The following is a 56336-nucleotide window of genomic DNA, read 5'->3' as shown; positions in this document are numbered from 1 at the left end:
AGTGATGGAATGCATAGTAATTTAGAGGAGTAGAGGAGTAGCGAGGGGAGAGAGGAGAGAGGAGAGAGGAGCGAGTCGGCCTCAATTTAAGACAATGTCTGTGTGAGTGTCTGAGTGTGTGGGAGCATGCTTATGTCTGAATGTGTCAGTGTGTGTCTACATGAGTGTTCATGAGAATATATGTGTTTGCATGTGTGTCATTTTAAACAAGCCCCCTTTTTACATCTGGACACAGACAGTGCCATTGTCCCTTGTCACACCCTGGAGTAACAAGGGACTGTGTATACCAGCTAATTGTATAAGGGAATGGACATACCTTATCATTGTAGAAGGAGGAGCTGAACATACCTACTAAGTCCTGCAGCCTGAATAACAATGTCCCCATGCTGGACCACAAAGGGAAGTGCTGCAAAAGCTGCGAAATGCCATCCAACACTGGCAAGAATGGCTCCGCTGGACGTGGCTCTCTGCCATCACATCCCCCTCTCTCTATCTAACTAAACACACACTGGCAGACATACACACTGTTGTGTTGTATGACATACAAACACACACAGAGAATGTGTTGACATATAAAGCCCTCTGTCACACACAGAAATACAAACATGCACACACACACACACATATTTTCAGACACTCATATCTCCATGGAGAGAAAATGACAGACTTGGATTTTTAGCCAGGGTGTCTGTCTGGGGTCAAGTTGAAGTGGAGATGCTTCTTTCTCCTCTGAGTTTGAAGACTTTCCTGGAGTTGCTGTGAATGCCAACAGGAGATAAGGACAACAGGAGAGATATTTCACAATGCCGTGGCCAGACGAGACAAGGTGGGTGGGGAGGCAGACACACTCCTGGTTCAGCAGCATCCAGCCTGAGTGTGTGTTCACAGCTTCATTGGCCTGATTAGGAACAGCTCAGTGGCTTCTTCCTTCCGTACCACTGAACTCCCCCGCTCCCTGTTTCTCCCTGTTTCCCCCACATCTCTCTCTCTAGTTATCTCTCCCTGTCTCTCTCTGTCTCTCCCTGTCTCCCCTGTCTCTCCATGTCTCTCCCTATCTCTCCCTGTCTCTCCCTGTCTCTCCCTATCGCTCCCTGTCTCTCTCGCTCTGCTGCTCTTACTCTTCAACTATAACAGCATTTTTATAACTGTGGATGTGAGTGTGCATATGTGTGCGCTTGTGCATGTGCATGTGTGTGTGTGTGTATGTGTCTATGTGTCATACATCTGCCTCTGTACGGTAATTGACAGCAGGTCTCACCATGCAAAGTTCATCTGGGTTCATTAATATTCTGGAACATCAGCTCGTTGGTTACCGTGACGTCAGCGTCTCTGTGGAAACACACTGGGTTCAGGGTCTGACAGACGCTTGCTCTGGACTTCACCTCACCATGGTGGGAGAATGTTTGGAATCAAAGCATTACCTAGCTCCTCTTTTCCTATGTATTTTCTGTCTATTCCTAATCCCTGTTTAGAGTGTTGTTTGTTTAGTCTGGGTTTGTGTCTTTTAGCGTAATGGTTTATCATTGTTGTTGCTTCATGATGATTTTGATGTCTGGCTTAGAAAAGTTCACACAGCTGTGTGGTTAACAACCTGGATTTAACCACAAGATGTCCTCAGAAATTACACCCAGGACCAGCCTATACTCCTACACCAGCTCATACCAGAACACCAGCCAACAGTGACAGTAGCTGACAGTAGCTTCATACTATACAGCAGGGATCAACTAGATTCAGCCACGGGCCAATCTTTTCTTGATCGGATGGTCAGGGGGCCGGAACATAATTACATAGAATTTGTAGACTGCACATTGACCGTAAGAAGCCCAAACAGATATAATATTTGACTAAAACCCAAAATCATTTCAAACCTTGCTTACATTTGTATACGATCCCATATTTAGTATTTTAGTATTTAGTATTTAATAGGACCCCTAATTAGCTGTTGTCGAGGCAGCTGCTACACTTCCTGGGGTCCAAACAGAAAACAACACAACAACAAAAAATACATAATATACATAAATATACATACAGTGCCTTGCAAATGTATTCATCCCCCTTGGCGTTTTTACTATTTTGTTGCATTACAACCTGTAATTTAAATGGATTTTTATTTGGATTTCATGTAATGGACATACACAAAATAGTCCAAATTGGTGAAGTCAAATGAAAAAAATAACTTGTTTCAAAAAATTCGTACAAATAAATAACGGAAAAGTGGTGCGTGCATATGTATTCACCCCCTTTGCTATGAAGCCCCTAAATAAGATCTGGTGCAACCAATTACCTTCAGAAGTCACATAATTAGTTAAATAAAGTACACCTGTGTGCAATCTAAGTCACATATGATATGTCACATGATCTCAGTATATATAAACCTGTTCTGAATGGCCCCAGAGTCTGCAACAGTACTAAGCAAGGGGCACCCCCAAGCAAGCGGCACCATGAAGTCCAAGGAGCTCTCCAAACAGGTCAGGGACAAAGTTGTGGAGAAGTACAGATCAGGGTTGGGTTATAAATAGATATCTGAAACTTTGAACATCCCACGGAGCACAATTAAATCCATTATTATAAAATGGAAAGAATATGGCACCACAACAAACCTGCCAAGAGAGGGCCGCCCACCAAAACTCACGGACCAGGCAAGGAGGGCATTAATCAGAGAGGCAACAAAAATACCAAAGATAACCCTGAAGGAGCTGCAAAGCTCCACAGCGGAGATTGGAGTATCTGTCCATAGGACCACTTTAAGCCGTACACTCCACAGAGCTGGGCTTTACGGAAGAGTGGCCAGAAAAAAGCCATTGCTTAAAGACAAAAATAAGCAAACACGTTTGGTGTTCGCCCAAAGGCATGTGGGAGACTCCCCAAACATATGGAAGAAGGTACTCTGGTCAGATGAGACTAAAATTGAGCTTTTTGGCCATCAAGGAAATGCTATGTCTGGCGCAAACCCAACACCTCTCATCACTCCGAGAACACCAATCCCCACAGTGAAGCATGGTGGTGGCAGCATCATGCTGTGGGGATGTTTTTCATCGTCAGGGACTGGGAAACTGGTCAGAATTGAAGGAATGACCTGTCTGTTTCAGTCTTCCAGAGATTTGAGACTGGGACGGAGGTTCACCTTCCAGCAGGACAATGACCCTAAGCATACTACTACAGCAACACTCGAGTGGTTTAAGGGGAAACATTTAAATGTCTTGGAATGGCCTAGTCAAAGCCCAGACCTCAATCCAATTGAGAATCTGTGGCATGACTTAAGGATTGCTGTACACCAGCGGAACCCATCCAACTTGAAGGAGCTGGAGCAGTTTTGCCTTGAAGAATGGGCAAAAATCCCAGTGGCTAGATGTGCCAAGCTTATAGAGACATACCCCAAGAGACTTGCAGATGTAATTGGTGCAAAAGGTGGCTCTACAAAGTATTGACTTTGGGGGGGGGTGAAGAGTTATGCACGCTGAAGTTTTCAGTTTTTTTTTCTTATTTCTTGTTTGTTTCACACTAAAAATTATTTTGCATCTTCAAAGTGGTAGGCATGTTGTGTAAATGAAATGATACAAACCCCCCCAAAATCCATATTAATTCCAGGTTGTAAGGCAACAAAATAGGAAAAATGCCAAGTGGGGTGAATACTTTCGCAAGCCACTGTATATGTTTTGACCATGATAGCTTGCTATCTAGGGTGACACACGGCAGTTTAGTCTCTACACCTTTCTTAACCTCTTAAATGATCAGACCCTTTTTTCAATTTTTGCCTAAAATGACATCCCCAAATCGAACTGCCTGTAGCTCATGACCTGTAGCAAGGATATGCATATTCTTGATACCATTTGAAAGGAAACACTTTCAAGTTTGTGGAAATGTGAAATTAATGTAGGAGAATATAACACATTAGATCTGGTAAAAGATCATAATTTTAAAAAAAACGTGTTTTCGATTTTTGTTTTGTTCCATCTTCTTTGAAATGCAAGAGAAAGGCCGCAATATAATATTGCAGTTTAGGTGCAATTTAGATTTTGGCCACTAGATAGCAGCAGTGTGTGTGCAAAGTTTCAGATTGATCCAGTGAAGCATTGCAATGCTGGACTATTTTGTATCAAATCTGCCCAAATGTGCCGAATTGGTCAATTGATACATTTTCAAGTACATAACTATAGAGAACATACAAAAATGATATGGTAATACAAAATGTAAGTTTACACACTCCCAGGAATGTCATACATGATGGATCATTAGCTTATATACTAACTTTCACACATCTAGATGGCCGGGCGGGGTGGGTGTGGAGCCAGAGACAGCAGGGGTTCAAACTGTAGAACTCAGTTCCTACATTTGAATATAAAAATTGATTTTATCAAACAAAACTATGTTACATTTTATCTCTGGGACCCATAGGATGACAAATCAGAGCAAGATTCCTGAATATAAGTACATTATTTACCTTCAGAGATTAATGTATCAAACCGTTGCCGTGTTAAGATTTTTGTTGTTGTGCACTCTCCTCAAACAATAGCATGGTATTTTTTCACTGTAATAGCTACGGTAAATTGGACAGTGCAGTTAGATTACCAAGAATTTAAGCTTTCTGCCCATATAAGACATGTCTATGTCCTGGAAAGTTTGCTGTTACTAATTACATTAGCGCACGTTAGCTCAAACGTCCCATATACGGGACCCCAATCCCGTAGAGGTTAATAGCCACATTATTCAATAATAGATCCAGATGAGGTTTAGGGTTGAGTGAGGTATTTGTCCCCAAAATTGTCCTTTTAGTTTTTGAGATATTTAGCACCAGCCTACATTTACATTTTAGTCATTTAGCAGACGCTCTTATCCAGAGCGACTTACAGTTAGTGAGTGCATACATTTTCATACTAGCCTATTGCTAGTTACCTATTCTAAAACTGACTGGAGCTCTATGTTAAGGGTGTCAGTTATTTATTTTACTGTTGCAGTCGACTTGTATACTGTTGAGTCGTCAGCATACATGGACACACAGGCTTTATTCAAGGTCAGTGGAAGGTCATTAGTAAACACAGAAGACAATAATAGTCCAAGCCGGCTGCCCTGTAGTACACCACACTCAACCGAATTTGCATTAGAAAGGCTTCTATTAAAGAAAACCCTCTGTGTTCTATTGGATAGGTAACTGTCCATCCATGATGAGGCAGAGGATGTTAATCCATAACACCTACATTTTTTCAGCAAGATGTTATGATCAATGGTATCAAAGCCAGCACTGAAGTCTTAAAACAAAGCTCACACAATCTTCTTAATATCCATTTCTTTCAGCCAATCATCAGTCATTTGTGTCAGTGCCTGTTGCGTGCCCCTCCCTATAAACATGCTGAAAGTCCGTTGTTAATTAGTTTTCTGTAAAATAACATTGTATGTGGTCGAACATAGTTTTTTTCCAAAAGTTTGCTAAGCACTGGTAACAAGCTGATTGGTCTGCTGTTTGAACCACTAAAGGGTGCTTTGCTATTTTGGGGCTGCGGAATTACCTTTACCTCCCTCCAGGCCTGAGCGCACACTCCATCTTCCAGGCTGAGATTGAAGATGTGGCAAATAGTAGTAGCAACTAGGACTGTGGTGGTCATGACATTTCATCAGCCGGTGATTGTCAAGCAAATAAATAACTGTCGGTCTCACGGTAATTGACCGTTAATTAATACATTTAGCATCTCCTGGCTTCCACACATAGCCTACAAGCCACTGATGCAGACCTTTGGAACATCTACATTTAAAAAAGTCTAATAAATCCATGTAATATAGCCTACACCTTCACAATAAATCCAATATTAATTTTAGACAGGTCTACAGAAGCATGATATGAAGAAAATGTAGTCTATTTCAGAAGAACAGAATGGCATACTCTGAGTTGTCCTTATATTAGGTCCTGATCTGGCTATGCCAAATGGCTGTGGGCTACACTAGTTCATTTAGCAGACAATTTTTGCTTAGAATTCCGTAGCATTATTTTATAGTATGAAGAATACAATTGAACAAAGCTGAATAAAATAGAAAGGATATTTTCTCCAAACATGTGGCTATTCTGTGTTGAGCGGTTAACAAAGAAAGATGTATTCCTATATGCTTAATTCAGAGTTATTAATGTAACTTTAGTTGTTCTACAAACGTTGGGCTATATGCTTTGATTTTTAATACATTGTATTAATGATCTAATGATGATTTGAAAAAAGTCGCTTGAAATCATGAGCTCTGCTTTGTTTTTTGTGCGGGCTGTACACACTTCATCAGTCACTCATTCACAATTTGACAAGCACTTGATAATCGCTAGAATTTCACGGCGACATCCCCTTTGTGTGGCCGTAATGCACCCTAAAAAAATCCATGCCTTTTGCGGCCAGTGGCCGTTGTGCCCTTCTCCCTGAACGCTGCGTGCTCGGAAGCACCTCTCACTCACATGGCTCTCCATCACTTGATTGGGTCTTTCTCACAGGCTACAAGTGAAGACAGACTGTCCACATTTACTTTTCATCAGCCAACAAGATGAGTAGGCCTAACGAACAGCAAAAGCACTAGCCTATGTTAATCTACTATCCCCCATTGTACAAAAGTCGACCTATTCTATTCTGTGTGAGAAATAAATATTCCAAACATAGTCTGGGATAGTTGTGGGATACGATAGATCCCAAATTAATACAACCACTAGCATCAAAAAACCTTTTTTACGCAATGTGGCTAACGCAACAGATCAGAACGTTTAGCTTAAAATGTTGATAAACTATTAGGCTATTTCTTCACATTATAAGCGCAGCAATGCGCACATGGCAGTAGGCTATAAGCACGAATGTTCCATTAGCGGGAAAAACACCATTATCAAATGTGACTGCATATGCAATTATGCATGTAATACTTTTATTATAATGGTGCAATTTTTCGGTGAAAATTATCTTCCCCAAACTTGAAACTAAAGCGCTGCTTATGTATGCCAGTTAGGCTCTGCACCCCTTGTAAAGCGGATTAATGCGCTTAATTTTAAGAAGTTATTTGGCCACTTTAGTTGTGATACAAACCTCATCAAAACAGTTGCAAAGAAAAAGCCATATCTCAGACTGGCCAATAAAAATAAAAGATTAAGATGGGCAGTCTGAGATTTGGCTTTTTCTTTGCAACTCTGCCTAGAAGGTCAGCATCCCGGAGTCGCCTCTTCACTGTTGATGTTGAGACTGGTGTTTTGCGGGTACTATTTAATGAAGCTGCCAGTTGAGGACCTGTGAGGCGTCTGTTTCTCAAACACTCTAATGTATTTGTCCACTTGCTCAGTTGTGCACCGGGGCCTCCCACTCCTCTTTCTATTCTGGTTAGAGCCAGTTTGTGCTGTTCTGTGAAGGGAGCGTTGTACGAGATCTTCAGTTTCTTGGCAATTTCTCGCATGGAATAGCCTTCATTTCTCAGAACAAGAATAGACTGATGAGTTTCAGAAGAAAGTTCTTTGTTTCTGGCCATTTTGATTCTGTAATCAAAACCACAATTGCTGATGCTCCAGATACTCAACCAGTCTCAAGAAGGCCAGTTTTATTGCTTCTTTAATCAGCACAACAGTTTTCAGCTGTGCTAACATAATTGCAAAGGGGTTTTCTAATGATCAATTAGCCTTTTAAAATGATAAACTTGGATTAGCAAACACAACGTGCCATTGGAACACAGGACTGATGGTTGCTGATAATGGGCCTCTGTACGCCTGTGTACATATTCCATTCAAAATCAGCCATTTCCAGCTACAATAGCCATTTACAACATGAACAATGTCTACACTGTATTTCTGATAAATGTGATGTTATTTTAATGGACAAAAAATATGATTTTCTTTCAAAAACAAGGACATTTCTAAGTGACCCCAAACGTTTTAACGGTAGTGTACATTTAAGAAAATGTTGGTGATAAAACCTGACTTGTGAGCTCACTATGCCCTGAGATTAATTCTCCAACCCCATGTAGTCACACTAGGTGTGCTTCAGCCTGCTTATGTCTAGGTGTGACTGGTTTTTCACTGTACTCATACAATTGGATACATATCAGAAGCAGTCAGAAGCTTTTACCATGGGTGTGGGAAGGGTGAATAATAGTACACTAACCCTCTTCCCCTCCCAGTGAGACAGAGCAGGGCGTCCTTCTCTCAGCAGATTAAGCAGACAAACCTGTCCTGCATATGAACGTTACACAAGAGCAGACATGGTTTTAATTACTCCATAATTAGTCCCCACAACACTGTCAAACACCTGGGAGACTATCTCTCTCTCCAGAGAGGTCCAGGGTGTATGCTGTAGTGTGTAGCTATGGACCAACCGAAAAGACCCAAAGGTACTAAATAAGGATGCTTCCCAAATGGCACCCTATTCCCTATATAATGCACTACTTTTGACCAGAGCCCATAGGGGCCCTATGTGGGTGCCATTTGGGACACACTATAAACGGAATAGGGTGCCATTTGGGACGCAGACTAACTCCCCTCAGGGGGCATGATGAGGCATCAATTATGATTTAGGTTGTGTACAGTAAATGTCTGTTCTTTATCTGTTGTTATGGATGTTCAGGTATCCTTTCTCCATCCAACACACATGGCTGTTAATCCAATAGATCTGTTCCCCCTCAATGATGTCTCAGACAATTAAAAACAAGCCCAAACACTGATTCGCTGCGTACCTTAATGATGAAATAGAAACCTGTCTTTCATTATAAGCTTGAGTGAGTAGCTCCCTGGCGTGTGACGCTATGACAGATTAGATATTGAATATTCTCACAACATCCCCCCTACTCACCACCCCCAACCACCACTTCATCCCCAATCTCGCCTGAGGAGAAACCGCCCCCCTTCCCATCTTCACGTCTCAATCACAGACAGAATTACAGTTTTTTACGATTGTTTACACACTGAAATTAAAATTTCCACACAATTAGCAAAATTGTACTCCAATGAGCAAAACACCTCCACAGATTTACACAACATTACACACAATGTCCGCCTCACCCTTTTTGCAAAACATTACACACAGTGATTTGTAAAACTCTACACACATTTTCACACCTTAGACACAGATAAGGATCGTGAGGTTACTTCCTTGTAATTACAAAGCACCGGATTGCCAATTACCACACTAATGAACTAATTGGATAAACACATCTACCAGGTGTGGAAGCACACATGTGCTAATTTGAAAACGCAGCACTCAGGTGTGCTATAAAAGGCAGCAGGTGAGTTCACCTGTCTTCAACAAAAATGGAAGGAGTTAGAAGAAGAAGAAGAGTGAGAATGAGAGGGGGAGCTCAAAGAGGAGATGAAGGCGGGAGAGGAAGAGGAGAAGGAGGTAGAGGAAGAGGCATAGGTAGAGGAGAAGAAGGTAGAGGAAGAGAAGGAGGTAGAGGAAGACACCTAGGTAGAGGAAGAGGTAGAGAAGGACTTGAAGAGTTGATAGAACCTGAACAAAGAAGACGAGGACCAAATTTGACTCGAGAAATCCGTGCAACACTTATTGACCATGTTATCAACCATGGACTGACACTGATGGAAGCTGGACAAAGAGTTCAACCAAATCTCAGCAGAAATACTGTTGCGTCAGTAATTCGGACATTTCATCGAGAAAACAGGTAAGCTAACCACACAGTATACATTGAAACTGAAGCTTGTATAATCAATATTGTTTACTGTGACATTTGACAGTAGGCTGCATATATATATATATATATATATATATATATATTTTTTTTTTTATCTTATTTTGTTTTTACATAGGATTGAGGGTCGAGGACACCAAGGTGGAAGGGGCCCTATGTTTAGTCGTGCACAAGAGGCCGCCATTGTGAACATGGTTTTGGCCAATAATTGTATCAGGCTACGAGAAATCCAAGCCAATATCATCAATGATGACAATATTTTCAATAACATCCAACGAGTCTCTCTGTCAACATTAGGTCGAATCCTAAAGAAAAATCAAATATACATGAAGCAACTGTATCGGGTACCATTTGACAGAAATTCAGAGAGAGTGAAACATCTGCGCAATGAGTATGTGGAGGTATGCATTGTTCATCTGACTATGGTGTGGTATCATGCACTGCTCATAATGTTCTGTCACAAAAAAAATACTGTGCTATAGATATTGAATAGCATCCTATTTTCTTTAATGTGTTTCAGAGAGTCTTGCAAATGGATGCTGCTGAAATTCAACATGAATTTATATATGTGGATGAGGCTGGATTTAACCTTGCAAAAACAAGAAGAAGAGGGAGAAATGTAATTGGGCACAGGGCAATCACCAATGTGCCAGGGCAGCGAGGGGGTAACATCACCCTTTGCGCTGCTATCACACAAAATGGGGTCCTCCACCACCATGCAAATCTGGGACCCTATAATGCAAATCTGATACTTGCATTTCTTGACCGATTGCATGAGATTGTCACAGCATTACACCAAGTGGACCAGATGCGGTACATTGTCGTTTGGGACAATGTCTCATTTCATCGGGCTGCTCTAGTCCAGAACTGGTTCCATGATCACCCTGATTTTGAAGTTTTATACCTTCCCCCATACTCCCCCTTCCTGAATCCTATAGAATAATTTTTTTCAGCGTGGCGGTGGAAGGTATATGACCTGCGGCCTTATGACCGTTTGCCCCTCATTCAGGCCATGGAACAGGCATGTGATCTTATTGAAGCAGCTTCAGTGCAGGGGTGGATTCGTCACACAAGGCGATTCTTCCAACGGTGCCTTGCCAATGAAGACATAGCCTGTGATGTGGATGAAATGTTATGGCCTGATCCAGCCAGACGGAGAGACGGATAGTTACAGTATTCTTGTTGCTTTTACAGTAGTTTTCTTTCATTTCTGTTTACTTTTACTTTACTTTTCTTCAGAGTCAAAGTGTATGTACTGTAATTCATGCAGTAATTTATATTTGTCTACGGATTTTATTTGTTTACAGTAATTGATATCATTGTTGGTTGATTACTGTAACTGATTATGGTAAGAAATACTGTAAGTATTGAAATAAATACTTGAAATATTCAGTCTGCAGCATCAAGTGTTGTGCAGTGCTTGGTAAGGTTATAGTAGGCCTACAGTATTTGTCTACATTCTCCTTATATCTCAAAACAAATCATGAATAATGTTGTGAGTTTCTCACTATTTTTTGTCACCTAAATTATCTCTCACATACAGTAAGAATGTCTGGCCAAAAATCTTTTTTTTTTTTTTTTACAAATGTGTTTTTTATTTATCACAGCAGTGTGAAACTGGCTGCAATAGTGTATGATCATTGATGACTGTGTTGGTTAAATGAAAACAAATAGCATTTTCACAAATATGTGTATATGTTTTGACTGAAGTGTGTATGTTTTGACTGAAGTGTGTCATTTTGCAAACAATCTAGGAATTTTGCTAATTGATTGTGGTGTTTGGATAATTGTGATTATATTTTGACAAAAAGAACTCTGTTTTCAAAATCGCGTGTAAACAATTGAAAAAAACTGTAATATTCCGTTTTATACCGCTGAGAATTGGTGTGTGTGTGCGTGTCTGTGAGTGTGTGTGTGTGTGTGTGTGTGTGTGTATGTGTGTGTGTCTGTGTCTGTGTCTGTGTGTGTATCCCTGGAAAACAGATGGAAGAATAATGAATATGCGGGCAGAATATCAATACTCGTATCGGTCAATCTTCTTTTATTGATAAAAGTGATTAGAGAGATATATTTTTGGGGTGATGAGAGGCTTGACAGGGGTGGATCTCCTGAGTAATTCAGACACACACACACACAAACACATACATATATACAAGCCTCGTTTTAATTAGCAGGAATGTATTCGGTGATGGAAGGAAGAGCTAGTCGCTAAAGCGTGGGCTAATTAATCTCCACCGTCTGGGTTTTCATCGCTAAACCACCTCAGGGACCAGCTCAGGGACCAGCTCAGGGACCAGCTCAGGGACCACCTCAGGGACCAGCTCAGGGACCAGCTCAGGGACCAGCTCAGGGACCAGCTCAGGTCTGCCTCCACTTTGTTGTGTTCATCTGTTAGGAAACAATCTAGTTGGGATGGAACATCTAAGAGGCAACAAGGGAAAGTTCTCTAGATGAATATTCTGGTGGAGGCTTTTTTTTTTTCAGCCAGTTGGCTGCAGCAGGAAAATAATCCTGAAGCAACAGGAAATGTGAATTATTATGTGGATTATATTTAACTAACATTTTTGTAGGGGCTGATACATTTGTCGTAAGGGAAAATCTAACTTGAGAAGCCTTTGTAAACCTCAAATAAACTACACGTTTTAAAAGTCCTGCATTGCAGGAACGTTCTCCTGCAACAGGGTGATCAAATTAAGATCCTACATCTGTATGTGTGTATGCATGTGCAAACCCTGTGCACTCATATGTTGTGTTAATCCAGGTTTCCCTCAGGACACTGGCCAGTGTACTGTAGCTTACTGATAATATCCGCAGGCAAATTGGGCATGGATGAAGACAGTAAATTGTCACTATGAATGGCCATTCAGATACACTGTCACGGTTTCGGCCGAGGCTGCTCCTCCTCCTTGTTCGGGCAGGCTTCGGCGGTCGTCGTCCCCGGAGTACTAGCTGCCACCGTTGTATGTTTCGATGTTTGTTTGGTTTTGTCTGATTGGTTACACCTGTTTCTGTTTTGTGCTTATTATGTGTCCTATAAGTTCTCGTCGTTTGAGTCTTGTGTTGTGTGTAATTGTTTCTCCAGTCAGCAAGGGCTATTAGTATTTTCTCTCCAGTTATTGTTTTGAGAGAGTGTCCGCACTGTGTGCGCATTTGTATTGTATTTTGTGCTTTACGCAGTGTGCGTAAAGTTCGCTTGCCTCCGGCTTGGATTTAGCCGTGTGTTTTGTTTATGTGTCTTTACTAAAGACTGTTGGACGAAACCTCTGTTGTCCTGCGCTTGATTCCACACCACATCCACGCTCGCACCTGACAGAATTACACACCATTCTACATGGAATCAGCAGGAGCAGCCTCTGCCGCCGAGGTAATCGAGGAGCGCCTCCGCGGACAGGAGGACAGGATCAACCGGATCGGGACCACTCTAGATGGAGTAATGAATACCCTACATAGATGGGAGACCAGCGGGGTACCCACGCCTCCACCTACCTCACCACCACCATCGGTCAGTCCGCCCGTCCAAGCTCCGGAACCCAGTGGGATTCGGCTCTCGCTCCCGAGGGCGTATGATGGCACCGCTGCCGGGTGTCAGGGTTTCCTCTTGCAAGTCGAACTCTACCTAGTCACCGTACACCCGGCGCCCTCGGGACACGAGAGCGTTTCCGCCCTCATCTCCTGTCTCACCGGCAAGGCGTTGGAGTGGGCCAACGCCGAATGGAGGAGGATAGACGCCGCAACGATCACATATGCAGAGTTCTCCCGCCGCTTCAGGGCTGTGTTCGACCATCCACCTGAGGGGAAAGCGGCGGGGGAGCGTCTATTCTACCTCCGGCAGGGGATGAGGAGCACCCAGGAGTTTGCACTGGAGTTCCGGACTCTAGCGGCAGATGCAGGGTGGAATGAGCGGGCCCTCATAGACCACTTCCGCTGCAGCCTCCGGGAGGACGTCCGTAGAGAGTTGGCTTGCAGGGACACCACTCTCACGTTCGACCAGTTGGTTGACATGGCCATTCGTCTAGACACCCTGCTGGCCACCCGCGGACGTCCTGGGTGGGGGTCGTCCATTCCATCCTCCAGCACCTCCGAGCCGAGTCCTATGGAGCTCGGGGGTGCTGGCGCTAGAGAACGGAGGAGAAGGAGTCCGAGGGAGGCCGTCCCCTGCACCAACTGTGGCCGTGGAGGACACACTGCGGCTAGGTGCTGGGGAGGGTCTCCAGGGGGACGAGACGGCAGGCCACGCACTGGGGAGTCCTTCCAGGTGAGTAGGCGCCCCACTTACCCAGAGCTCTCTGTCGTGCACCTAACCATACCTGTTTGTTTTTCACAGGTTGCACCTCGTTCCCAGCATAAGGCGCTAGTAGATTCAGGCGCAGCTGGGAATTTTGTAGATCGGAAATTTTGTATAGAGTTAGGGATTCCTCTCCTTCCTGTTAAAAATCCCTTCCCTGTACATGCCCTAGATAGCCGTCCGTTGGGATCGGGGTTGATTAGGGAGGTCACAGCGCCACTTAGGATGGGGACGCAGGGGGGTCATGAGGAGACGATTCAGCTATATCTGATTGACTCTCCTGCGTATCCGGTGGTGCTGGGGCTTCCCTGGTTGATTACTCATGATCCCACTATTTCGTGGCGAGAGAGGGCTCTTAAGGAGTGGTCTGCCCAGTGTGTGGGGCGATGTCTGGGTGTTTCCGTGGGGGCGACCTCTGTGGAGAGTCCAAACCAAGTGCCCGCAATGCACGTTCCCCCCGAGTATGAGGATTTAGCACTCGTGTTTAGCAAGGCGAGGGCGGTGCGATTGCCACCTCATAGACAGGGGGATTGTGCGATAGACCTCCAGGCAGGAGCTGCGCTCCCGCGGAGCCATGTGTATCCTTTGTCTCAAGAGGAGAAGAGGGCGATGGAGACATACATAGCCGAGTCTCTGAGACAGGGATACATACGGCCCTCCACTTCCCCTGCTTCCTCAAGCTTCTTTTTGTGAAGAAAAAGGATGGAGGTTTGCGCCCGTGTATTGATTACCGCGGTCTCAATCAGATTACTGTGAAATACAGTTATCCACTCCCTCTGATTGCGACTATGACGGAGTCATTACACGGGGCACGGGTCTTCACAAAATTGGACCTCAGGAGCGCCTACAACTTGGTGCGCATTAGGGAGGGCGATGAATGGAAGACAGCATTTAGTACCACCTCGGGTCATTACAAGTATCTCGTCATGCCATATGGGTTAATGAATGCTCCGTCAGTCTTCCAATCCTTTGTGGATGAGATTTTCCGGGACATGCAGGGGCAAGGAGTGGTCGTGTACATAGACGATATTCTGGTGTACACTTCTACCCGAGCCGAGCATGTAGCCCTGGTGCGCCGAGTGTTGAGGAGGCTGTTGGAGCACGACCTGTATGTCAAGGCAGAGAAATGTCTGTTCTTCCAGGAGTCTGTCTCCTTTTTGGGTTATCATTTGTCCGCGTCAGGGGTGAAGATGGAGGTTGACCGTGTGTCAGCCGTGCGTAATTGGCAAACCCCAACCACGGTTAAAGAGGTGCAGAAGTTCTTGGGCTTTGCGAATTACTACCGGAGGTTTATCCGGGGTTTTGGACAGGTGGCAGCTCCCATAACGTCCCTTCTGAAGGGGGGTCCGGTGCGCTTGCGGTGGTCAGCTGAGGCGGACAGGGCTTTTGGGAAACTGAAGGACCTGTTTACTTCGGCTCCGGTGCTGGAGCATCCGGATCCCGCTTTACCATTCCAGGTGGAGGTGGACGCGTCAGAGGCCGGTATAGGGGCCGTTCTCTCGCAACGGTCCGGCACGCCACCTAAACTCCGCCCCTGTGCCTTTTACTCGAAAAAGCTCAGTCCGGCGGAGCGAAATTATGACGTAGGGGACAGGGAGCTGTTAGCTGTGGTACAGGCCCTAAAGGTGTGGAGGCATTGGCTTGAGGGGGCTCAACACCCTTTCCTCATTTTGACTGACCACCGTAACCTGGAAAACATTCGGGCAGCTAGGAGACTGAATCCTCGCCAGGCTCGGTGGACCATGTTTCTAGCCCGGTTCGTGTTTAAGATCACGTACATCCCTGGGTCCCAGAACGGAAAGGCAGATGCCCTGTCTCGGTGGTATGACACAGAGGAGAGGTCCGTTGAGCCCACTCCCATACTACCAAAGTTTGTCTGGTGGCACCAGGGGTGTGGGAGGTCGATGCTGAAATCGAGCGGGCGTTACGTACCGACCCTAGCCCTCCACAGTGTCCTGTGGGTCGGACGTACGTTCCGCTCGAGGTTCGGGATCGACTCATTTATTGGGCTCACACGTCACCCTCCTCTGGGCATCCAGGTATTGGCCGGACAGTGCACTGCCTTAGCACGAAGTACTGGTGGCCAACGTTAGCCAGGGATGTGAGGGTTTATGTCTCCTCCTGCTCGGTGTTTGCCCAGTGTAAGGCGCCCAGACACTTGCCCAGGGGAAAGTTACAACCCCTGCCCGTTCCACAACGACCATGGTCTCACCTCTCGGTGGACTTTGTTACAGACCTTCCCCCCTCACAGGGGAATACCACCATCCTGGTCGTTGTGGATCGGTTCTCGAAGGCCTGTCGCCTCCTTCCCATGCCGGGTCTCCCTACTGCCCTACAGACCGCTGAGGCACTATTCACCCACGTCTTCCGGCATTACGGGGTGCCCGAGGATATAGTGTCTGATCGAGGTCCCAGTTTACTTCCCGAGTCTGGAGAGCGTTTATGGAGCGTTTGGGGGTCTCGGTGAGCCTTACCTCGGGGTACCATCCGGAGAGCAATGGGCAGGTCGAATGTGTCAACCAGGATGTGGGTAGGTTTCTGAGGTCGTATTGCCAGGGCCGGCCGGAGGAGTGGGCGAGGTATGTCCCCTGGGCAGAGATGGCACAGAATTCTCTCCGCCCTTTCCAGTGTGTGTTAGGTTACCAGCCGGCTCTGGCACCATGGCATCAGAGCCAGATCGAGGCCCCTGCGGTGGATGAGTGGGTGCGGCGCTCGGAGGAGACGTGGAACGCTGCACACGTCCATCTGCAGTGGGCCATCCGTCGACACAAGGCGAGCGCCGATCTCCACCGCAGTGAGGGGCCGGTGTACGCACCTGGAGATCGAGTCTGGCTCTCGACCAGAAACCTACCCCTCCGCCTGCCCTGCCGGAAGCTGGGTCAGCGGTTTGTGGGGCCTTTTAAAGTCCTGAGGAGGTTGAACGAGGTGTGTTACAGGTTACAACTGCCTATTGATTATCATGTTAACCCCTCATTCCATGTGTCTTTTCTCAGGCCGGTGGTAGCTGGTCCACTCCAGGACTGTGAGATAGGAGAGACTCCTCCGCCCCCACTGGACATCAAGGGGGCTCCGGCATACACAGCTCGGTCCATCTTAGATTCGAGACGTCGGATGGGGGGTCTCCAATATCTCGTGGAGTGGGAGGGGTACGGCCCGGAGGAACGGTGCTGGGTGCCAAGGAGGGACGTTTTAGACCTGTCTCTTCTGACTGAGTTCCACCGTGGTCACCCCACGCGCCCTGCTCCGCGTCCTCCTGGTCGTCCCCGAGGCCGGGGTCGGCGCACGGCTGGAGCCGCGCGTCAAGGGGGGGGTACTGTCACGGTTTCGGCCGAGGCTGCTCCTCCTCCTTGTTCGGGCAGGCTTCGGCGGTCGTCGTCCCCGGAGTACTAGCTGCCACCGTTGTATGTTTCGATGTTTGTTTGGTTTTGTCTGATTGGTTACACCTGTTTCTGTTTTGTGCTTATTATGTGTCCTATAAGTTCTCGTCGTTTGAGTCTTGTGTTGTGTGTAATTGTTTCTCCAGTCAGCAAGGGCTATTAGTATTTTCTCTCCAGTTATTGTTTTGAGAGAGTGTCCGCACTGTGTGCGCATTTGTTTTGTATTTTGTGCTTTACGCAGTGTGCGTAAAGTTCGCTTGCCTCCGGCTTGGATTTAGCCGTGTGTTTTGTTTACGTGTCTTTACTAAAGACTGTTGGACGAAACCTCTGTTTTCCTGCACTTGATTCCACACCACATCCACGCTCGCACCTGACATACACTACATGGCCAAAAGGATGTGGACACCCTTTCAAATTACTGGATTCGGCTATTTCAGCCACACCCGTTGCTGACAGGTGTATAAAATCGAGCACACCGCCATGCAATCTCCATAGACAAACATTGGCAATAGAATGGCCTTACTGAAGCTCAGTGTCCTTCAACGTGGCACCGTCATAAAATGCCACCTTTCCAATAAGTCAGTTAGTCAAATTTCTGCCCTGCTAGAGCTGCCATGGTGAACTGTAAGTGCTGTTATTGTAAAGTGGAAACGCTCAGCCGCGAAGTGGTAGGCCACACAAGCTCACAGAACAGGACCGCCGAGTGCTGAAACGCGTAGCATGTAAAAATCCTGCAACACTCACTACCGAGTTCCAAACTGCCTCTGGAAGCAACGTCAGCACAAGAACTGTTCATCGGGAGCTTCATGAAATGGGTGTCCATTGCCGAGCAGCCACACACAAGCTCACCGCCATTGGACTCTGGAGCAGTGGAAACGCATACTCTGGAGTGATGAATCACGCTTCACCATCTGGCAGTCCGACGGACGAATCTGGGTTTGGCGGATGCCAGGAGAACGTTACCTGCCCGAATGCATAGTGCCAACTGTAAAGTTTGGTGGATGGTCTGGGGCTTTTTTCATGGTTAGGGCTAGGCCCCTTAGTTCCAGTGAAGGGAAATCTTAACGCTATAGCATACAGTGACATTCTAGACGATTCGGTGCATCCAACTTTGAGGCAACAGTTTGGGGAAGGCCCTTTCCAGTTTCAGCATGACAATGCCCCCGTGCACACAGCTAGGTCCATACAGAAATGGTTTGTCGAGATCGGTGTGGAAGAACTTGACTGGCCTGCACAGAGCCCTGACCTCAACCCCACTGAACACCTTTGGGATGAATTGGAACGCTGACTGCGAGCCAGGCCTAATCGCACAACATCAGTGCCCGACCTCACTAATGCTCTTGTGTCTGAATGGAAGCAAGTCCTCGCAGCAATGTTCCAACATCTAGTGGAAAGCCTTCCCAGAAGAGTGGAGGCTGTTATAGTAACAAAGTGGGGACCAACTCCATATTAATGCTCATGATTTTGGAATGAGATGTTCGACGAGCAAGTGTCCACATACTTTTGTATGTGTATGACTGGACCTCCTGTATGGATACCATCTAATAGTAATTGGGCATGAATGTATACAGTGTATACACAGTGAGTTGTCTGTATGAATAATGGCAGATGGCAATTCAGACAACACTGGACCCCATGAATGTCTCACAGTGGTTGTTATTAACAGCATGGGAGGGGAGTAAGTGAAGTATACAGAGGCAGAGTGGAGAGGGAGAACTCACAAAGGTACTTCTAATCCCCCTGGCTTCTCCTCTGTAAAGGCCAAATGACTGATCAGATTGCTGAAATAGATGCAAGACATTCTGCAGTAATAAACCTCTCCCTCACATCACAAGCCTGGGAAATGCCTGGGAGTGTGTGGAGGTAGTACAGGGAAACCCAGAGCAAAGTTTTCATTTAAATACCAGGGAGAAGCTACTTTATGGTGATCTGTTTTGGAGATGTTACTGTCTGTGTCTGTCTGTCTGCCTGTGCATGGATGAATGCCTGATTTGATTTGTCAACAAGCTGAGGGGGAAATGCAGGCCAATGCCACAACCAGAGAGACAATCCAACCCCCCCCCCCCCCCAGTTGTGGCGCACACACACAGACACAGACACAGACACACACACACACACACAGACAGACACACACACAGACAGACAGAGAGACACAGAGAGAGAGAGACCACAGGACTAATCCCTCTTGGTGTCAGTCTGAACTGCAGGGGGACAGCAGGTCCAGTGCCCACCATGCTGCTGCTGGTGCCAACCTCATTTCCCTTGCTCATTTCCTGCCCTGAGTTACCCCCTCCCAGGCCCCCTGTGCCCATCCAACCCCTCCCAGGCCCCCTCTGCCATCTCTCTCCCCTGTGACCGACTGCCCGTCCAACCTCCCAGACCTCCTCTGTCCCCTGTGCCCATCTAACCCGCCAACCCCTCAGCCCCTCTCTGTTTCTCTCTACTGTATATTGTTAAATTACTCTCTCCTCCTCTCTCTCTCTTCATATTTCTCCTATTCCATTGACTCCCACTTTTGCATCATTTCTAAAGTCCCCCACCCTACAGTCTTACCTAACCTTTTTGTCCTCCATAAATGTACTCCACCTAATTTGCTCTTTTGCGATTCTTTGCCCTCTTCCTTGCACACCATTGCTCTCTCAGAGGTGGACTGAGTGTGTTATTTGGAGCTTTTGAAGTTGCCTGCTAGTCTTGGGTACTGGAAATAATTGTCACGATCGTTTACGGACGAGACGGACCAAGGCGCAGCGTGATATGCATTCATGTTTATTGACGACTAAACACACGACAAAACAACAAACGAAACGTGAAGTCCAAGGTAGCATACACACAACAATACCTTACACGGAACAAGATCCCACAACTAACTCGTGCCAAAAGGCTGCCTAAGTATGGTCCCCAATCAGAGACAACGAGCTACAGCTGCCTCTGATTGGGAACCACCCCGGCCAACATAGATCTACACATCATAGATACTATAACAATGAACAAACACAACACGGAATATACACATCCTGACTCAACAAATAAACGTCCCTTGAGTCAGGGCGTGACAATAATAATAATACTAAAATATGTTGATTCGAACGTACAATTGTAAAAAAAAGAAAATGCACACATTTTTGTGGAGCAAACTCACAATCCTATTGCAGCTGGTTGCGTTACAATTGTAAGTTGAATCAACTTTGTTTTTTGTTTTTTTACAGTGTGTGACAGCAGCGGCGACAGACACACATAGAGGTCATGTATTCAGTCAGGACAGGACCAGAATGGTGACAGAGACTGCCTGTCCACTCTGACCTCCAGCCACACACTGTCAGGACAACAGCAGTCTGCCTGCTCCCCAACACCCCCTCATGTCTGGAATGTCACACAGACTAACAGACAGGCAGAGAGGCCATGGCTGCCCTGGCCTACAGCTTGGTTTACAGGTGCATGCAGGGAAAAACAACTCAGCCAACCACAGAGGTGAAGGGTCAACCTGATGACAAAATGTTTTCCTCAGTAACTAATACAACATGCACGTGATGTCAGCTGTCACTTTGAGTACAGTCAAAGCTCCTCTCACCCTGGGTTAAGAAACAGCATTTGGTGAATCATTTACATATGAACAAAACATTGTGTTGTCTTCAGTTGTTTATGATGCACTTGTTTTGCTTTAGTTAATTCAGTGAGCTGTGTGTTGCCTTGTCAGTCTGACTCACCTCGAAGGCAGCATTACTTTTTGCATTTTTGATGAGGAAATAGTGCAATGACATAAGGATGGTGGTGGTAACCTTGACAACGTCCAATAGATGCTTATAGTCATACCGCTAACAAGTAACTAGAGGGAACTGCCTGGACTCTCTTATGATTAACACCTGGTGAGGTTTGATACATGGCTAATTGTGCACTGTAAAAATAGAAAGACTCAAAACACCATGATTGCGTAAAGAATCCATGAAAAGTAGTACAATTAAGCTGTGATCTAGTGTTTGGAGGGTGTTTGAATGTAAACCCAACGTAAGTGTTATAATACACAGAAAGTGTTTAAAAACAGAATAGAAGTACTCTGAAACACCCAAAGTGATTCTTCAATCTGAATATTGGCGTTTTTAAGAGTGTTGTGAAAACACTTTTTGGGGTTTCAGTGCATGTAAAAAAAGGCAGTATCAAAACACAGACAAAATATTTGTTTTGCAGACTGTCTCTCAGACTGTCTCTATTAAGCAAATGGTTAAGAAATGCAAATGCTTAATAGCCTAAATATTGATTGATCATAAGGGCCTGTGGAGAATATATTTTCTGGAATTCCACCTTCATTTTTTCAATGCTTTATTTAGACATATTAGAAACAGGAGACAAGCCACACAAAAACATATTCTGTGGTGAATTGACCAACAACAAAATATATATACTTAATAAAAATGAATGCAAGTAATTTCAGTGATTTGTTCATTTCATTTTAAATCCAACTTAATATGTTGCTCAACATGTAAGTATTTTTATGAGGATAACCAAAGATAGAGAAAATGTGACTGAATTCATTGGAAGTCTGGTTTTAATCTCCTTGCACTTCTTATCTTGCCATGTGGCTCTGTTTTTAGAGGATTATGGTTAATTCCAAATCTTTTACACACTGTTGTACGCATGTTTGAAGAAAGAAAAGTATACTTATACATCAGTATTAAGCAATTTGTTGCACCATGAGGTGTAATGGATCATGATGAACGGATATCAAAACCGTCAGGCAAAATTACATTCAATGATGAGATAACCCATTTCCCCCATTTTCAACTTTTGATGGTAGAGGCAAATACAGTATCCTGCAATGCTCGTTGTAAAACGTATAGTTACTGCTAGTGGATTGAGCACTGTGCTCAACAATGCCTGCCAAAATGGGTTAAACTGGCAGATGATCAGATACATGATAGTGTTAAGAAGCTTTAAAGAGAGGAAATGAAACCAAAAGAGAAGGTATCTAATTCTGCACTAAACAGAACTCGAAACACCACAATAGTGTATTCAACCTTTTTCGGTAGTGCTCCCAGTCCCTGGCAAGGTGTTGCTCAACACTTGATTAAGTGGTGTTACAACACACCATGTAACGTTTCAAAATGTATATATATATCTTTTTTTAATAAAATATCTCAGGATGATGTGTTTCAAAACTCCAGCAAAGTTTAGTCTCCTTCGCATTGGTGGCAGCTCAATTGCCACTAGTTTTGGTGTTACAAAGCACTTAATTTTAACAGTGTGAAGAATTCATGGAGCTGTATAGGGGGATTAGATCAGGCTGGACCCTCAGCTAACATTCATCTGTTTGGGCTGAGTAATAACAAGAAGATGGTCACACCCCACTGGTTGAATCAACTTTGTTTCCACAACGTTTCAATGAAATTATGTTGAACCAACGTGGAATAGATGTTGAATTGACATCTGTGCCCAGTGGGACAGACTGGTTATGTACTGTTTGTGACAGCACTGATATATTCTCAAACACAATGAAGAGACATGGGTCAGAGAGGAAGTCTATTCTCCCTACAGTCAAGCTGTTGCTTTATTTTAGACTTTTTAGAGTAGGTGAAAATACAGCAAAATAGCCCTAACATTTTACCGCTATATTTCCCACAAAGTAACATCTTAACATAATGACAACAGCAATAGCTTCAGTGAATCAAGTTGACATGATCTGAGTTGACGCATAGAATAGTGTTAAATTATTACAAAAACAGACATGTAAAGTTACTTTTTTCTAGAAAGCACTTGTGGTTTGAATAATCTGAGGAAAACTCCACACATTCTTCATGTTGTTAAATCTGGTTACAAAAGCAATATCAAACTGACTTCTGTAGTTCTGTCTGTCTGACCCACTCCCATCATTTACCCATTCAATAAGAGTTCCTTTTATGCATTTTTTTTTTAACATGTTTCTATTCTCACATATGGCAACAGGAAGTATTATCACAATATAGCATAGCAACAGCAACCATGTCCATTGTCCACTGTGAAAAAACAAGTTTCTTGTTCCATCTTCCTGATTCAACTCCTCCACTACCTTCTCCACAAAATGAAAATCTTCTCCTCCAGCCATCCAGTAAAGATGGCTGTTGTGCCATCCTTGTGTTAAGGGTTGATCCCTCAGTCAGTGCACTCCACAAACCCTACTCCAGGACCATGCAGCACTTCCTATTCCCCTCCCCTCTCTCCACCCTGAGACTTTGTCTCGAGAGAACCAGTCCACTTCACCGTCCATCAGTAAAAAAAAAGAAGAAGATGTAAACAGCTCCAAAAAGATTCGCAAACACACACAAAAGCATATTTCTTCTTTTTTTGTCCTTGTTCCTCAGCAGTGCAAAACGAGAATAATAGAGGATTTCTTAAAAAAATTAAATAAGTTGAACAAAACAAAAACAATAAATAGAGTTCCTCTGTCTGTCATATATTTCTGTGTATCATACTGTACTGTATATATATATATATTTGTGTTGGTGGGTCTCTACATGAGCACACAGCTCTTGGCCCGGTCCTTCTGCAAGGCAGGGGCAGGATCCAGGGTATCAGTCCGACCGGGCAGGGGAGGCAGGGGCAGCTGGGACACCCGTTTGAGGCCCCTGCGGGAGCTGCTGCGTTTCAGCTGAGGCTTGTGTGGCCGCTGCACAGACGCCAGCGTGGTGATGTGGAACACGTCCCGTACGCTGTTCTCCGACACCTTGGAGGTGCACTCCACGTAGGCTACCGCACCTATCTGACGGGCCAACCCACTACCCTGAGGGGAGGGAGGAGAGGAGGGAGGGGGTTAGAGACCATCATCATCATCAACATCAACATCAAGAACATCATCCTTATCATCATCAACAACATCCTGCTGTTGTGAATAGTATATACTGTTCTTCTTGAGGTACCATGACAGTTAATGCGCCATAACCTAGCACCAATGATCTCATGTAACTGTAGTGAGAGACAAGCAGGAGCCACAGAGATGCTGCTGGTCTAAACATAATGTCTACAGTGCAGACAGTTGAACCTGCAACCCATCTAATGAATAATCCATGACTCTCTCTCTCTCTCTCTCTCTCTCTGTCTCACTCTTTTTTCTCTCTCTCTCCTCTTTCTCCTCCCATGTTCTGGTGTTGCTGTTTAAACTGAGCAGAATGCCCACAACAGAGAGCTCAGTGGGCCAGTGTTCCCTCCCATTGTCTGGTACATGTATATGTATGGGAGAGAGGAGAAACTGCTGCCTGCTTCCCCCCAGGTCCAGTGTTATCAAAGCTCACTGACTGAAAGGATACATTGAACAGATGAAGTTTCAGTTTAGAATTCTATGGTACTGTATTTGCCCTCTCCTCTCAGGCTATCTCTCCTTATTCTGCATTGGTCTGTTTCCCTGTTTTACTTTGGTTTGTCTTTACACCCAGAGTCGTATGGGGACAGCCTAGCACTAATGCAGTAACAGATGAGAAGGCAGTACAGTACATCTCCAATGGCCCTCTCTGGGGATTACATGCACTCACACACAGATGGGGCCTTTCATAAAGCCTGGTGTGATCTTATCAAGGCTCCTTCCTCACACAGTCACACATATGAAAGGAAAAGTCTCTATTAGGTGGAAGCACCGATTTAGAGGAGGAAGGTAGGGAGGGAGGGAGAGAAAAAGAGAGAGATTGAGAGGGAGGGAGGGAGATTAAGGAAGGGTGATAGAGAGCGAGGGGGGGGGGGGGTTGAGAGAAACGAAGGGAGAGGGAGAGATGGGCCTGACAAGCAGCAAAACTCTATCAGATTGTGGCCAGATTAGTGTGTAATATGTGGGGTTCACCCTGTGGTCACCTCGCCTGTGACTCCTCAACTCTCTTACCGGAATTCAATTTGAGATCAACAACAGGATAACAAGCTGGGGGATATTGGATTAGATCAGCAAAAGTTGATTGTTGGGAGCCTGCCTGGTGCTTGTACTGTATGTGACACAGATTCCCTGGCAATTATAGACAGGTCAGTACAGTACAGTAACTGCCTCAGACAGAAATAGAGTATGACGTAGAACAAAAACAGAATAGCCCTAACATGAGCCTCTGAAACATTGTCCTTGGCAATCTTCCATGAGCTTAATGATATCCCACTCTATCTTTTCTTTGTCTATTTTATTTACATGCTTAATATATTTTTTTCTTTGCTTTTTGGGGGGGGGGACTGGATCTGGTTTTTGCCCCGTGGCCAGCTCACAGCCAGCCGTGGAAAAGGGCCTCTGTTCCCTGGGCTTTGTGTGTGTATGGGGGGTGAAACAGCCCCACAGCCCCTCTACTCTGTGTATGTCAGACATGGGAGAGCGTCAAAAAGAAACACGCAAAAATATAATTATTTCACAGATTTACTGACCTGTTTATCACCCCCTCCCTCATTCCCTCCACCCTACCATGCCACTGGCTTAGAGGATGTGGCAGCGTGCGAAAAAAGGCCTCATTTATCAAAGTCTGTTTTTCGATGTATTCCGCCTTTTCAAAATCCCTAAATCTGCATGAATATATAATCTCATGGTAAAATGTGTCTCGACTCCTGAGACATAAATCCTATACATACCTACCCCCCCACCCTGCTACCCCCTAAACACCCTTTACAATAACCAACCTCCACATCGCTGTCAGCATATTAGAGTCAGAATGCCAACCTCTGCAAAATGTCTGCTTCAGTGTGTTTCTATGTATTGGGTAATACAGTGGGGAGAAAAAGTATTTAGTCAGCCACCAATTGTGCAAGTTCTCCCACTTAAAAAGATGAGAGAGGCCTGTAATTTTCATCATAGGTACACGTCAACTATGACAGACAAATTGAGGAAATTTTTTCCAGAAAATCACATTGTAGGATTTTTAATGAATTTATTTGCAAATTATGGTGGAAAATAAGTATTTGGACACCTACAAACAAGCAAGATTTCTGGCTCTCACAGACCTGTAACTTCTTCTATAAGAGTCTCCTCTGTCCTCCACTCGTTACCTGTATTAATGGCACCTGTTTGAACTTGTTATCAGTATAAAATACACCTGTCCACAACCTCAAACAGTCACACTCCAAACTCCACTATGGCCAAGACCAAAGAGCTGTCAAAGGACACCAGAAACAAAATTGTAGACCTGCACCAGGCTGGGAAGACTGAATCTGCAATAGGTAAGCAGCTTGGTTTGAAGAAATCAACTGTGGGAGCAATTATTAGGAAATGGAAGACATACAAGACCACTGATAATCTCCCTCGATCTGGGGCTCCATGCAAGATCTCACCCCGTGGGGTCAAAATGATCACAAGAACGGTGAGCAAAAATCCCAGAACCACAAGGGGGGACCTAGTGAATGACCTGCAGAGAGCTGGGACCAAAGTAACAAAGCCTACCATCAGTAACACACTACGCCGCCAGGGACTCAAATCCTGCAGTGTCAGACGTGTCCCCCTGCTTAAGCCAGTACATGTCCAGGCCCGTCTGAAGTTTGCTAGAGTGCATTTGGATGATCCAGAAGAGGATTGGGAGAATGTCATATGGTCAGATGAAACCAAAATAGAACTTTTTGGTAAAAACTCAACTCGTCGTGTTTGGAGGACAAAGAATGGTGAGTTGCATCCAAAGAACACCATACCTACTGTGAAGCATGGGTGGGAAACATCATGCTTTGGGGCTGTTTTTCTGCAAAGGGACCAGGACGACTGATCCGTGTAAAGGAAAGAATGAATGGGGCCATGTATCGTGAGATTTTGAGTGAAAACCTCCTTCCATCAGCAAGGGCATTGAAGATGAAACGTGGCTGGGTCTTTCAGCATGACAATGATCCGAAACACACCGCCCGGGCAACGAGATGTAAATGTAAATGTTCGTAAGAAGCATTTCAAGGTCCTGGAGTGGCCTAGCCAGTCTCCAGATCTCAACACCATAGAAAATCTTTGGAGGGAGTTGAAAGTCCGTGTTGCCCAGCGACAGCCCCAAAACATCACTGCTCTAGAGGAGATCTGCATGGAGGAATGGGCCAAAATACCAGCAACAGTGTGTGAAAACCTTGTGAAGACTTACAGAAAACGTTTGACCTGTGTCATTGCCAACAAAGGGTATATAACAAAGTATTGAGAAACTTTTGTTATTGACCAAATACTTATTTTCCACTATAATTTGCAAATAAATTCATTAAAAATCCTACAATGTGATTTTCTGGAATTTTTTTCCTCATTTTGTCTGTCATAGTTGACGTGTACCTATGATGAAAATTACAGGCCTCTCTCATCTTTTTAAGTGGGAGAACTTGCACAATTGGTGGCTGACTAAATACTTTTTTCCCCCACTGTATCTTATTTTTTTATTTTATTTTATTTAATAGACGCTCTTATCCAGAGCAATTAGGGTTAAGTGCCTTGCTCAAGGGCACATCAACAGATTTTTCACCTAGTCGGCTCAGGGATTAGAACCAGCGACCTTTCGGTTACTGGCACAACGCTCTTAACCATTAAGCTACCTGCCGCCCCAGGTATCTTGCACTACTCATCTCATATGTATATACTGTATTCTAAAATATTCTACTGTATATAGTCCATGCCGCTCTGTCATTGCTTGTCCATATATGTATATATTCTTAAATTCCATTCCTTACTTAGATTTGTGTGTATCGGGTATATGTTGTGAAATTGTTAGATATTGTTAGATATTACTGCACTGGAGCTAGAAACAAGCATTTCGCTACACCCGCAATAACATTTGCTAAATACGTGTATGTGACAAATAAAAATTGATTTGATTGGTAAGATATGGCAAATACAAATCAACCCGGATGGACATCAGAAATAGATGGGAGAGGTTTTGGGTAGAGGAAGGACAGGAGTAAAAACAAACAAAATATAACTATTGTAAAATAGACTGTGTTCACTAGTTTACTCCAATTAGGGGAGGGGTGGTAGGGTTAGAAAGTAATAAAGGAAAATATATTTTACAAAATTAAGTTTATGTGTGTATGTATGTATGTACAGTACCAGTCAAAAGTGTTAGAACACCTACTCATTCAAGGGTTTTTCTTCATTTTCTACATTTTCTACATTGTAGAATAATCGTAAAGACATCAAAACTATGAAATAACACATATGGAATCATGTAGTAATCAAAAAAATATATTTCATATTTGAGATTCTTCAAATAGCCACCCCTTGCCTTGATGACAGCTTTGCACACTCTTGGCATTCTCTCAACCTTGTTAAAACATATAGGCGTATGGGCTAGGCTACATGAGGTGTGCGACTATGATTCGAACAAGTAGCAAAAAAAAGGCAGTTTCTTATGCAGGGCATCATTCACAAGTGATAATATATAATGTAGCTGGAAACGGCTGATTTTTTATGGAATATCTACATAGGCGTACAGAGGCCCATTATCAGCAACCATCAGTCCTGTGTTCCACTGGCACGTTGTGTTTGCTAATCCAAGTTTATCATTTTAAAAGGCTAATTGATCATTAGAAAACCCTTTTGCAATTATGTTAGCACAGCTGAAAACGGTTGTGCTGATTAAAGAAGCAATAAAACTGGCCTTCTTGAGACTAGTTGAGTATCTGGAGCATCAGCAATTTTGGGTTCGATTACAGAATAAAAATGGCCAGAAACAAATAACTTTCTTCTGAAACTCGTCAGTCTATTCTTGTTCTGAGAAATGAAGGCTGTTCCATGCAAGAAATTGCCAAGAAACTGAAGATCTCGTACAACGCTGTGTACTACTCCCTTCACAGACCAGCGCAAACTGGCTCTAACCAGAATAGAAAGAGGAGTGGGAGGCCCCGGTGCACAACTGAGCAAGAGGACAAATATATTAGAGTGTCTAGTTTGAGAAACATACGCCTCACAGGTCCTCAACTGGCAGCTTCATTAAATAGTACCCGCAAAACACCAGTCTCAACGTCAACAGTGAAGAGGCGACGCAGGGATGCTGACCTTCTGGGCAGAGTTGCAAAGAAAAAGCCATATCTCAGACTGGCCAATAAAAAGAAAAGATTAAGATGAGCAAAGGAACACAGACACTGGACAGAGGAAGATTGGAAAAAAGTGTTATGGACAGACGAATCGAAGTTTGAGGTGTTCGATGCTGGAGGAGTCAAATGAAAAGATGCTGGAGGAGTGCTTGATGCCATCTGTCAAGCATGGTGGAGGCAATGTGATGGTTTGGGGGTGCTTTGGTGGTGGTAAAGTGGGAGATTTGTACAGGGTAAAAGGGATCTTGAAGAAGGAAGGCTATCACTCCATTTTGCAATGCCATGCCATACCCTGTGGACGGCGCTTGATTGGAGCCAATTTCCTCCTATAACAGGACAATGACCCAAAGCACAGCTCCAAACTATGCAATAACTATTTAGGGAAGAAGCAGTCAGCTGGTATTCTGTCTATAATGGAGTGGCCAGCACAGTCACCGGATCTATGCACTTAAATAGCGAATGGAGGTTTATTTTCATGTCAGCCAGGTAGGCTATACTCCTGTTGTAAATATAAGCAATGTGCTTAATATTAGGAAAGTTGAGAAATAAATATAGTAGGCCTAGCCTATAGAAAGCTGATGGGATGCTCCTCTTTTTATTAGCGGCAATCACTCTGTTTTCTCCCGCAATTGCATATCCTATAGAAATGTTACGCAACATGAGCTCATGGGCTCTCATGAAGTGTTTGATTAGATTTTCAATTATATTTGCATTGATGTCAGAGTGATTAGAGGGACAATAGAGTGCTGAGTACCAGGCAGTTAGCAAGTTTGGTAGGCTACTAATGACCAGCAGCATTCATCAGAGCTTGGAGAAGCCTAACTACCGTGACTAAACGGTCATGTGGAATTTGACTGCCTTCATGACTCGTGACCGCCGGTGTGGCGGTAATACGGTCACCGCAACAGCCCTACTCCTGAGACATAAATCCTATACATACCTACCCCCCACCCTGCTACCCCCTAAACCCCCTTTACAATAACCAACCTCCACATCGCTGTCAGCATATTAGAGTCAGAATGCCAACCTCTGCAAAATGTCTGCTTCAGTGTGTTTCTATGTATTAGGTAATATGTACATAATGTATGTGTGCCCTGTTGATATAGCAACTGTGGGTGGCTACATCAACGCTGGGTTAAGGGTTAAAGCTAGTTTGACAATGGGTTGGCTCTATCTCTCTCTTCTCCCATGGGTGTCTCATTATACCTCAATTGGTTTCTCATTCTCTTTTTTAAAGATCTCCTTCCTGCTGTGTGTTTTTCTCTCACTCTTTCATTTCTTCATCCCTCCATCCTTTCCCACTCCTCTTCCTCTGCTCACCTGTTCGTGTGTGACGGGGATGAGGCGTTGCTTGGACAGCTCTCTCAAGGTGCTGACGTCTGTCCTCATGTCCAGCTTACAACCCACCAGAACCACCTTGGCATTGGGACAGAACTCCTGGGTCTCCCCCTGCCACTGTGGGATGGACACACAGACAGGAGCATGTTAACAAAGACACATAAAGAGAGAGGCAGACAGACAGACAGGCAGAGGTTAACATATAGACAGAAAGAGAGGTAGACAGACAGTTCAGAGCTAGTAGAAATACTGTATATGTCAAATACTCGTTTTTGCCCGGTACAATTATGGAACCAATGGAATAGTTCCAAAAGTGCTAATTCCAAGCCAACTCAAGCACACCTCAATTTGATCCAGGTCTGGGAGGGAGGGAGGGAGGGAGGGAGGGAGGGAGGGAGGGAGGGAGGGAGGGAGGGAGGGACGGACGGACGGACGGACGGACGGACGGACGGACGGACGGACGGACGGACGGACGGACGGACGGACGGACGGACGGACGGACGGACGGACGGACGGACGGACAGACAGACAGACAGACAGACAGACAGACAGACAGACAGACAGACAGACAGACAGACAGACAGACAGACAGACAGACAGACAGACAGACAGACAGACAGACAGACAGACAGACAGACAGACAGACAGACAGACAGACAGACAGACAGACAGACAGACAGACAGACAGACAGACAGACAGACAGACAGACAGACAGACAGACAGACAGACAGACAGACAGACAGACAGACAGACAGACAGACAGACAGACAGACAGACAGACAGACAGACAGACAGACAGACAGACAGAGCGAGCGAGCGAGCATCAGTAAATAGCCAGCAGCGCTCATCAGTCAGGTCACCTCACCAGCAGGACATTCCTATGGAACAGTGGAATGACTCCACAGAGAGGACCTTTACATTCTCTGGCCCAACCTACCCTGACCTGCGATCCCCAGGACTCTACCCAGGCCACTTAGCTCATAGAGGAGGGGGGTTGACCCTGGCCCCCCTTAACCAAAGAGAATTAACCTTTTATTTGTCTCACCTAAATCTCTCTGTAATAGACATTAGGTTATCTCATTAGTCTAAATGAATGTAAATGAATGACTTTGCTTTCGTGGTCTCCCTGTGAGACTTCTGTTCAGTATCCTGTGTATTTGTGTGAGTCTCCCAGCTTCATTAAGTTAGATGAATATGCAGATCTATGATTAGATCTCAGAGGAATCTAGCATTTCACAATAATAGGGAAACTGTTTCAATTAAATCAGTGCTCTAAATAGAGCTATTTTAGATAGAGTACAGAACAGAAAACCATGTGCAGTCCAGTTGAAACAACACCCTGTGAGATTAAATGTCATCGTTCAGACTCAGCTGGAAAAACACTGTCCCGCCCTCCTGCCACACAAATACCAAATAACACACCTCAAAACATCCACCATGTCTGAATTCATCCAGGAGCCACATGCAGAACGCAGGGGTGTGCAGCCATCCATCAAGAGTTAAACAACCTTTGACCCCCCATGCTCTACCCCCATCTCTTCAATACCATCCAATCACGTTGCACCCCCATTCTCAATCCTCTCCCGCTCCTGTCATCTGATGACCTTGGTGACAGGCAAGGTCACAGAGGTCAAGAGTCTAATTTGGGACGGTGATTGGGCAACAGGTTTCCATGAGCCCCAGGTTTTAAAAATTACTGGGCCGACAGCTAGGGGTCAGGGGGTCATGGCAACCCCTACCAGGGGATTCATGGGAAAACCAAAAGCCATGTCGACAGACGGCGCCACTGAGCCCTGAAACTGAGACGGGTGGGTAGAACCAAGCTGTTGCGTGGGTTAGGTCTACAGAGCCTGTGGGTGGGGAGTGTTTTACCAGCTCCCCCCAGACCACTAAACACGTCAACAGAGCCGCCGTAGGAATGTCTTTACAATGTCCTGAGCTCACAGGAGGAGACCTTCAAAGGGACATGCCACACATGGCCTCAAGATGGAGGACTACTTAGAGACCGCTGAGGGCCACCAAGCCTGGTTCACATGACACAAACACACACACACATTACACATATACTACAGTCATAACAAACACACTTACTGACACACACAAACTCTCTCATAAGCCTGAGAATAGCTGTAAAACATTCCCATGACCACATTTCACCACCCCACCTCCACACCTTACCACACTCTCGCTGGTTTGCTTCCCAGTATCAACATATCACACCCAAAAGCCACCATAAAAACGTTAACTACCAGCATCTGTCCTGGCTTCTCATTTAATATGAAACTCACATAAATACCTAGATTCACATAAACACTCGGTCTCCTTCTTAAACAGCTGCTCTTTGATTGGTTGCTGCATAGCTAATCTGCCATTGCTGGAACTCCACTCCAAATCCCACCCCAACCGGGCTCCAAGGCCTCCTCTCATTCTCCAGTCTGACCTCCCTTTCCTATAGGGGTCAGGGGTCAAGTAGCCCTGCTTGTTTCATGGAGATAAAGGGGGGTAGCTCTTACCCCCATCGTGATTTACTCTATTGTTGACGGGTCAGAATGTGTGCTGGCTATAGATAGCATGGGAACTCTATATGAGAAGTGAAGTAAGAACAGTTTGGATGAGAATGTTAATAAACCATGTTCTCTCCAGTCAGGGCATGATGGTTATATACCCTGGTTGTGACTGACCAGTGAGGAGGAGGAAGAGGAGGAGGAGGAGTTGGAGGAGGAGGAGTGTGAGGAAAAGGAGGAAGAGGAGGAGGAAGATACTGACCTTCTTCAGGACACTGTCCAGAGTCTCTGGGCGACTGATGTCAAAGCAGATGAGCACAGCGTCTGAGTCAGGATAGGCCAACGGCCGCACGTTGTCATAATACGAGGAACCTGTGGACACACAGACACACATACAGTTAGTCCCTGTCAGTACACTATCCCTTTACCTCCTTTAACCCAGATGATTCAAATAGAATGTGAACGGTTGGCAGCCCCTGCTAATCCCATAGACACATGTACACCCTGGAGGACGAAGCTGTTTAACAAATGGGCATTAACATATTGTACACTTAACCATTACAGCAGGGAGCAGCACAGCATCACAGCATCACACACTTTCTGCTGACGCAAACACCCATTGATATAAACAGCTGTGTGCAGATGGGAGTGTCCTTAGTCTCCTCCCTATACACAAGCACACAGATGTGCCCAGCTGTGACCCCCCCCCTTCCCCTCCCTCAGCTTAAGAGGTGGTAGAGGGGTAGGCAGGGGCATTGTGATAAGCACACACACGTGAACTGTAGTTGGCAGAGGAGCTAGGTCCTTGTGCACATCCCAAATGACAATGGTCGCGGGTACAAAGGGCAAAGCGCTTTCTCGCTCTCTCTTTCTCTGTCGCTCTTGAGATTTCTCTCTCACACACACACACACACACATACACACACACACACACACACACACTCTCTCTTCTCTTGGAACTCAATCTTGTCCACACACACATCTCACTCTCTCTCTCTTTCTTTTCTGTACCTTCATCCGTTTTGGAGGCAGAGTGGCACCACAGCAGAACCACAACCACTCCTTTCCCCCTCTCTCCTCTCTCCCATTCCCCCTCTCTCCTCTCTCCCATTCCCCTACTGCTCTCATTAGGAGGCTTGTAAAACTCCCTGGGCTCCCAGGGATCCTGTCTGGGGATGTGGCTGTGGTCCCATCCTGGCTCCCCTGAGATATAGGCAACACAAGCCTACATCACTCTAGAGCATGGGGACAGAAACTTGTTGGAATGGACACAAGGAATCTGACTCTGCTATTGCTTTTCTTAGGAGACAGACTGACTTGATTTGAACCTGAAATGTCAACTGAATTGCCACCTAGTTAGAGCACTAGAAGCCTACACTATACAAACAGCCTGTACCTGATGTCTGGCATGTAGTGTAGTGTGATGTTAACATTGTTACTGTACTCAGGGATGGCCTCAACATAATGCCATGGCAGGCTGTTGAAGCAGCACAGGCTTTCTGTGCCAGTGAACTGGGCTGGACACAATGGTAGTAGCGCCTGTTTTAGCAGGGCTATGTTCTCTTTGTTTGTGGTGGAATGAGGCCTGCACAATGGCTGCACGCGGTCCATAGCCCGACCCATTCAGCTAGCCGCCCTGCCCTGACCTGAGCCATCACCTCACAGGACAATGCAACAGGCACCCTGTCCTAAAGGGTCAAAGGCTGTTACACTTCAGTGAGAGAGAATGTACATGTGCGAGGGTTGGCCTTTGTACGCTTGAGATTACGAGTGCATAGGAAGGAAGCTTTACAAATGTATTCTTTTTCATATAACCATTGAAAAGTTGTTTCAAAGTTTGTTAGACGTTCATTCATTTAGCTTCTGCAGCCAGAGTTCACTCTTCCTGTTTCTCCTGTTCTCCTTTTCAACAGAGCAACAGAGTAACACAGAACAGAGCGACATCTCAAAAACAAACAATGGGGTCCCAGACAGAGCCAGGGAGTGTATCTCAGAGAAGAAGCAGTCCTCACAGCAGCAGGAAGTCAGTCATTAGGAAACTATCACTGTTAGACCCTGTTAGAGACTTATTTACACAGTCACAAGATTACTGCTGAGAGAGCTGTGCTCAGACACACACACTCATGCACGCATTCACACACGTGCACATTCACATGCCCACACACACTCGCACACAAACAAACTCTCCACTAGCCCTATCACACGGACAGCAGGTCCCCCATTCAGCAGTGTATCTAACAATGCAGGGCCCTGATTGGTTACGAGGTGCTGTGATACCAAAGGTGATCTTTAGTATGTATCACACCACAACAGGCCTGCAGTGAGGAGAGGAGAGAGGGAGGGAGTGAGTGAGGGGAGAGGGAGGGAGTGAGTGAGGAGAGAGGAGAGAGGGAGGGAGTGTGTGAGGAGAGAGGAGAGAGGGAGGGAGTGTGTGAGGAGAGAGGAGAGCGGGAGGGAGTGTGTGAGGGGAGAGGAGAGAGGGAGGGAGTGTGTGTGTGAGGAGAGAGGAGAGAGGGAGGGAGTGTGTGAGGAGAGAGGAGAGAGGGAGGGAGTGTGTGAGGAGAGAGGGAGGGAGTGTGTGAGGGGATCAATCCTACAGATCAACATGATTGACAGGTGACGGGCACGGCAGGCCTAGTCACAGAACCTCAGAGCGACAGAGGAGCCACCTCAGGACTTTTACAAAGTCAGAAAAGTCCTCTGAGAGAAAGAAGGGGGAGGGAGGGAGAAAAAGAGGGAGGAGGAAAAGTACAGTGTGTAAAACAACCCGAGCAGACACAAATAAAAGCCAATCTCCATAACCACCATCATCAGCAGCAGCAGGAGGAGGAGAGATGCAGTTTTCGTCACTCATAAGATTCCTCAGCGGCTCTTGCCAAAAGCGAGGCCCCCTTTTCAAAGTTTGATGGGTGAGTTGGGTGCTGTGCAGATGGGTAATGAAAGTATTGGACGGGACAGAACAAAAAAAGAGGTATAGGACCGTTACGAGAGGAGAGAAGGTGGGGCTCATGCCGTTGGCTGTGCGATAGAACAAAAGGTCAATTGAATTCCAGTCAGGGAGGGGAGGAGGGACAAGATAGATGGGGCAGGAGGGGGGAGGGGTACAGGCAGAACCTGGCCCAGCCCACTCAGGACTGGCACTGCCAAACCAAATCTGCCCCTCAATGCCAGGGACGGGCATAAAACACCCCAAACAAAATGCCTACCGTTAACATTAGCCTGATTCAGCACTAGCCACCTCCGACAGGAAGAAAGGATGGCTGTCTTTATGTCCACTGTACTAATTACAGAGAAGAAGAGGCATGGCAGAAGGAAAGGGCCTCTTCGTCTGAATGGAGGGTAAGAGAAGCCAAGAGGCCAGCCTTCTCAAAGGCCATTAACATCCCAAGGGACTTACAGTATAGTAGTAGGATACAGGCACAGACTCACTGGAGCGCTAACACACATACTATTCAGGCCTAAAGGCCTCTGCTATGACTTCATTTAAGCCTTGAGGGACTGTTAAGTCCCTGGATTTAATTATGAGCAAGGGAGTGCTGCCACAAAGAGATGCGTGCCATGACTTCCTGATCAGACTGTATTGTGATGAGATACAGTAATTATATTGTTCATGTTTTAGGAACTTTTATAACAAGTCAGTCTGTGTTGGAAAAATAAATAATGATATAAGCCTCGATTGTTGTTGCCGTTAATAGGGGCGACATTGTCCAATTTTCCTAACAGTTTTTGAGAGAAAATGACTTCATCAAGTATAATGCCTGTTTTGGGTAAAAGTATCAAAACATAATTGTATATAATTTAATTTGCGTGTTGAAGAACTATATTGTACCATTACCAGTATGATTACGCCTCTTTGAACTGGGATATGTCTGGTTACTTGTGGAGACATGAATCATGGTTAAAGGGTTTTTGCTGGGTGCAGGAGCAGCTGAGAAAGAGGCCATTGTAATGGCTTCCAGCAAAGAGACGGGGAAAGAGCAGCCTTTGCCCAGAAGTCGTCTAATGAGCATACGGCAGGGAGTCCACAGCAACAAACACAGGCTGATTAGACCACACACACACACACACACACACACACAGACACAGACACACACACACACAGACAGACACACAAACACAGATGCAGACGCCCACTTTCTCAAAAACAGTGACTGATGCATACTGTGCTGGGTCCATAGAAACAGTAGAATCAAACTAGCCACAGCCCATACACACAAACACTCAAATATACAAATGTGCTCACACATACCCACTCTCTATTGCTCTCTTTCTCTCTTACACCCGCAGCTGTTTTCCCCATTAATACCACCTTCAAAGAGCAGCAAAACATTTCAACTTGTGCTGACTGAGTATCATAGCAACCTGCGGCGACGCAAATGGCTTCTTTGTGCAGCCCTGAAAGGAGGTGAGAGACGGAGGGAGCGAGAGAGCAGGGGAACGAGGTAGAGGGGGAGAGTGAGGACGGAGTGTATCCGCAAGGAGCTGATGCATTGATGGCAAAGAGGTAACCAAGAGGAGAGGGAGGGAGGAAGAGGAGAGGAAAGCGAGGGGGATGAAGGCTCTTGGTCCTATAAGTGGTTGAGAGGACATTAGAGCTTTCACTGCAGATGGCCAGAGTCTTTAGTAATGGGGAGGTTTGGCCTCTAGCCTTCCACTCAAGCAAAGCTCATGCTTGAAAAACATTGCTTACAGAGAGAGAAAAACACTATGTCTTGCCAGACCAGACACCTTTAGAGAGGGCTTGTACTGCAGGCTAGTAGATGCCACCCCAGGACGTTATATAGTGCATCTAGAAACAATATCCTTTCATCATGTTGCACAAAGGATTCTGCTGGGTTGGTCTCTTTCCCCTCCATTAGTTCTAAGGTTTGAGCACTGTGGGTGTGTACTTTTCCCAGTCTGACACACACATACCCCTTACACACACACACACCAATAAAGAATCTGGTGGTCTGAAATAGAGTGTGCTATGTCAGGTTTTCAAAGGCTCTAAAGCGCAGGTGGGACAGTGGAGGTGACAGTGGGTTAAATGGCCATTAACCCCCCCCCCCCAAGTCTGTGGTCCCCTCGCCAAGGATATTGATCAAAGCTATACTGGCTCCCTCTCTCTCTCCCTCTTTCTCTCTCTGGAGGAAATAGAGCCTTTGAAGGGTGATGGCTAAGCCCCGGTGCAAGGATCTGACTCAAAGCCCCACTGTAGTAGAGTTAATGCCTGTGTCTCTCCCACTTGCAGGTTCAAAAGCAGGGCTGTCCGCTGACAGAGCAGGCAGGGGACAGAGGGGGGGACGTGGCCGCCAGCCGAGAGCTGGATTACTGTCTGTCTTCTCTGAGCCTCTGGGGATATGGAGATGGAGCCTCCCCTTTCTCACCTCTCCTCTCCTCCCACTCTGCATTTCATCTCCTGCTGTTTGATTTCACTCTCTCTCTCTCTCTCTCTCGCTCTCTTTCTCTCTTTCTCTTTTTCTCTTTCTATCTCTCTATTTATATATATATATATATATATATATATATATTTGTTTCTGTCTCTGTCTAGACTAAGCTGTGTTGCTTTCTATCACTCTCTCCCACTGTCTTTGTCTCACTATGGCTCTCTGTACAGTGCCTTGCAAAAGTATTCATCCCCCTTGGTGTTTTTCCTATTTTGTTGCATTACAACCTGTAATTTAAATAGATTTTTATTTGGATTTCATGTAATGGACATACACAAAATAGTCAAAATTGGTGAAGTGAAATAAATATCGGAAAAGTGGTGCGTGCATATGTATTCACCCACTTTGCTATGAAGCCCCTAAATAAGATCTGGTGCAACCAATTACCTTCAGAAGTCACATAATTAGTTAAATAAAGTCCACCTGTGTGCAATCTAAGTGTCACATGATCTCAGTATATATACACCTGTTCTGAAAGTCCCAAGAGTCTGCAACATCACTAAGCAAGGGGCACCACCAAGCAAGTGGCACCATGAAGACCAAGGAGCTCTCCAAATAGGTCAGGGACAAAGTTGTGGAGAAGTACAGATCAGGGTTGGGTTATAAAAAAATATCAGAAACTTTGAACATCCCACGGAGCACCATTAAATACATTATTAAAACATTTAAAGAATATGGCACCACAACAAACCTGCCAAGAGAGGGCCGCCCACCAAAACTCACAGACCAGGCAAGGAGGGCATTAATCAGAGAGGCAACAAAAATACCAAAGACAACCCTGAAGGAGCTGCAAAGCCAACACCTCTCATCACCCCGAGAACACCATCCACAGAGCTGGGCTTTACGGAAGAGTGGCCAGAAAAAAGCCATTGCTTAAAGACAAAAATAAGCAAACACGTTTGGTGTTCGCCCAAAGGCATGTGGGAGACTCCCCAAACATATGGAAGAAGGTACTCTGGTCAGATGAGACTAAAATTGAGCTTTTTGGCCATCAAGGAAATGCTATGTCTGGCGCAAACCCAACACCTCTCATCACCCCGAGAACACCAATCCCCACAGTGAAGCATGGTGGTGGCAGCATCATGCTGTGGGGATGTTTTTCATCGGCAGGGACTGGGAAACTGGTCAGAATTGAAGGAATGATGGACGGCGCTAAATACAGGGAAATTCTTGAGGGAAACCTGTTTCAGTCTTTCAGAGATTTGAGACTGGGACGGAGGTTCACCTTCCAGCAGGACAATGACCCTAAGCATACTGCTAAAGCAACACTTTAAGGGGAAACATTTAAATTTAAATTTTTGTCATTTAGCAGACGCTCTTATCCAGAGCGACTTACAGTTAGTGAATGCATACATTTTCATACTGGCCCCCCATGGGAAACGAACCCACAACCCTGGCGTTGCAAGCGCCAACTGAGCTACAGGGGACTAAATGTCTTGGAATGGCCTAGTCAAAGCCCAGACCTCAATCCAATTGAGAATCTGTGGTATGACTTAAAGATTGCTGTACACCAGCGGAACCTATCCAACTTGAAGGAGCTGGAGCAGTTTTGCCTTGAAGAATGGGCAAAAATCCCAGTGGCGGTGAATAGTTATGCACGCTCAAGTTCTGTTTTTTTGTCTTATTTCTTGTTTGTTTCACAAGAAAAAATATTTAGCATCTTCAAAGTGGTAGGCATGTTGTGTTAATCAAATGATACAAACCCCCAAAAAATCAATTTTAATTCCTGGTTGTAAGGCAACAAAATAGGAAAAATGCCAAGGGGGGTGAATACTTTCGCAAGCCACTGTATATGACATGATTCTCCCTGGCGGAAACCTTCAATCTTCTTCCTTCTCTCTCTGTCTTTCCTCCCCAGTTAGTGTCCAACTGAGGAACAAACATTTCCCAATGAACTACTGTGTATTCCTTGTTTATGATGTGACCAATTATTTGAGTTCTGTTTGCTGTACAGTACTTAAGACTTCATTATGTCTTGGCCTTTGTTAGACAGAATATGTATCCGTGATCGATTGTCTATGTACAACACAAGCACACGCTTTGTCTGGGTTTGCTCTAGCATAGCCTCCCTCACACGAGGAATGATGAGTAACGATGAGTCACTACGAAGCGGTACGAGCTGTTAAGACAAGTTACACCAAATAACACCATTCAAACAGACAAGGGGCATTTAAAGACAGCCAGGAGAACAAAACACTTTGTGTTTCACTACCTCCACCACTTACACCTGTTAATGCCAACTGTGTTAATTCTAACATCCCCTTTCCAACGCCCAGCTTCACGTCACGTCTTGAGATAAGTTCTCTGTTGTTGCTCTGGGCATGTGAAAGCAGAGCAGGGTCCACTGGGAAGGGAGTAGAGGGAAAGGGGGTATTTTGGAATTAAGAAGACCTGGGAATATCCGGTTTCACTCCCTGAAGAGATTATGTGTTGATCCGGTTAGAGGGGCCAGATTGTAAGGAAGGCCGCCCCATCCCTGGTCCTTCACAGCACCTCAGAACAGTCCATAGCTGAGACACGGCTAAGGTATGGAGGCATGGAGGAGGGAGGTATACTGCAGACTGCAGGCATGGTGGTGGCCAGTGTTCGGTTGCTTCACAGACAGCTGGCCTGTAATTCTGTGATTACCATGGACTAATGGATTCAGCTCTGAAGAGACCCCACTCTCTTCTCTCGCTCACACACAATAAAAAAATCCCCCTCCTTACATTCCCTTTCACCTGTAAAACACCATGCATCACATCCTTTTATAGACATCTCTTTTCCATCTCCTTCTTTCCTTGGCTGAGGGAAATTCATTCAAATTTTGGAATACTACTAAGAGTGGGGTTATTTTCGTCCAAGGCTGTCTGTTTGATATTAAATAGGAATTGAAAATGTTCAGACATCTATCACGGTCACATAAAAGACAGCTTGTAAGAGGAAAAAGACATCCTCTCCACTTCTATCTCTCCCCCTTCCCCCTAGCCATCCAAGCACATCCCTATCATAGCCCTATCCATCCTTGGCCCACTCTGTAGGGTCCCTAGGGAGGGCTCGAGTGGAGATGATGGGCACCATTCCCTCTCTCCTTTGAGTGCACTTCCACTCCCCCCAAAGACAGCAGAGAAAGAAAGAGAGTGATAGCGAGAGAGGGAGAAAGAGAAGAGAAAGGGAGAGAGCAAGAGAGAGAGCGAGAGAGAGCAAGAGAGAGAGAGAGAGAGAGAGAGAGAGAGAGAGAGAGAGAGAGAGAGAGAGAGAGAGAGCATCTGATCCTGTTTTTAAATAAAGTCAACCATAAATGATGGGAGCTGTGGAAGGGAAGTGGGAGAGGATGCGGGTTAAAGGGCCAAGGGGGTAAGAGACAGGCCCAGCCGTATCCCCTTACACTGAGAGAGGGTCTCATCCAGTGGAGGTGGTGGGGGATAGGAGCGAGCTAAACACTAGACCTGGTAGCCATGCGGCGGTGAGGGCGAGGGCCAGTCACCATGCTGTTCGAAGTGCAGTGATCAAAGCTGGCAAAACTGCAAGTTATGCTGCTGTGCTACGCTTGCCGCCCGGAGGGACAGGCCCGGAAATTCCATGTCCCAGAGTTCCCTGTGTGAGCTGCTTCCTGCCAGCCTGGGAGACTAACACTCATTCACTGCTGACGGAGGATAACGAACAAGTGTTTCAGGAATGTCTGAGAAAATGGGATGACACTCAGAAACTCCAAAGTAAGCAACAGACTAATCCTAGTTTCAGCCCATACTGTTACTGTTTGCCCTTTAGTTGACTCCATTTGGGATCAATAATGCTCCACTGTGGCATTGGAGTCATAGGATCACACAGAGGATCACATTACTATAGGTCAATGAAGACCAATGAGTTATAGAGTCATGACCCAACACATCACAAAGCCCAGAGGGTTGGGCTCAGAGGGGTGGTCCCAGATCCAGATGTATACCTCTCCTCCTTCTGTCCCTTCTCCCACTATTCACTGCCACAAAACACGATCCCCTCTTAGCTCTGAGAGCATTCTCTCCCTCCTGCCCTCTCCGCTTCACTCCCCCCTCTCCACTCCACTCCACTCCCCCCTCTCCACTCCACTCCACTCCACTCCCCCCTCTCCACTCCACTCCACTCCCCCCTCTCCACTCCACTCCACTCCACTCCCCCCTCTCCACTCCACTCCACTCCCCCCTTACCCCCTCAGTCAGTCCCAGCTGCTTCCCAGCCTCATTGTGCCCTGAGCCAAGCAAGCACCACCCCAGACCCAGCCCCCTACCTCCCCACCCCCCCTCCGGTCAGCTGAGACACAATGGCAGGGGTGACATGGTCAGGGCAGTTGGCATTCCCATGGACTAACACACACACAAGCAATTATTTTTATAGGCCTATCTTTTTATATTTCACTTCCTCTGTTCTCTTCTCTCCTTCTGAACTCTCTATAATATGTCTCTTTGTCTGTGATTGATTTCAGGGGGATTATTTTGGGATTGTTTGACATTTGGCTTCTGGATCAAATTGGGCATCGGATGCCTGCATTAAGGTTGCCATGTCTATTCTCAAGCTTCTTTTGTCTATATATGGTCCCCAGCAGTAGATAGGGTCGGCAGGTAGCCTAGCGGTTAAGAGCGTTGCGCTAGTAGTCAAAAGGTCACTGGTTCCAATCCCCGAGCAGACTAGGTGAAAATAAATAATCTGTCGATGTGACCTTAAGCAAGGCACTTACCCTAATTGCTCTGGATAAGAGTGTCTGCTAAATGACTCAAATGTAAATAGGCTAGCATGTGTACAAACCACTGGTACTGAATGTATCTAGCAGGGTGTACTAATCATTAGTATGTATTTTCCATGAGGTCGATTAGGTTCAGTACACATCACTGCATTCTGTATCAGAAAGTAGGCTGGCCCTCTTTGAAATCCCGTAGATCAATGCATTGCACTCTTTTTACTTGTAAATCCCTCCTGGATAAACTTCAACCGTACCTTACTTCATTGTTAACTTATAGACATAAGAGATACCAGACCCGGTCACAGGGATGGCTAACTCTGGAGATCCCTTTGATCTCCACTGAGTTAGGTAAATCTGCTTTTAGTTTTTTTGCATCTTACTTGTGGAATAATCTCCAAGGCACTTTAAAATTGGATGAATTGGTGCCTCTAGGACAATTCAAAAGGCTGATTGAGGTCCCTTTTACTGAAGAATGGGTTTGTTTTCTATTATTTTGTTCTGCTTTTAGTATATCGATGTGAATATTGATGTGTACAGCATATCGATGTGAATATTGATGTGAATATTGATGTGTACAGCATATCAATGTGAATATTGATGTGAATATTGATGTGTACAGCATATCGATGTGAATATTGATGTGAATATTGATGTGTACAGCATATTGATGTGAATATTGATGTGTATTATTGATGTGTACAGTATATTGATGTGAATATTGATGTGTATTATTGATGTGTACAGTATATTGATGTGAATATTGATGTGTATTATTGATGTGTACAGTATATTGATGTGAATATTGATGTGTATTATTGATGTGTACAGTATATTGATGTGAATATTGATGTGTATTATTGATGTGTACAGTATATTGATGTGAATATTGATGTGTACAGTATACATTTACATTTACATTTTAGTCATTTAGCAGACGCTCTTATCCAGAGCGACTTACAGGAGCAATTAGGGTTAAGTGCCTTGCTCAAGGGCACATTTACGTCATTTAGCAGACGCTCTTATCCAGAGCGACTCACAAATTGGTGCATTCACCCTATAGCCAGTGGGATAACCACTTTACAATTTTGGGGGGGGGTAGAAGGATTACTTTATCCTATCCCAGGTATTCCTTAAAGAGGTGGGGTTTCAAATGTCTCCGGAAGGTGGTGAGTGACTCCGCTGTCCTGGCGTCGTGAGGGAGCTTGTTCCACCATTGGGGTGCCAGAGCAGCGAACAGTTTTGACTGGGCTGAGCGGGAACTATGCTTCCGCAGAGGAAGGGGAGCCAGCAGGCCAGAGGTGGATGAACGCAATGCCCTCGTTTGGGTGTAGGGACTGATCAGAGCCCGAAGGTACAGAGGTGCCGTTCCCCTCACTGCTCCATAGGCAAGCACCATGGTCTTGTAACGGATGCGAGCTTCAACTGGAAGCCAGTGGAGTGTGCGGAGGAGGGGGGTGACGTGAGAGAACTTGGGAAGGTTGAACACCAGACGGGCTGCGGCATTCTGGATGAGTTGTAGGGGTTTAATGGCACAGGCAGGGAGGCCAGCCAACAGCGAGTTGCAGTAATCCAGACGGGAGATGACAAGTGCCTGGATTAGGACCTGTGCCGCTTCCTGTGTAAGGCAGGGTCGTACTCTCCGAATGTTGTAGAGCATGAACCTGCAGGAGCGGGTCACCGCCTTGATGTTAGCGGAGAACGACAGGGTGTTGTCCAGGGTCACGCCAAGGCTCTTCGCACTCTGGGAGGAGGACACAACGGAGTTGTCAACCGTGATTGTATATTGATGAGTATTATTGATGTGTATTATTGACGAGAATATTGATGTGTACAGCATATTGATGTGAATATTGATGTGTACAGCATATTGATGTGTATTATTGATGAGTATTATTGATGTGTACAGCATTTTTATGTGAATATTGATGTGTACAGCATATTGATGTGAATATTGATGTGTACAGCATATATATGTGTATTATTGATGAGTGTTATTGATGTGTACAGTATATTGATGTGTATTATTGATGTGAATATTGATGTGTACAGCATATTGATGTGCATTATTGATGTGTACAGTATATTGATGTGTATTATTTATGTGTATTATTGATGAGTATTATGGATGTGTACAGCATATTGATGTGAATATTGATGTGTACAGCATATTGATGTGTATTATTGATGAGTATTATTGTTGTGTACAGCATATTGATGTGTACAGCATATTGATGTGAATATTGATGTGTACAGCATATTTATGTGTATTATTGATGAGTATTATTGATGTGTACAGTATTATTGATGTGTATTATTGATGAGTATTATTGATGTGTACAGTATAGTGATATGTATTATTGAAGTGTATTTTGATGTGTACAGTATATGTATGTGTATTATTGATGTATATTATTGATGTGTACAGTATATTGATGTGTATTATTGATGTGTACAGTATATTGATATGTATTATTGATGTGTACAGTATATTTATGTGTATAGTGTATATTTATATGTATTATTGATGTGTATTATTGATGTGTACAGTATATTGATGTGTATAGTGTATATTGATGTTTATTATTGATGTGTACAGTATATTGATGTGTAGAGTGTATATTGATGTGTATTATTGATGTGTATAGTATATTGATGTGTACAGGATATTGATGTGTATTATTGATGTGTATAGTATATTGATGTGTATAGTGTATATTGATGTGTATAGTATATTGATGTGTATAGTATATTGATGTGTATTATTGATGTGTATAGTATATTGATGTGTACAGTATATCGACGTGTATAGTATATTGATGTGTACAGTATATTGATGTGTATTATTGATGTGTACAGTATATTGATGTGTATAGTGTATATTGATGTGCCTTTGATGTGTATGCTGGGCTCATTTGTAAAACAGACCTTGGTCTCAGCATCCCTGTCGAAATAAAGGTTAAATAAAATAAAAAATTAAATAAGTAGTATTAACCTAAGTATGTAAGTATGTAAGAGCCATATGTGCACCAATCATCATTATGTGTCCTGAAGTGAATATGTTAAGCCCCAGTGTCTAGCACCCCGCAGTGAGTCTACAGTCATATTTAAGAGAGGCGGTACAGAGATGTATCATAGGGCCTTTGTCTGTCTGTGACCAAGGTCAGACAGTCATACAGAGATCACAGAGATCATCAGAGAGCAGAGGGATCAGAGGGGAGGATGTCATTAGAGATCTGTCTGGATGGAATCCCCCAAAAGCCTCCACGTGACTAGATTAGGAGCTGGGAGACAGTGAGAGGGCAGAGGAACAGGGGCAGGCGGGCAGTGGGCTCACCATGGGGCTGTGTAGTGTACCATTCATAAGGACATAACAAGCCCAGAGAAGAGCATGACCTTGGGTGTACCGTCTGCCTGTTTCCTTTGTGTTTTTAGGTTATTCAAAAAAGTATGTACGCGGGCATGTGTGTGTGTTTGTGTGTGTGTGTGTGCATGCGTGCCTGCAGTCGCATCTGTGTGCGAGTGCGTGCAAGCGTATGTGTGAGGGTGTGTGTTGGACATAAATTGGATATTCTGTGTGTTTAATTATAGGCTGTGTGTTCCTGTCAGTGAGGCTGACTGGCCCTCACTATGCTCCTCTCCTCCTCTCCTTTCCTCTCCCCCTCTCCTACACACTGTCGCTGACTCCAGGTCAGAACAGAGCTATGCAGACTAATGAGCTATCACAGAGAGGGAGAACACAGGATGGAGAAAGAGGATAAGAGAGAGAGAGAGAGAGAGAGAGAGAGAGAGAGAGAGAGAGAGAGAGAGAGAGAGAGAGAGAGAGAGAGAGAGAGAGAGAGAGAGAGAGAGAGAGAGAGAGAGAGAGAGAGAGAGAGAGAGAGAGAGAGAGGGAGAATGATGGTGGAGAGAGAGAGAGAGAGAGAGAGAGAGAGAGAGAATGATGGTGGAGAGAGAGAGAGAGAATGATGGTGGAGAAAAAGAGAAAACAGAGAGATAAGGGACACGTTTTAAAACACCCTCATAGTGGTGAAACTAGCCATGTCAGACAATTTTCTTTCCCTTCTTTCCTTCACGTTTTCTTAATCTTTTCCCTCTTTCTCTTGTCCAAGGTCTGATTGGTCTCTCTGGCTGAAGCATATGGGCACCCAGGTCTCCTCCAACACACTGACCCTAGCGTAGTAGTTAGTGTTAGTGACTCAGACCAGAGAACCGCAAGGCTCCAAGGGGAGAATCAGAGACGCGTACCCAGCCAGGGGCCACTCTGAGCGGCTAGACATAAACCCCTGCAGCCTGAACCCTGGCTCTCCTCCAGACTCTCCAGGCGGCTACACTGTCACAGACAATCAGTGGAGCAGTGTGCGGTGAGGTGGCTATGGAATCTATGAATAAGATATCTACTGTACATGTCCACATGCTGTATATCCACAGGGTGCAAGATTTCAGTAATGTTCCCAAAATTCACAGGTTTTCCAGAAATCCCAGTTGGAAGATTTCTACATTCAGTATGGAATAAGCAGGAAATCTATGAATCCTCCAACCGGGATATCTGAAAAAGCTGTATTTTGGGAAAGTTTCCAGAATTTTGCTACCCTACCACATATACAGCTATTACTTCTAATCTATATGTAAAAGAGGCATGCAGGACTGGGAAGGCTCTTCTCCAGTGGGGTTGGAGGTGCTCCCAAATGAGAGCCAGGGCCGGGGAGCCACAAGGGGGGCCAGGGAGGTGCTGGATTAAACCCCCCCCCCACAGTGCCGACCCCCGCCAGGGGCTCAACAGAGAGCCAGAACACTACCCTCTGTCCAAAAATACCTCCACACGCATTTCAACAATATCTGTCCTTCTGTCTGCTGTCTGTCTGTATGCATGGACCTGGCAGTAGCACGCATTTATTTCCAGCTCCTGTTCAAATGCACCATTCATGGTAATTTGGTACTTTCCATTGTATAAGACTATTAGTGATGGCCTTTGGTGTTTTGGGTTGTTTTATGAATGTTGAAACACAAAGAAACATACCGTTTTACAATGTGTTGAATAAGATATGTAACAATATAGGCAGTGTTTGTTAGACAATGGAAGTAAGCTTAATGGAGCTATGGTGAATAGGGTGAATATTTTACTATCGGTTTTCCTAACTACTTATTTTTAAGTGCTCTGATGGCCTATTAAGGTTAAGTAGTCCTGACATGCCTTTTCATGTCCTAAATATAGTCTGGGTATTCACCGTTATATTAGGAATACACCTATTCTCCATAATGGTGCTTCACTGAAACAATAGTTATAAAACAGGGGGCCAGTATGAACTTTTGTATGCACTCACTAACTGTAAGTCGCTCTGGATAAGAGTGTCTGCTAAATGACTAAAATGTCAAATGTAAAACCGACATAATGCAGTGTTTGACATTCCAATGGCAAGATAATGGTTGAGGAAATTATCATAAAGCCTTTTCAAACTGATAAATTGGGCAAGAGGGGGGATGGGTAGTTCATCTGAAATGTGATTGCATGTGCGATCCAAACCCCTTTCTCATAAAATAATTCATCTGGGGGTCAACAAGGGTCATTTTGAACCCACAACAACCCTTCATACCACTCATTTCCACTCACACACACACACACACAGGTGCACAGTACATTCACTGGCTGTGCCTAACCAACGGGTGTGCCTGCAATGTGCTAATCATAATAAAAACAGGTTTGAGTTTCGGCAGTTCTACCCCCAGGCAGGTCAGGAGACTAGCATTAACTGCTCAGTGTAGACTAGTGCAGCTGTGTGAGTTAGTCAACAGGATATGCTCATCCCTTTTCAGGATACTGACAATAAAGATTTAACTTTGACATTAAAGGGGGGTAAAAAAAATTACTACGATTTAAAGGTTGTGATAGATTTAAACTTAATGCAAAACAAACAAAAGCTTTGTAAAATAAGTGTGCACTCACAAATCATAAAAGACAAGTGCAGGTATGAGAAGAATATGAAAACGTATGAGGATAGCATCACAGTAAGATGAGGAAGGGCAAACTAAAGGCTGACTGATGCAGCATATCATTGAGGTCATCTTCCTCAGTCATCTCTGTAATCAACATGGAAATCTAGGCGAGCTACTCATCTCATGTTTCTGCTTTCTGAAGCACCTCCAGCTACAGCCAGCCACAATAGAGTAGAGTGGGGCTGTTGGTTTTATTTCATCTCTGTTTTGAGTTGTAGCTCATGCAGTTGCTATTAAAGATTAATCAAGTGGAAAGGGCTAGGGAAGGGAAGGCCCTGTGAACTAAGCTTGTTTATACAGGGCTCTTATGCCCTAATGGTCCACTGCACTGAGAATGTGGCTTTTAGCAAAAAACAAAGTCACCAGGAATGTTGAAAAGTCACTGTGCATGTGATGGGCGTGTGTGTGTGTGTGTGTGTGTGTGTGTGTGTAGTGGTTGTGTGGGTGATGTTAGGTGTTTGAAGCTATTTGTCATTATCTCTCAAATCAAAAATATATCACACCACTAATTACAGAAACACCTTTTGTGAGTAAAAGTGTTATAAAATAATCATTATAATACATGTGGATGGCCCAGTCGGCAAGTGGATACATTTTTTTTGAGGTATTTGACATTGCCTAATGCCTTTGGCATTGCCTAACGCCTCTAAGGAAATTAGAAATCATTCAAAATATGTGGGAAGCTACAGTATGACTAAGAATGTTCTCTGACCCACAACACATAAGTCAAGGCTTTCACTTTTAAGATAGGAATCAGACTTAGTCAATCAGAGAGCATAAACAGAGATGTAACTGTGGTGTGGGACTGTGGGAGAAGCCTGACTGACTGTCATGCGTTACTTAGATATTCCCTGGGACAGTCCTGGCTGTGCTATGAGTGGGAGAATGTTCCAGGCCTGACTTGGATGAGATAGTTCCCATGCTGCAGCACCACCATATTGGGAAGAGGCACAGTACAGGGGGCATGACAGTTTTGGCTGGATGAATACTCAGACTGGCTGACGAGCATCATAACCCGTGACCGTGAGCACCCAGTACTGGTCACTGATTGGTGCACAGACCTATTGTGACCCAGAGTCAGTTAGCTTGGCCAATCACAGCTTGGAATGGGGTTAGGAATGGTGACATTTGAACTCAAGGAGCAACGGCTTGTCAGTCATCGCTGTCTTTTAATACATCAGTCCTCGCTACTGTTATTTACTGTGGTCCTCTGTAGCTCAGCTGGTAGAGCACGGCGCTTGTAACGCCAAGGTAGTGGGTTCGATCCCCGGGACCACCCATACACAAAAAAAAAAAAAAAAAAAATGTATGCACGCATGACTGTAAGTCGCTTTGGATAAAAGCGTCTGCTAAATGGCATATTATTATTATTTAGATACACAAATACACAGATGCCAAACACGGATAAACAGACATGCATACACAGAATATGCCCTCTCCCACAATATACACACACACACACATACAGACAAACATTCTCCTTTGCATTCCACTCAATCAGTTTCTAATTGACTTAATCCTCCAGATGGTCCGTAGCATAATGCAGGGGAAATACAAAGCAGCTGCGAGTTTCCCTCTAGTTCTGGACAGCCATAATGGCCCTGTTTCTGCCTCTTTAAAATAAACATCCTATTCACTAAGACATCAGTTCACACACACACACAATACCTAGACACAGTCATGACCCTAATTAGATCAACACCTCACCTCTGTTTTCCTCCATCCTGTGAATACTAGAACCTCTGCTGGTCTGGAGAACAACAGATCACTGAGGCTAAACTAATCAATGGTCTACTGCCACACTAAAACAATAGGCACCGTGACCTTGTTAATGGCAATACACGTCCTACCAAACTCACTGAGACCTATCAGACCACAGAGGCTGTAAAAGTGGAAATGAGGAGGCTAGACTCCAGCTCCTGAAACAGAACGCACCTCAAGGACTAATAAATAATGATTAAATCAGTGATATTCAGAGACCACGGTGAGTCTCTCCTGTTCAATTGATATGTTATTATTAATACACTCTCCATCGTATTACCCCCCACTAACTATGTCGATGGCAGTGTTAGTTGGCAGATGGAGTGAAACCAACTGAGCTGATCCTGGTACATTGTTACACAGAGCTACTGTTGGGTGGTTATAGACAGTGGTGTAAAGTACTTAAGTAAAAATACTTTAAAGTACTACTTAAGTCGTTTTTTGGGGTATCTGTACTTTACTTTACTATTTATATTTTTGACAACTCATCCCTACTGCCTCTCATCTGACAGGCTCACGAAACACAAATGCATCATTTATAAATGATGTCTGAATGTTGGAGTGTGCCCCTGGCTATCCGTAAATTTAAAAAACAAGAAAATGGTGCCATCTGGTTTGCTTAATGTTAGGAATTTTAAATTATTTATACTTTGACTTTGACTTTTGATACTTAAGTATATTTTAGCAATTACATTTACTTTTGATACTTAAGTATATTTAAAACCAAAAACTTTTAGATTTTTACTCAAGTAGTATTTTACTGGGTGACTTTCACTTTTACTTGAGTCATTTTCTATTAAGGTATCTTTACTTTTACTCAAGTATTACAATTGGGTACTTTTTCCACAACTGGTTAAAGATTACAGGACCCTGGTCCTGTGCTACACATGGGTAAGTTATAGTGGCCTTAGCTGTAGTTTATGAAGGCCAGCAGGGGGTCTACTACATATGCAAATGCTTCTTCACAGTAATTATATAGTGGGTCCAGATAGTGGCCATGCAACTGGACTGGAGAAGACACATGGTCCCTGGCAATACACTGCTGCTGCCAGCGCACATGAGAGGGGGGAGGAAGAGTGAGAGGGCAGAAGAGGGGGTTACGAGAAGGGAAGAATAGAAAGAGATGGATGGAATTACAATTATGGAAAAAAGAAGGGCAGGAAGTCAGAGGCAGAAACCTGACCTAATTGTTTCTCTCTTTATTTAAATGTTTGAGGGTTTTTTACCATGGGAGAACATCCGTTAATTAATTTACATCTGGAGTGAAAACATGAGCATCTGTGTTTTCTACGAACCAAGACGTAAATAGGCAGGCAAGTGAGCACACACACTCTTGAGTGTAACTTGCTTGAGGCTGGTAGGCCGGGTGGGTGATATCATGTTTGTAGATGGAGTAAAGGGAGGTGGGGTTATGGTCTCTTTACTGAAGATAAAAGGCTAATCACCTATCGTCAGTGATCATCAAAGGGTTTAGATATGGACAGACAGAAGCACAACCCTACTACCATTACAGAAGCCCCCCGGTCCAAAGCTAAGGAGGAGATAAGGAAAACTTCCAACCACTGAGTCCTGCCTCCCAGCCACAGAGGCCTCTTCAGCCCTCACTGACAGACTCAAGTAGATTGGATGGGTTGAGAGATCATTTCTGTGGGCCAGTCACTCAGTCAGCCATTCTGCTTCAGCCCCCGTCCCTCCCCGACCTCCCTAGCAGTCTTCTGGCCCCTGGACAGAGCATGGGAACATCCCAGCCCCACACAGCGCTCCGCACAGAGAGGAATGCAAACAGAGGGCAGCGCTGAGAGAAAGGAGTGGCACTGGAGCTTTTCAGCAAAGACAACAATCATAAATAGCAAATGCCCAAAGCAAAAGTAGGCCAGTCAGTCAGTCATAAGTTGGCATGGTCAAAGCAATTAGTCAGAGAGATGACTGCTTGAAAACTCCAAAATTATTGAAGCAGCCCTCCCACCGTTGCAGACATGGACTGTCGTCACTGCAGAGCGGAGCAGCCAGAGGGATTGATTTGTCATCAGCCTTTAGGAGATAGATGCAGAGAGCAGAAATAGTATTACCTGAGGTGTCCCACATGTTCAACTCAATCCTCTGTTTGTCAATTTCAAAACTGGCCGTGTAGTTTTCAAATACTGTGGGGACATAGTTCTGAAAAAAAGGGTGCATGTTGATTAGTACAGCACAAATAGCATAGGAGTAAACATAGGTCAGACGTTCAATCACTTAAATGTAATGTTATCATACAAATATATAGACTATATTAAAACAATGTAGGTCTAGTTGACAATAACACCCAGATAAAATATTAATCAAAAGTGGAAACTGAATACACTCCGAAATACATTATATGAGTCTATATTGTTTATTCACTAATAATAATGGCAATTTTGTATTATTTATGTCTTTCGGCTTTCCGTCTCTCTCTCTTTCTCTCTAGAGATTACCTAACGCAGGTGCGAACACACCTTTGGCTCATAATTTAAATCAAGACATTTGGGATGAAATGATTAGAATATAGAAACCCTGTCGTTCTATTTGGTTTTGTGTCTGTCTTGACATTTATCTTTGCTTTATTCACAAACTGCGATGAGTTCCATCGACCCACAGTACACATACCACTCTTAAATTATCCAGTTGCCTGTTTTCAAGTGTGGACAGTCATGTTCATAACGCAAGACTTCATAGCCTATATCAGGACACTTACCTCGGGATAGCAGTCCTTCGCAAAAACATGTAGGAGAGCCGTTTTACCACATTGCGTATCTCCGACCACCACGATCTTACAGCGGCTGCCTTGACTTTCCATCTTTGTCAGTCAGTGTGTCTGTTCTGGACGCGGATCGGTTTCATTCACCATCCGATGTGGATATAAGGTGAGACTGGAACTGAAGGAAAAACCAGCAGGTACATGCGCTGGTTGTGGCGCGCCCTCCTATGTGTCCTCCCAGGGTTGTCCTCCCCTGTCCACCCTGTGCAGCCCTCAGTTCCCACGGTTACACTAGCTATCCTCTCACTGCCTGATCACACCACCTTGATCGCCTCCGCACTCAGCAGCAGCACGCGGATCCCTCCCTTCAAACTCTACTTTTTAATTGGCCACGCCTTGCCCATATACGCGCCCAACGAGAGCGAGTTGGTCCTCGTGACCCTCTGTGTTCATTTACTTGTTTGATAGCTTGTCTCTTTACTTGTCCAACAGTGACACATGTCTTCATTATTTGTTGTCGAAAGATTATTCATATTATGATTGGGCTACATCTCCTGGCCTTTATTTATAGCTTTAAGGATTGTGTTTAGATACACATTTCAACGAATGTATTGACTGTTTATTACATAGTTATAAACTGTAAAACTAGACTAATAATTAGCCTAACAGTTTATAAACGCGTATAAACCCTTATAAATTATGTATAGGTCTAAAGTACGTGTTAATGTTAACTGGCAGTGTAATATATATTCTAAAAAATAAATGAAAAGGAAAGTATTTTTGTATGATGTATTGTAGGTAGGCTACAACTATGGGGGGTGAAGCGTGTATGGTGTGATGGATCATGTCCCTGTTATCAGGGCAGGGTGGTGACCGGGGTTTTAGTAGATAGCTAGAGGACAGTCATCACTGTATCTTGAATCATCATGTTGGGGAAGTTGAAAGTCTTCACCCACTCAGCCCAACGCTGTCTTTATACATATCAATGGATCACTTCCCTATCCAAAACCGGAACTGCCTCATTTGGAAGCTCTTCGACTGAAACGTCCATGTTTCAGGTACTGTTGTTGTTTCATGTGAGATATAAATGTCACCTGAGGCAGGCCGGTTTACAATTCAGCGAGGTCACATACTGGCTGTTACTTACATTTTTCTACAGGCTTTTACTGCCTCCCTTTGGTGAGGAGTGGTATTTTATTTTTTAGGAAAAGCAACCCACCCTGAGCCACCAGCAGTAGCCTGCCACAAGTGTGTGCATCTTCAGAAAGATTACTGAACCAATAACATATTGTTTTAGGGTGTTTCAATGGGCCTAAATTATTTATAAGTAATATATAATATAATTGCAGCAATAGTGTTTCACTTTGTATGATACAGGCTACCATTAACTTGTAGAAGCCTAGGCATTGCTGAATTCCACCAATACATATCTTCTTTACTTCAACTTTCTCAGCATGCAGTCCATCAGACATGTGATAGAGAGAGTACCATTACATGGCTGTGTGAGCTCCCCTCCCCTGCTGTCTATGACTAACTCCACGCTCTGATACAGTCTTTTATTTTAACCAGAGTTCAACACAATGAGCTACGCAGTGCTTCTTCTGAGCAGCAGGTGGACACAGAGCACAGTCTCTCTCTGGTCCAGTACATTTACATTTACGTCATTTAGCCGACGCTCTTATCCAGAGCGACTTACAAATTGGTGGTGCCAGTGGTGGCAATGTATGAAAGTAACTTTTCCAGTGTTCCATATTTCTATGAAATATGACTTATAATTAGAAACAATATGAGTGAAATAGCATTCCTTCCCAAAAATTGTAATTAAGTATTAAAAAAAAAAAGCTTTTCTACCCCTGCTTGGACTGGTCACAAACAACAGAATGGTGTGGGAATATCCAGTGCCTTCAGAAAGTATTCACATTTGTGATTTTTTCCACATTTTGTTGTATTACAGCCTGAATTTAAAATGGATTACATTTAGATGTTGTATCACTGGCCTACACACAGTACCCTATAATGTCAAAGTGGAATTATGATGTTAGACATTTTTACAAATTAATTACAAATGAAAAGCTGAAATGTCTTGAGTCAATAAGTATTCAACCCTTTTGTTATGGCAAGCCTAAATAAGTTCAGGAGTAAAAATGTGCTTAACAAATCACATATAAGTTGCATGGACTCACTCTGTGTGCAATAATAGTGTATAACATGATTTTTGAATGACTACCTTATCTCTGTACCCCACACTTACAATTATCTGTAAGGTCCCTCAGTTGAGCAGTGAATTTCAAACACAGATTCAACCACAAAGACCAGGGAGGTTTTCCAATGCCTTGCAAAGAAGGGCACCTATTGGTAGATGGGTACAATTTTTAAAAAGCAGACATTGAATATCCCTTTGAGCATGGTAAAGTTATTAATTACACTTAAAACCAGTCACTACAAAGATTCAGGCGTCCTTCCTAACTCAGTTGCCGGAGAGGAAGTAAACAGCTCAGGGATTTCACCATGAGGCCAATGGTGACTTTAAACGAGTTACAGAGTTGAATGGCTGTGATAGGAGAAAACTGAGGATGGATCAACAACATTGTAGTTACTCCACAATACTAACGTAAATGACAGGTTGAAAATAAGGAAG

The 56336-nt window shown here is 44.6% G+C and overlaps 1 protein-coding gene across 1 annotated transcript; it reads right to left on the bottom strand.

Annotated features, from left to right (window-relative positions):
• Window positions 1-21608: 21608 nt before the first annotated feature.
• LOC311104271 (rho-related GTP-binding protein RhoN-like) lies at window positions 21609-54074 on the bottom strand. The gene is made up of 5 exons (XM_084146060.1): window positions 53696-54074; window positions 53052-53139; window positions 33368-33477; window positions 30583-30717; window positions 21609-24049 (listed from the first exon to the last, which is right to left on the bottom strand). The coding sequence occupies exons 1-5, from the start codon at window positions 53795-53797 to the stop codon at window positions 23780-23782; spliced, it is 705 nt and encodes a 234-aa protein (XP_084002186.1). The 5' UTR covers window positions 53798-54074; the 3' UTR covers window positions 21609-23779.
• Window positions 54075-56336: the final 2262 nt, after the last annotated feature.

The sequence above is a fragment of the Coregonus lavaretus genome, assembly GCF_964263955.1.
Source record: "Coregonus lavaretus genome assembly, chromosome: 28".
NCBI classification, from domain to species: Eukaryota; Metazoa; Chordata; class Actinopteri; order Salmoniformes; family Salmonidae; genus Coregonus; species Coregonus lavaretus.
The sequence above is the reverse complement of the archived record's forward strand: the minus strand, read 5'-3'. Positions and strand labels throughout refer to the sequence as shown.

Coding starts and splice junctions, on each gene's coding strand:
- LOC311104271 (XM_084146060.1), bottom strand. CDS start 53,797: ATGGAAAGTCAAGGCAGCCGCTGTAAGATCGTGGTGGTCGGAGATACG. Junction 53,140..53,695: donor CGAAGGACTGCTATCCCGAG/GTAAGTGTCCTG, acceptor CCTTTTTTTCAG/AACTATGTCCCCACAGTATT. Junction 24,050..30,582: donor TCCCCGTCACACACGAACAG/GTGAGCAGAGGA, acceptor CCCTCCCCTCAG/GGTAGTGGGTTGGCCCGTCA.